Source organism: Nothobranchius furzeri, chromosome 6 (genome assembly GCF_043380555.1).
Source record: "Nothobranchius furzeri strain GRZ-AD chromosome 6, NfurGRZ-RIMD1, whole genome shotgun sequence".
NCBI lineage: Eukaryota > Metazoa > Chordata > Actinopteri > Cyprinodontiformes > Nothobranchiidae > Nothobranchius > Nothobranchius furzeri.
The window spans coordinates 30,357,392-30,429,480 of NC_091746.1; the positions used below are offsets into that span (position 1 = coordinate 30,357,392).

The following is a 72,089-nucleotide window of genomic DNA, read 5'->3' on the forward strand; positions in this document are numbered from 1 at the left end:
GTAAAGTTGGAAAGCACCATCAGAAGTCTGAAGTTGGAGCGTTTTTAGAGCTGACAAAAACAACACGGCGGAGGGTTAAAGGGAAGCGCTGTTTAGGAAAACGTAGGTTTCCTTTTTGGAAAAACTGAATGAAAAGCAAAAGATTAGAACCAGACTTTAGGTTCTCCTTCCTGATGATGGAAAATCTTAAAGTAATTCACATTTTAGTTTCTGACGTCAAACAAACACGTTTCTCAGTTTGACTCTAAATCTCACTTTTGTCTGAAGAATTCCAAAATGACTCCAAATCTCAAAACGGCGTTCAGAGTCCAGCTGTTGGACACGTTCTCACAGTTTTACAGCCCAGGCGCTTCATTCTAAGTTCAAAGGTCATCGGTAGTCATTTAAAAAGTGTGAATTATGACTTTTGTGTAAATAAGTCATAATTCTAACTTTTGAAGTCAAACTCATGATCTTTAGAGTAAAATATTTTATAAAGAGATGAATGAATAATTTCCTAATCAGACTAATTAGCTCGTTTTTCTAAAGACAAATGATAATTCAGAGATAAAACCCAGTAAACCTTCCTTCATCTTTATGAATTTTTGTTTTATTTGACATGAACTCCGGGTTGTTTTGTTTTGTTTGGACTCAACCCATCAGCTGTTTTCCTGCAGAACAGCTGATTGGTGGGTTTGGACCGGGTCGTGACCTGGGATTGGAGTCCAGCTTCTCTTTTAGCTCATAGCAGCTCGTTAAAGTTAAAGAGAGCATGTTGGTTACCATGGCAGCACTGTCTTAAGTGGTGATGCGAAGCTGTCAGGTTTCTGTCAGGATGTGAGTTTTTATCTGAGGTCTCTTCTTCAGAGGCGAGAAAGAACTCTGGTTTCTCCTTCCAGATGTGTGCTTTTGTAGGACCAAGTGGTGTGTGTGTGTGTGTGTGTGTGTGTGTGTGTGTGTGTGTGTGTGTGTGTGTGTGTGTGTGTGTGTGTGTGTGTGTGTGTGTGTGTGTGTGTGTGTGTGTGTGTGTGTGTGTGTGTGTGTGCGTGTGTGTGTGTGTGTGCGTGTGTGCGTGTGTGTGCGTGTGTGTGCGTGTGTGTGTGTGTGTGTGCGTGTGTGTGTGTGTGTGTGTGTGTGTGTGTGTGTGTGTGTGTGTGCGTGTGTGTGTGTGTGTGTGTGTGTGCAGGTGTGTTCAGAAGAAGTCAGAGGTCCAGGATGATGAGGGCGGGATGCTGGGAAGATGCAGCAGCCAGATGATAGACGGAAAATGTATTAGTCAGGAAAATTTTATCCAAACATCTCTTGGTCAACTTCCAAATGAAGAGTTGAGTGAATGTTGGGGGCAGGGTTTCCTGTAAGGAGAGGAGGAGTCAGGAGTTAGTGATGCTGGCAGGAGGAGGTTCGATGGGGAGTCAGTGGGGGTGTCCATGGAGCGCTGACCTGGAAGGCTTTTATTTGACAGAAGAAAGGAAAGGGGTGGAACTTCTAAAGGGAAACGTGTGGGATTTTGAGGAAAAGGAAGTTTTTGCTTTGTTTCTAGTTAGAGAGCAGGGTGCTTTAGGCACACAGACAACTTTCTGACAGCTCTCCAATCCAGCCTCGAGGAGGTGAGAATCCAAGCAATCCCACAGGATTTATTTGGGGATTCAGAGAAGGATTTGAGCGCTTGGTGCCGAAACCCCTGATGAAGGCCGTGGAGCCCCTGATGTGTGAACTGTGCCCCCACCAGCATGTCCGCCACACTAAAACCTCTTCAGGCCTTCCGTCGGACCAAACCAGGTGCTATTCCTCCGTCTCCGTTTTTATGGCCATGGTTGTTATTGTGTTCGAGCCTCGCTGATCCTTGTACCGTCAGTGAGAACTTTCTCTTCTTCAGTGGTGAATCATGGAATTCAGCAGGAATGTTGTAAACGCATCTGCTGAGGACTTCTTCCCGATCTGAGGCGTTCTGCACGTGCGTGTTCGTTTAAAACGGGACCTTTTCCTATCGGGACCTGTTTGTTTTTGTAACTTGTACATGTTTACATGGAATCTGCCCAAAACACAAACGATATTAAATGTATTATCTTTGCTGTTTGAGTCTGACTCCTTCTCATTGGTCTGCCTGCTTCCTGCAGGTCCGGAACCATCCAGATCTTAGTTTTCAATCCAGTTCAGGCGAGGAGGAGCAGAACCACAGTGAGGTGTGAGGGTGTCCAGGGAAGACAGACGAGATGTTTGAGACGTGATCAGAAATCAACCTCCAAAGCATTAAAATTGGAAATTTGTTCCAGTTGACGACAACCATATCTTCAGGGTTCTTGCAGTGTTCCTCTGAGAACATCAGGAACAAGAAGATCTTAAATAGAAGAGCTTGATGTTTCTTAGCTTGGAAGTAAAACTTTGTGTCCAGTTCTGGATCTTGTCATCAGAAATTATCAGCAGCTTTCTGGATCAGCTGAAGAACCTCTAGAAGAACCTTTAAATGGACCAGAACCAGCTGCTGCACCACCACACAGGTCCTACAAACATCTGATAGAAAACAAAACAACAAAAAACCTACAAAAAAAGTTTTTTAAACCTTGTTTAAGTTTCTATAATAGAAAATAATATGAATATATTGTACTTATATTTATGTTTCATATATTAATAATATAATTACATTTATATTTATGATACTATTGCATGTAGAATATTTAAACACAACACTTGTTTTACATCCAAGAGGAAATAAAAGCACCAAACAAAGATCTGTGGTCTCAGGAGACTAAAGGTTTAACGTTATTACGTTCCATTATAACCCTAATAAATAAAATAGCGCACACATCAATGCTTTTATTTTTGTATATTTAAAAAGAATAATCACAAAAACTAAAGTCTGAACAATTAAGTAAGAAAAAGAAACCCAGTGACGTTTGAAGCAATCTCCTGTTTGATCAAACTCCACAGACAGAACTACAAAAATGTGTTTTTGTAGTTTAAAACTAAAAACTCCTTTAGGGTTCCATCAGGGTGCCACACCTGCTTGTTTCCACTGGGGGGCGCTCTTTACCAGCCTGACCTGCAGGTCTTCAGATGAAGCTTCAGACCTGATCTCTGACTCAGCAGATATTTTATTTCTGATTGTTCTTTATAAACTTCAGCAGCTCTATGATGTTGTGATTGATTATTAATCCTAATCTCCATCATTTATAACCTGAATCTGTTTTGACTCCTCATGAAGCTCCTTCCCTCTGACCAGCCAGGCTGGGGTCAGAGGTCGTGACCCTCTTCCCTCTGACCAGCCAGGCTGGGGTCAGACGTCGTGTAAGGATGTTATTCTGGCTCATTAAAGACCAAAGTACAGTCAGTTAGGGTCAAAGTTCAAGTTCATCTTTTAGGCAGATGAAAAATAAAACTAACAGTTCAGATTAGAATCAAAACGTGCAGAGAAACTTTTATTTCAGCTGACTTGAGACGTGAAAAGTTCATCCCCGACTCGTGTCAAAGCTTTAAGACGAGGACCGAAATCCTTACGTTAAAAGTCTCAGTTGGCCTCGAAAACGTAAAGTCCCAAAAGTAAAAACACGACAAAACTTTTTTTCGGCAGATATTTTGTTTTCTAGCTACTGCAAAACAAAAACAAACAAAAAAAAAACCTGAATTAGTCCATTTAGTAAGAATCTGAACATAAACATATCCATGCCATCCAGGTCCTGGACAACACGTTTTTGTTGTTTACCTGCTCGAACACACCTGAGTCAGTGGCTGAACCACCTGTTCATTTAACTCCACGCCCACCTACTGACTACAATCTGGTGTTTTAGAGCAGAGGAACCGCTCGAGTGGGTGGGACGGTGGCCCAGGAGGACCAGGGTTGGACCCATAGGCCACACTCCGAGGGCCGAACCTCTGGACACTTCTGGTCTAAATCCATCAACATGTTTCAGAAACGTCACATCAGTTTCAGACCTAGCGGAACACAGGATGTAAGGTTTGCTGAGCCAATGTTTTGACTGGATGGGTTGGGGTTAGGCGAACCCTAACTCCTCAGGAGACGACCCTCAGAACCAACTGATCCTAAAAAACACACAAAGAACTCAACCGCAGTAACGTGACATCACTTCCTGCTCTGAGAAAAAGCCACACCCCCTTATTAGGAGCGTTAAACTCCTAAAAGTTGCAGGACCGTGGTCATACTTTGGGACAGCAGTAGCCCAGGAGATAGGACAGGTTGTCCAGTAATCCGAAGGTTGCAGGTTTGATTCTGGCTCCAACCAGAGAATGCTGCTGTTGTGTCCTTGGGCAAGACACTTAACTCGCCTTGCCCAGCGCCTCGGCCGTCAGTGCGCCCTAGGGCAGCTGTGGCTACACCGTAGCTCATCTCTACCAGCGTGTGAATGTGTGTGTGAATGGGTAGATGACTGATTGTATTGTAAAGCGCCTTGGGGGGTTGTAGAACCCTGCGGAGGCGCTGCACAAACACAGACCGTTTACCGTGTTAAACTCGTCAGAGAGGCTTTTAAGCAGAGGGATTATTTTCACCCACAAAGGGACCAAATGAGGGTTGTTTTTGGTGTCCGAGGGTCATTAAACACACCATCTGATCTCCAACAGGTAAGACCAAAACAATTAAAATTCCACTTTTTACACCTGGTTCATCTGGGACTGCATCACCTCCCACAAGATTGACATCACCATTTCAGAACCAAGATGTATCTCCATGGTGATGGAAGAGCCTCGCCCTCGAGGACGGAGACCCAGCTGTCCAACGGGGAGCAGCTTTAGATACCTGAGAGAGGTCAGAGTCACACAGGTGGGTCAGAGTTTTCCACCTGTGGGTTTCCTGGAGGACCACGAGCAGCTTCCTCAGAAACCTCTAGACTGATGTCTGAGAAGGTCCCATCTGTGTGCTAAAAACACAGAAATTGTTTTTTAAATTTCTAACTGGAATTTCTCCCTCTGTAGCTGAAATGTTTGCCTGATTGTGTTGAAATCAAGAGCCAAAGACTTTCTTCTCAAACATGTTTTATTAAATCATCCGACCACACGAACACACCTGCTGCTTCAGTCAAGAAACCAGAAGAACACAAAGAAGGTCGGCTGCTTTGTGACAACAGACATGTTGATTCTGGTTCAGGTGCTCGTTTGGTCCCAACATTCAGCAAATGGAAAAGAAACCCACAAGAGACAAAAAGATCTGAGAAGCTCAAATAAATAACAGCATCAGAAACATTCATGTTCTGTTCAAAACCAGCATCTGAGAAACGGAGAAGGCTGCAGGAAGTGGGTCTGCATCTTCCATCAGGAACGGGTCGATGGAGCAGAACCGGGTTTGGTCAAAGAGGAAACGCGTACAATCAGTAGCCTCATAAAGGGGCACAGGTGGCTGGGGTGCTAAACTTATGCAAACACACAACAAAGACCAGTTACAGCAAAAGAACACCTGAAACTCCGGGATTACTATAATAATATGTTAAAAAAGAAAAAGGTCGTGCAGCTCGGAGCAAATTCACGTCTGATTGTGCTGCAAGAAAAGATAAAGTTTTTTTGTTTTTGTATAAAGAAAGAAAACTTAAAAATAATGATTATCAAATAATTAAAAACAACTTTTCAGTTCAAGAAGCTGAAATAAATTTTCTAAACGCATAAAATCACCATACAGATGCTGATGGGGTGGGTGGAGGTGGGGGTTATTGATTATCTACAAAATAAAAGACTTCCTGTGAAGTTCTGGCTCCTTTATCAACATCAGGGCATCCTTCAGCCATGATGAGGTCCTAGTAAGTGCAAATACAACCTCGGATCAGGGTCAACCTCATCAGGTGGTCCTGGAGGAGTTCTGGTCCAATCCGCTTCAGCTAACTAAGGTTTGCTGAGGCCCTGTGTACGGTGTACATTTTAGGACATCCTCAGTCCTCAGGAAAACCTCCTCACACCTAAGGAATACATCTCAGTCCTCAGGAAAACCTCCTCACACCTAAGGAATACATCTCAGCCCTCAGGAAAAACAGCCTCAGACATCAGAACTTAGCTAAAAAGGCATCTGGTCTCAGGAAAAAGACTGTCGATCTTAAACGGCATCAGGCAGAACGGCATCAGACCAAACGGCATCAGGCAGAACGGATTCGGAAAGAACTCATGGTGCGTTTACATAAATCCGTTTTTAATCATTATTTTGTATTTATTTATATTTCACAGTAAATGACAAACTGTAGGGTGTAGTGTTCGAAAACAGCAGCAACACACTTGTCCTTTATTTGAGCCTTTCCGGTTCTTTCAGAGATGAGGTACCTACCTACAACGCCAAAAATAACCGTTAAATATATCATCGACTCTCAGTCACTTAAAATAACAAGGTAGCCGGAACGCACCTTTAGATGAGCCGGGAAGAACCGCCACTAAGAAGCCGACAGCACCTACGTCATCAAGTTGCGCACACCGATCCGTCCGAGGGGGAAAACCTAATACAAAATAATAATTAATAACGGATCTACGTAAACGCACCATCGGTCTGAGTCTGTTCTGCCTGATGCTGTTTAGTTTGATGCTGTTCGGTCTGAGGCCGTTGGGTATGAAGATCGACGGTCTTTTTCCTGAGGTCTGACAGATGTATTCCTTAGGTGTGAGGAGGTTTTCCTGAGGGCCGAGGATGTCCTAAAATGTACATCGTACCTGTGGCTACACCGTAGCTCATCTCCACCAGCGTGTGAATGGGTGGATGACTGATTGTGTTGTGAAGCACCTTGGGGGGTTGTAGAACCCTAAGATGGTGCTATACAAATACAGACCATTTACCTTTTGAGGTTCTCCCGTCTTGTTTCCATGTCTAAGAAACCCCAGAGCGCCCTCTCTCCTCCGACTCTACCAGGTCCTCCACCTCTGCAGCAGGACCAAGGGGGTTCCCAGGCCAGTAAGGAGACATGAGCATATCCTTGAGATCTTCTCTGGTGCTCTAAGCTTCATCAAACTACAACCTTCAGGGCTCACTAGTGTAGTTGCTGAATTGAGGATCAGCATCTTCATGGTTCTCCACCAGAAATGGGCCGATTACCATCAGGGAGAAAAGCTGCCGCTCCTCCTGATGGAGAAGAGCCAGATGAGGAGGTTCGGATCTGTCCTGCTGGGAGGAGGCCCCAGGACCGACTCCGGACCTTTCTGAGGTTGCAACAAACTCGTTTAGCACCTCATGAAGGCTAAAACCCTGGAAATAATCCAATGAACGTTCCGTTTTATAACTAAGGGAAAACAAATCAAAGCCCTGAATTTCCTGACAGGAATTCCATCCCGGTCCCATCAGAGACATTTAATAGTTTCATCTTAGAAATGGAATTTCTCTACAAAAATAATTCGATCTGTGTGCTTTTCCTCCTCTGAGTGAATGGCTGTGGCCGTCGGAGCCACCCAGCGGTATTATTTGGTGATGGGATTCTGGAAAACACAGACTTCTCTGTGGGTTAAGGCAGGAGGCTGATGCCATGGCAACAATCCTTTGACTCTGGGTTGTTACGGGAGAGGTTCCCGACGACTTCTGTAATCTACATCGGCACTCACAGTGTTCTACCAGCAGAATTTGAGAACCTGTAAATTGCCCTGAGGAGTAACCAAATTATTATTAAAATCTTTGAATCCACTTCCGGTTTGGAGTGGCAGGCCTGGAGATGGTTTTCTTCATCCTAGCAGTTAAAAACGAGGCATTTCTGACAGGAAATGCTGATTTCAGTGCAACACACCACACTTCAGAGCAGGCAGCTAGCTAGCACAATGACACGGCTACCAACGTTTGAAGTAAAACTAAGAGAAAGGTACATCAGGTTATACAAATACAGGAGAAATTACAATCCTACGTACAATACTCGGCGTGCTGCGTCTCCCATCACACCAATCACAAGGAATCTCGGTAACGGCGAGCCGCCGTTTCAGCGCCACCGTCACAGGTTTCAGCCGCCACACACTGAGATGATTACCTGCAGCAGGTGTGCTTTAAAAATTCTCTTAATGGCGTTTCAGAGCTCCCGCCGTCGTCCAGGATGGTGATTACAGAGACATTCGGAAAGAGTCCCAAAATCACACAACGTGGCTCAAAATATTTAATCGTTTCAGGATCTGTTCAGGTTTTTCTTCCACGTTCCCCGGAGAGGACACGGAAAGTTCCATGCCACTTTAAGCTCCGCCTTCTGAAAGAGGTGCCCAGTTGTGGACAGAGTTCCATGAAGAGATCAACATAGCCTGTGTGAATATGTTCCCTGAATGTGTTTCTGACCTGGGAGAAGTTTCCGGTTTTCCTTACGTGCTGCGGTACGTCTTGATGATGTCTTTGATCTGTCTCCTGCAGATGGGACAGCAAGCGTTGGACATCTTCTTTAGCTTCAGGCCACAGGTGTAGCACAGACACATGTGTCCACAGGTGTAGATGACCGTGTCCACCGTGTTCTCGTAGCAGATGGAGCACTCGTCGGACCACGGCTCCCGGCCTGCTGGGAACGTTGGTGATTTGGGAACGCTGAGCGGTGAACTGGGAGTCGTTCCTGTTGCAAACAAATAAATAAATAAATAATTAATTAATCAGGGAACTGAGATCCTCCAGAAACTACTAAAAATGTTACGTGTATCCAGACAGAGAACTCGGATAAAAATACATAACAGGATAAATTGGTTTTTAATCCATGCGAACGGAACTTTTCTGTTTCCTGTTAGTGTCCGGATTACAATCAGATAAGGTCAGATTCACGCAGCAGGATATTCATGCGGATTCATGACCCGATCATCTCCTTTATCCCTCTTATAAATAGGCCCATTGTGGCTAAAGACTCTAAAGATAATCTTGTCGGATATTCCTGCAGTGTGTGGTGTGCTAATCGGAAGGATGTCGGGACCGCTCGGGTCACAGATCCGGGTTTTCAAACGTGTTGGATTGTCTGGGTCTGATTTTCGAGGACAAACTAACGAGCTTCCTGTTGAATGTGACATGTAGCCAATCAGAAAGCGAGGTGACAGAAGCTTGTGTGTTTACTCCAACGTTAGGTTTGATCTCGAGGTGTGAAGCGGGTTTGAGTAGTGTGTAGTTGCTGCCGGGTTGTCACACACCACACACTATAGGACCAGAACCGGTACATCTGTGACGTTCATCACGTCTGCGATCTATTTTTGCCGTACAAACCATCCAAATATTAAAAAAATTCCACCAAGTAAACCGGGAGTGAAGGAAGTTTTTTTGGGATCTGGGGTTTATTATTTGGGTTTCATGTTTTGTTTCTCTCCCCATCTTTGCTTTATCATGTTTTATGAGATAAAATTAATTATTTAAGGTTTTTCTCCGCACAGCTGCAGCGAGTCAGACACCGAGCCACAAGGACCGTCGGCCGGGTCCGACTGAACCTACCTGCTGATGAACTGCAGTATGCAGCGGAGCACAAGCCTCCATTCAAAACCGGATCAGAGACGCCACTTCCCAGGGCGCTGGGGGTGTGTGGGGAGGAGGAGGGGGAGCTGGGGTTGGACGTGGCTCGTGGGTCGACGAGATGGGCGGAGCCTAGTCAGACAAGACGAAGCAGAGTCATTCCCTCAGCTTTCCCAAAACCCACAGCAAACCACAACACCAGGAAGTTTAAGACAATACTCAAGAAGAACATCGAACCGTTATCTCACGGGACTGGGACTTGTGGTGACCGCTGGAGACAAATATGCAAACTGCAAAATGAGCTGCTACAGATGGCTAGCCTGGAAATCTAGACCAATCGTAGCAAAGAGATCTTGCTCCGTCTAGCAACGCCCTCCTCAGCAGGTCTACCATCGGACCAAACAGTTTCCGTCTAGCCAGTTTTGTCACAGCGCTCTACATTTGCTGGGCGGGCTTTGCACCAGACGGAGAAAAACAACAAAGATGGCTTCGGCTCAGGAGAGGCGCTCATTTGCAACGGCTTTGGAAGATTTAGAGCTGAGCTTTCCTCCTAGACAAGAGCAGATAGACAAACTTCTTCTTCAGTGCTGTATGGCGTTGGCCGATTGCTGAAGAAATGAATATGTCACATTGATTGTTGCTCTGATTGGTCCTTTGTTTAAAAGACAACTGAAGACTCCTCCCCACGACTGAGCTCTGTCTATGGGTCGTGGCCAGACGGCACATTCACGAAGGCTTGCCGGGCTAACAGAAGGCCCCTCTGGGAGTCAGAGGACAGTTGTGTGATTCATTTAATCATGAAGTGTTTTCATTGGTTCCCAGTTTCGTCTCCCACTGCTCTCCAAGTATTCTCACATTTTTACATGAAAACTAAGTTGAGAAGCAGATGAGAAGAGTTAGAGACAAATTCTGGATAAAAGCATCGACTCAGACTAATTCAGGGGGTCGTTTCTCACAAACGTCGCATACGTGTTGAACATTCCAATAACGGGAACCGAGATTCTGGGAGGAAAATGGAGAACCCAGGAGAATGTTCTGAGACATTTTGGAAACTAGTGAGGACCAACTGAAGTTGCTGCAAACACACCTCTACCAACTGGACCAGACTAGCCTGCTCCCTCAGCTTCTCAGCTTTAGCTTCTCCTCTGAATGTTTAGAATTAGACTTTAATCCCACGATGCAGCATCCTGTTGTCCCTAATACAAATGACCCATTCCCAGTCAGGCTGGACATCCAGCAGGATGGTTTTCCCAGTTGAGACCCAATGTGCTTTCAGCGTTCCTTTGGTGTTGAGCGGTGTTTATTTGCCACTCCCTCATTGGCTGTAAATGGACACTAACGTGGTTATGTCGGCAGCAAACCAACCACAGGATGAGAGGCTGTTAGATATGCATCATTCAGGTTGTTTCATTTATTCAAATTCCTTCTCAAAACCCCTAAAATGTTTCTGAAACAGCTGAGAGAATAAGAGCAGCATCAAAAGTCCGTTATTTCAACGTGCTTTCATTTCAAACACTTTTACAAGCACAGGAAACGCGGACAAACCGGAGCTTTCCTGCGTGATGACTGTCTCCACAAACACGCTTCTGTTTCTCAAGTTCAGAGGACTTTAGTTGCCTTCCCTGACCCGGAACCGGCTGTGAGGTGCATGCTCGGTATTTATCAGGACACCTTCCTTTGTTGCCTTTTACCTACTGAAGCAGCATTTATGCAGGGATGAATTCTGGACAAAAGACAGGAGAAGAGACAGAAACCAGACTCCTCTGGTGAGCAGGAACAACACGATGATTCGTCGTGATGCATCAGCCCGATCGGACCGACTGAACGAGTCTAAAACAGCACCGGTGACCCCTCCTGCACCTACCAGCCATCGGTCCAAATGAAAGCAATTTCCTAAAGGTCATTCCAACAAACCCCATTCCAGTTCTGGCTCCAAAAATGGTTCCATAGTATTCCTGTTTTGGGTATCTGGTTGTCCTGGTTCTCCTTCATCTAGGTCTTTGAACTGACCAGGAGAAGGTGGAATGTTCCCCCCGTGATGAGAGACTGCTTCCGGCTCTAACCCTGATCCTAGATCCTGAGACCTGATCCTGGATAGGCTTGGATGGATGATTTCTTTCATATTTCCTCTCACATTTCACTGCAACAGTTACTCCTTTGCTTTAATTCTGAGGGAATCTAATCTCAGAGGCTGAACGCAGCTCGCCCATGGAGTCCACGAAGGTCACAAACTACACACCCTGCCTTAAGATCCAGGGCGTGAAGACCACAAAAAAGATTAGAGACTAGATCCAGTCCTGATGGAGTTCAACCTGCACCAGGAACAGATTGGTGCTGAGAATGTGGACTCAGTTCTTGTTTTGGTTCTACAGGGACCGGATACTCCCTCAGCATCGCCCTAACAAGGTGCTGCACCTCAACTTGATGCTAGATTATCAGTTCCCAGCTGACTTCCTGTTGTTCTTTCACTCACACTCTCACACTCTCACCCTCTCACTCACACTCTCACTCTCTCACTCACACTCTCACTCTCTCACTCTCTCACTCACTCACTCACCCTCTCACTCACACTCTCACTCTCTCACTCACACTCTCACACTCTCACTCTCTCACTCTCTCACTCACTCTCTCACTCACTCTCTCACACTCTCACCCTCTCACTCACACTCTCACTCTCTCACTCACACTCTCACTCTCTCACTCACTCTCTCACTCACTCTCTCACTCTCTCACTCTCTCACTCACTCTCTCACACTCTCACTCTCTCACTCACTCTCTCACTCACTCTCTCACTCACTCTCTCACTCTCACACTGTCACACTCACACTCTCTCACTCATTCTCTCACACTCTCACTCTCTCACTCACTCTCTCACACTCTCACACTCTCACTCACTCTCTCACACTCTCACTCTCACACTCTCTCACTCTTTCACACTCTCACTCACTCTCACTCTCACACTCTCTCACTCTTTCACACTCTCACTCACTCTCTCTCTCACTCACATTCTCACTCACTCTCTCTCACTCACTCTCTCTCACTCTCACTCTCTCACTCTCTCACTCACACTCTCTCACTCACACTCTCACACTCTCACTCTCACACTGTCACACTCACACTCTCTCACTCATTCTCTCACACTCACACTCTCTCACTCACTCACTCTCTCACACTCTCACTCTCACACTCACACTCTCTCACTCTTTCACACTCTCACTCACACTCTCACTCTCACACTCACACTCTCTCACTCTTTCACACTCTCACTCACTCTCTCACTCTTTCACACTCTCACTCACTCTCTCTCTCACTCACATTCTCACTCACTCTCTCTCACTCACACTCTCTCACTCACACTCTCTCACTCACACTCTCTCACTCTCACTCTCTCACTCACTCTCACTCACTCTCACTCACTCACTAATCCCACATGCAAAGATTACACAAACCAATTTAATCAAGAACCCTCGATCTAACATCCGTCTATCCGAGTGTCGGCAGAATAAAGCTACAGAGATCCTCTCCTTTCAAAAACATGGGAAGAATGTGGGGAACATGATGAGGGAGGTGGGCGGGACTTAAGAGGGCCTAGGGTTTAGAATCTGGAAAATGCACAAATCTATTTGTAAAAAATAAACAAGGAGGAAAAAATTCACCACTAACGGCTTCATGACGAAAAAAGAGCCTCAAACACAAAATTCAGCTGAAATTGAAGAGAAGCCCTCGTGCTGACCCTTGTGTGTTCCAAGTCTGCTGCAGCCTACTGGGACCCTTACCCTAGAGGTCAAAGATCACAAGTTTCACTGAAAAGCTGTCATTAAAAATGTCCCTGGAATTAAGAGAGGATGAATTTATTTCCCTTGTGGCGAGAAGGCTGCAGATTTCAAGCCCACTAAGTATCGTCTCCCCATGCCTGTGAGAAGTGAGCATGTTCTCCCCAATGCATGTTTGGGTTTCCTGCCACAGACCAAAGGCGTGCATGTCAGATGACCCTGTTAGTGTCTGATAAAAGATTAAACACACCAAAGAGTCCAGGTTTAGCAGAAATGAGTCATCAGAGTTTGGAACGATCAAATAGTAAAACATTTACACCAAAACAGCGACGAGGTGTGAAAAAGAACGGACCGTTCTCACCTTCACGCTCCCAGCATGCCTCTAAACTAAATATAACCGTATTATGTTGGTGTGTTTTCTGGTGTGTGTGTGTGTGTGTGTGTGTGTGGGGGGGGGGGGGGGGGGGGGGGGGGTGATGTTTGTGACCAAAACCGTCCTCTGCATGATTTCCTGTGTAGATAAAAATTGTTCAATTATGGTGATCAAAATCATAAAAGTGAGATGTTTAGATGAGTACATGAATTATTCCGTGTTGCACATGAATACACGTGACATGATGACGTGAGGATGGATGACTGAAAGAGGATGAGGAGCAGCGTGTGGCAGCTACAGTGCACGAGGACGTGCACGCTGACATGTTAACAGGATCTGTAACAGAAGAGAAGTGGGTCAGTGGATGGGTGTCCTGATTCCCTGCCGGCAGGACCCAGGCTTCCTCCTCTTCTCGCTGCTTCCACGGATTCGGGAAGCGTCTGCACACATGTCAGGCTGAGCCGCCCACACGCATGGGTTTGGGCTGAACGGGTCAGCTGCTCATTCAGCCCATCCGCCTCTGAAACACTTTGATTTTCTGTCAAATATCATTCCTGTCAAAGCAGAGCAAAGCTTCAGAGAAACAGCTTCAGCGCCCACAAGCCCAGGTTATAATCCAACTCCCAGATTATAAACCACAGCTCTAGTAAACAGGGCAGGAAAACAGCGGCTCAGTCAACAAAAGTAAATAAAAACAACACAAAATCTTGTTTAATCCAAACAATCAGATCTGAGTCCAAATTAAAGCTGTTCATGATTAAAATGCCGTAGTGGGAAACAAGCTAATCAGGTTCCTCCCAAGATTTGACTCATTCATTTATATCCTGTTGTGCATTTTAGTTGTTTTACTGCTGAAAGTTTCATTTTATTTGACTCAACCACGTCTGAGCGTAATGATCATTTATGACATAAAAAAAGAGAAGATCATATATGATCTGTTTTGAGATTTCACATAAAAATACATTATTTTAATTGAATTAAACATTGACAAACAGAGGGCATCAAGATTGTTTTCAGTTTATTTTTATCTGGACCTATTAGAAAAACGGTTTCGACAGGAATCTTGATGCTTTTTTGGTAATAAAAACTAAATAAGAGCCACCAAAAATTCTGTGTTGGTTTAAAGGACCAGTTTGAAACTGTTAGTGCCATCTAGTGGTCAGGCTGGGGACTACAACTATCAGAAACGTTAAGAACTGAAGTCTAAAGAAAATCTGATGATTTCTCAAATTTCTCACAAATAAAAATTCACACAAACCGATTTTATTCTTTTTGAAAAAACATTTTCTGTTACTGCGTGCCTTTTGCAGCACAATTATAGATGTTTTTTGTTTTGTTTTCTTACATAAAATACCCTCATTACTCAGATTCATTTAAATACGTTTAAATGTATAAACCTTTATTTGTGTTTGCAACACAAACAAAGGTTTGATAACCAAATAGTGTTTATTAAGCAGAAAAACGTGCAGAAAGGTTTTGGTCATCTTGATTATTTTATCATGTTGATTCTAAACTTTAATTAAAAAGTTTCAATTTTAAGCTGAACTGATGCGTACTGGTTTCATATCCAGCTTGTCCAAACACTCCGACCCGCGACCTCCTCTGGTTGGTCAGAGGAGACGGCTCCGTTACTCCTCTCTTTGTCCGGAGGTGACATCTGAAATAGTCAGAGTCCTCTGGGAGCCGTCTCTCGCCCCGACTGATCCAGTTCATCCGAACTGAAACCTGAACAGCTCACAGCGCAGCAACAGATAAAAGACATGGCTAAGGTGAAAGCAGCGGACATCTGGAGATGATTTTCACCGGGACTTCCAAGATGAGGTCCGATAACAAGACGTGCTTCAGACCCGCTCCATTGTTCTGTGGTTCCTGTTCTGATCTGCTGCCAAGGCTTTTTGTTTTCAGCACGATTGTTAGAGAAGCAGGTGGTGGCTGAGCACACGCGCCAAACCCTCATTTAGCAGGGAAGCAGCACGGAGCGTGCTCAGGCCCGACCACACCAACATCAACACAACCGAGAGGAACACCAGTGTCCACAAACCAGGGTGGAGCTTTGGTAGATTCACCAAATCACGAGTTTACATTTGAAATGTGTTTTCCTTTTAATTCACAGCTTTGCTCTCTGTTAAGCTGCCTTCTGCAACGAGAAGCAGGATGCAAAAAAGTATTTACGCCCTCGCAGATTTACTCACTTTCATTTGTTTCAGGTCAGCAAATTAATTTCCATGTTGTTAAAATATGAATTAACAAGATTATTTATAAAGTTGAGCTCAGCTCCACCAGCCACTACCACCAGATTGGTACCGCACCTGATCACTACCACATCTGACCTCTACCGCACCTGATCAATAAAATACCTGGTTAACAACATGCTTGATCTCTACCACACCTGGTCACTGCCACACCTGATCACGGCCACACCTGTAAATCACTTGAATTGAACCTGCATGACAAGAGGAAGCACGCAAAAAGATCTCAAAAACAACACATCTGGTCTTTTTCTACATAAATGAAGATGAAGAACTAAAGATCCCTAAACAACATCTAGAACTCTTGATCATCCCAAATTCTTCTGTGGACAAACCCAAATCAGAACTTTTGCAGCGACTCCTCTTGCTCATCAGGATGTGACCCAGAACCGCCACTTCAGGCTCTGATTCTTCACAAAGCTTCAGAAAACAAAAAGCAAGTGTTCTTCTCCCCCTAATAAGATATCCGATATCCCGATCCTCGTGATTCTGACTGAGAAAAGAGCAAAATGGGTGTTTTTTCCAACATTAATTATTCTTAAAAATGGGAATTTCCACCTGATACTTCAAATTTTATTGTTATTGTTTTTGAATGATTTGTAATTCCAACCAGACAGGGAGACAGAGGTGAAAAAGAGGTGAATGTCAGGCGTGACATTAAAAGCAGACGCTTTGATGCTCCACCTGAGAGTAAATCTGTAAGGCTTGTTAGCAGCATTCAGACATCAATTCTGCTTGCTTCACAGCCAGACAGGACACGGTTAAAAAAAAGGGAATTTCCCACACAGTTACACCCAAATGTAAACCTGCATCAGAGTTTTGAATAAATACAGAATAAGTTTGAGCTTTTCAGGCCCTCATGATGCTGTGAGCGTCTGGTCGGCATCTCCTTGATGGTTGGAGACTTGCTCAAGTGTCATTTAGAGGGGAATCAAAGTGTTTTAGCTCTGCTCTGTTCCTGTGGTGCAATGTTGTAATGTAGTCACAACGTGTCGTTATTTTGTCTTAACCTGATTTCAACTTGGTCTCAAAGTCCTCCCAAAATCATCTCAAATTTCTAGCATTTTCTGACCCACGGACACTAAACCGAGACGATTCTGTAAACCCTTTCAGACATTAGTGTTTAAAATAAACATGCAGCTCCCGCTCTGCTGCAGTGAGACGAAGGAATTAAGAATCCTCCCAAACATTTCGAGAGGATTTAGAAATTCCCTCGCAAACTGAAAGCTGCCCTGTGAGATGCAGGTTTTTAAACGAACTTGATTTCTGTTTGACTCTTTCTATATATTATGGTGACTTCCTGGGATGCTTACCCAGAATCCTCAGCTGGGTCACACCTCCGTGCAGGCCGAAGAACATCCAGAGAGGGCGGGAGTTGTCCACGCACACCTGCATGCCCACGTTGGTGCCGTTGTGGCTTAGGATAACCTCCCCCTCCTGGTTTACCAGAAAGCCCAGGATGTCGCTGCTCTGCAGAGGTGTCGGTACTCGACACACAGCCCAGAATTCCTTCCGGTCCACCAGAGCCTCGGGATTGTAGGGCAAGTCACTGGGCTTGAGAACCGCTGGGTCGCAGGATGTCACACCGTAGGACAGCGAACCCGAGCGTGCCGGGCTGGACTTGGTGACTTTGATGAACACGGTCTCTCCGATGCGCAGAGGCCGGTTGGTAAAGACCAGCGTACGCTCTTCTCGAGCATGCTCAGATCTCGCCACCGTGTGCTCGTCCAGCGTCTTGATGTGGGCGCCGCGGAGCTGGTGGAAGTGCAGGTCGCTCTCCAGAGCAGACGGCAGCAGGGAGGACTGCTGCGAGTTCAGGGAGTTCTGGGGGATCGGGCAGGTGGAGGAGGAGGCTGAGGCCAGGTGGAGGGTGTGGCGGTGGGAGCGGCCATGGGCGGGGCCTCCATCCTCCTGCTGCAGGTTGAGGTCACACAGGCTGACGGAAAGGCGTGAGTCGTCTGCTTCACGCCGCAGAGAGGTGGTGCGCACTGTGGTGAAGGAGCGAGGGCGTAGGCAGTCTGGAGGAAGAATCTCGCTGTCTGCAGAGAAAACAGGAACAGAGTAAGTTAAACGGCCGGTGGAAACGCTCTCCTCACCGTTAGCTCGGGTTAGCAGCTAGCCGGAATCAGCTGACACCCAGCAGCCCTCAGGAAGGGTCAGTCAGCTTCCATGCTGAGAAGTGTTGCCTAATCTGTGGAGGTTGAACGGGTTGTCCAGTAATGGGAAGGTTGCAGGTTCGATCCCGGTTCTAAACGGTGAATTCTGCTGTTGTGTCCTTGGGCAAGACACTTAACCCCCCTTGCCTGCTGGTGGTGGTCGGAGGGACCGGTGGCGCCAGTGCTCGGCAGCCTCGCCTCTGTCAGTGCGCCCCAGAGCAGCTGTGGCTACATCGTAGCTCATCACCATCAGTGTGTGAATGTGTGTGTGAATGGGTGTGTGTGAATGGGTGAATGTATTGTAAAGCGCTTTGGAGTCGTCTGACTCTGGAAGGCGCTACACAAGTGTGGGTCATTTATCATCATTGATCCCTTTCTTCTCCACGTGCATCAGGAGTCGGCTCTAATACCCGCCGCCGTCTCGGGAGTAAATAAAGATGATTGTTGTTAATTCTGTTCAGAGCTGAACGTTTTGTGTTCCTGCAGCAGCTCTGAGACTAAGACACGTGTCCCTACGAGACAATAAAAGGCATCCCATCTTATCTTTATCTTAAATAGCTGTGAGGCGTCAGCTTCTACCGATCAAACGAGGTTTTTTACGCTTGCTGTCCCGGTATCTCCCTACAGGGAGCCGGCCTTCTCAGCCTATCTGTTATGTGTCTGATAAACAGCCCACAGGTTGCTCGCAGCGTCGCAGCTTTAAATAACAGCCTTAATAATCTCCCCTGAGCCCAGCGCGAGGGTAAAATTAGCCCACAGTCCTGACTGAGAGGCCTCACTCAGAGGCTGGTGTTCCCTGATTGATGAGCATGCGTTTGTGGGGCAGTAAGTCAGAGAAATGTCCGAATAATCCTGTCTACACCAAAAGCACGCTACGGGATAGAACCAAAGCAGAGCGGTCCTCAGAGGCGCTTCAGCCCGGGTCAGAACCAGACCTCTATCTGACTCCTGATAAACTGAGGGACAGGAAGACAGAACCACAACAGCTACAATAATACACCAGTAAAATGGTTTAAAACTAATAAATAATGGACGAAAAACAGAAACGTGAGCTGAATTTTATCAAGAGCTCTGATTAAAGTACAATTAATTATGAAAAAAGTTAACTGGAAAAACAAAATTGTTTCCTGAGCATCGATGTTTATGTTTAAACACGATAAATCCTAAACTTCGCTTCAGCTAAATGTAAAAAATCTGCCTTTAAATGATTATTCCTGCCCAGCAAAAAGAACAACAGCATTCCCACTCACTCCGACTCTATGCCAGTTCTCCCGTTTGGCTCAGAGGCGCCGCAGCGAAGCCTCAAGGGTGTACTGAGCCGACCTGGTGGACGTGAACCTGTGACATCATCTCCTAATCGAGCAGGGACATCAAACTGAAGGTAAACTCCAGCCGATTTTTTTATCTGGACTCGTTTCACTGAACTAAAACACGTCTGCCTGTTTTTAGCTCCGACTTGTCGAGGCCGATCCTAAACGACAACCTCTGTATTTCATCCTCGGAGCATCTCGCTCTCATGCTCATGCTTGGTGGCTGACGAGGCCTCAGATGGTAGAAACACTCAATCAAAGTCATGTTGGCCATCGTTTAGCAGCTAAAGAACACTGTGATTAATCTTTAATAACACTAAGACCTGTGATGGGCTCACTGATGTCTCACAGAGGCTTTAAACAGACACGACAGAACCTCTGGTGAAGAGCGGCGCTCCCACTGAATCCTAATGAACCGGTAAACATGTCTCCAGGTGCCGGTGAGCAGCGGTTAACCGCCCCTCAGGCTGGCACAGTCCACCAGGTCAGCCTCTGGTGGGCTGGTACCAGGATTACTAAAAACCTGGAAAGTTCTGCAGCTTCTTCAGAATGGAGCCGTTGGCAGAGACCCAAACGTGTCCTCATGTCACCTCGCCCAGAGCATCAAAACGCTCCAACTGCTGCTCAAACAATTCCAGTCAACAGGTATGTGTCGTAAAGACCATGTTCATCTCTCTGCCTACTGTCCATCTGTCCACCAGCCCTCTACCACCTGTCTCTCTGCTTCCTGTCTCTCTGACATTTGTCCCTCTACCACTTGTCCCTCTATCACCTGTCCCTCTACCACCCGTCTCTCTGCCGCCCCTGTCTCTGACATTTGTCCCTCTACCACCTGTCCCTCTATCACCTGTCCCTCTACCACCTGTCTCTCTGCCGCCCCTCTCTCTGACATTTGTCCCTCTACCACCTGTCCCTCTATCACCTGTCCCTCTATCACCTGTCTCTCTGCTGCCCCTCTCTCTGACATTTGTCCCTCTACCACCTGTCCCTCTATCACCTGTCCCTCTACCACCTGTCTCTCTGCCGCCCCTGTCTCTGACATTTGTCCCTCTACCACTCGTCCCTCTACCACCTGTCCCTCTATCACCTGTCCCTCTACCACCTGTCTCTCTGCCGCCCCTCTCTCTGACATTTGTCCCTCTACCACCTGTCCCTCTATCTCCTGTCCCTCTATCACCTGTCTCTCTGCTGCCCCTCTCTCTGACATTTGTCCCTCTACCACCTGTCCCTCTATCACCTGTCCCTCTACCACCTGTCTCTCTGCCGCCCCTGTCTCTGACATTTGTCCCTCTACCACTCGTCCCTCTACCACCTGTCCCTCTATCACTTGTCCCTCTACCACCTGTCTCTCTGCTGCCCCTCTCTCTGACATTTGTCCCTCTACCACCTGTCCCTCTATCACTTGTCGCTCTACCACCTGTCCCTTTATCACTTGTCCCTCTACCACCTGTCTCTCTATCACTTGTCCCTCTACCACCTGTCCCTTTATCACTTGTCCCTCTACCACCTGTCCCTTTATCACTTGTCCCTCTACCACCTGTCTCTCTGCTGCCCCTCTCTCTGACATTTGTCCCTCTACCACCTGTCCCTCTATCACTTGTTGCTCTACCACCTGTCCCTTTATCACTTGTCCCTCTACCACCTGTCTCTCTGCTGCCCCTCTCTCTGACATTTGTCCCTCTACCACCTGTCCCTCTATCACTTGTCGCTCTACCACCTGTCCCTCTATCACTTGTCCCTCTACCACCTGTCTCTCTGCTGCCCCTCTCTCTGACATTTGTCCCTCTACCACCTGTCCCTCTATCACTTGTCGCTCTACCACCTGTCCCTCTACCACCTGTCCCTCTACCACCTGTCCCTCTATCACTTGTCCCTCTACCACCTGTCTCTCTGCTGCCCCTCTCTCTGACATTTGTCCCTCTACCACCTGTCCCTCTATCACTTGTCGCTCTACCACCTGTCCCTCTACCACCTGTCCCTCTACCACTCGTCCCTCTGCCACCCGTCTCTCTGACATTTGTCCCTCTACCACCTGTCCCTCTATCACTTGTCCCTCTTCCACCCATCTCTCTGTCGCTACATCTCCATGTTAAACCTATTACGATGGCTGGGCTTAGTCGGAATCCTCTGGGTAACCCCGGAGGGCTGACTGAGGGGGAAAGTGTGATGACATCCTTGTTCTCCTCCTGCTTCCCTCTGCTCCACTGACCGTTAGGAGCATACACCGTTCCCACCCAGACGGGCCTCCTGCTTTCCTTTAGCTTGGAGGACAGAAAGAAGAATGCCTGCACAGCATTTACCAAGTGTTTGTAAACGAGTGTGTTTGTGCGCTGGGCGTGCACGTGCGTGGCCGTTTGTGACCTCACCAGCTGCTGCTCACTAATTGTTGTGCACCTGCATTTTTAACCGACTCAATCCCTTAGTCCCATTTGGTTCCTTTCAAAGCCGACGTTCCCAGATGCTAGGGCCCATGGTTGTGTTTGTTTCCGAGTCCGAGCGAGGCCACTGAGGAAAAGTGCTGGTTTTGTGAGACCTTCAGGGGCGTTTCACACCTTCCGTTTCTCTGTAGATGTTTTAAAATGGTTCCTGTCTCACACCCCCAACAGCCTGTGAGAAGCACCCGCTAGGACTGATGAGCTAACGACTAGTCATGGGCACCTGATATTGCCTCACCTGCTCTTCTTGTTCAATTGGGTCATTTAATCTGCTGGTCCTGGACCTGCTAGGACACCACTGGTCTTAGACCATCATTACACATCAAACGCCTCCCGATCCTAAACACCTCCAGATGAAGCATTAGGATTAGTACCTTCATCGGGAACCAGCCATATCCTGTCCTATACGTGTCTGCTGCCCCCTGGTGGAGGACAGACAGGCAGTTCTTGTTATAAAGTAAAAGAAAGTAGATAATTTGGTCACATTACCATTTGGCAATAAAAAGCTATTAGTTTCATATTTCCGGCTTTAAAGGGTTCATTATGAATGTGTGATGAAAACCGAACAAAAAGCATGATAAAGCATTTGTATTTCATGCTAATAGAATTAGGGTTTCTTGGGAGAAAAGGTTTTTAACCCGACAGTTTTCCCACCCGAGGCCTTCTTCACGAACGACTTCAAACACAGAGCTCTTACGTGGATTTCACAACCGTTTGGTGTCACTTTTTCCCTCTGAACCTTTACTGATTAGGATAATTAGGCACATGTTGTGCTAATCTCTCATTAATACATGGCTGAGGGGGAGTTTTGTGTGGGTGGCGGGTGTCATCCTGCTGAGGCATAAATGTTTTTGATTAGTGAGGAGCAGCAAAGCAGGTTATAAGGCTGCTCATGGCAGGTGGACAGAGGGAGCAGCGGCTTAGTGGCTTTGAGAGCCCAAGCAGACGGAACGTGCCAGGAGCTTGAGCCGGTGTTGGACACGAGGAGGGTGTTTGTGGGGGATTTACTCTCCCTCACACACTCGGTTTATCTCACAGGGCTTATCTTTATCCATCTCTGAGGGGTTGGTCGTGTGTTTGCAGCCAGGAGGAGACAGAATGATCTCATACAAATGCTGGAGGGGAGGGACAGGCTCAGGAAGGTCTTTGGCCTAGATGTTTGGGATGCTCTTTGCCACCTGGCCTTGGTCCAATCAGAGTTTCTGATCAGGCTTGGGCGACTTTGAGTGAGGGACTTTTAGAAAGAGCAGCATGCTCCCAAGGTCACCCACGGTCCAAACAAAGAACCAGGCAGAGCGCCAGGTAAGTCACCAAAGCCCCGTCCATTAGGTCACCAGCAGAACTCAGCGTGAGTCACCGCTCATCCACCAATCAGCACGCAGAGACCTAACGAGCTTCACCATCAGGGCAGCTGATTCAAAGAGACAAACATCAAGCGTATTAATCACCAATAATTAAAAATAAGCTTAGAGACAGAGAAACTGTTCTTTTAGAGTTAGTAAAATACACGGTTATTTCCTAAATGGAAACGTTTAAAGCCCAAAGCAGCTGTTAATTCAGCTGATCTTCTAAAACGGTGACTAGATGGTGAGTTTAGAAGACCAGATCCAGGGGGTGAGATCAAAAGATGAAAGGTTTTCTGCCTCTGAGGTGAAATGTTTAGTGGTTTTTATTACAATTTGAAATGTTCTAAATCACATCAGACGTGTGAATCAGTCAGAAATTGTGTGCTGTAGATGGGATTTAGATGAAGCAGGTGATGTAGCCCCGCCTCCTCTGGAGCTCTACAGCTCAGGTAAACTTCCCAGCAGTAACTAAATGGGTCACAGGAAGCTGGATGCTGCATGACTGAACTGGTGTCCAGATCCCTTTGGTTGTTTTTATCTAATTTTCCTATAGAATGATCGGACACCCGTGGTTGCCACGGTGACCCTAATGAGCCACTGGCAGCAGCTTGAACATTTCTTACATTATTTTTTTATTGAAGCGTAGGTGTTTGTGTCTGAAATTAGATGATTTAAAATTGTTTTGTGTTACCTAAAAGAAAGAAGATAAATGTGCTACATTTAAATCCTGAAATACTTCATCAGAAATCTTCTTTTCCCAACGCATGCTTGTTGATATGTATTGCATGATGATGATGATGATGATGATGATTAGAGGTTGACTGATATAGTTTTTTCTATTGCCGATACCGATGACTGGGAGCTGCAATCAGCCGATGGCCGATGTGTCCTGCCCATTTTTGGGGGCTAATTTTCATGAACACTATCTCAACATCTTCCACTTTATTTGCAAGCTGAAATGTCACTAACATCATCAGCTGCACTGAACACAGGAAATCTCATTTCTGTGCACAGCTCAGCGTTAAAGACAGACATCTAAATAAAGTCAATCAAACAAATCAATAAAAGTATTAAGTATTAAACATAAAAAATTAGTCAGCTAAAAAATATGTTGAAAATTTTTTGAGCATTTATTATGAAAATGTTATTCAGGAATGTGAAAATTATTAAAGAGCAAGTCACCCCCACCAGAGTCTTACTCCACTCCCACTTCCTGTTTGAAAAATGCAACAAATGCTGTCGCCTAGCAGACCGAGAGGGCGGAGCCACCAACAAATACACACACAGGCTCACAACAACATTGTGACATCATAATGTACCAGCTAACGTCATAGTGTACCTCTTAGCCAATAGCGATAGCAGATTTAAATTCAAATGTAGTGCAGTTTTTACCTGAAGAAGGTGCTACACTGACAGTTTTAGGCAGAATATTTAAATTTGAACTAAGATGCACTAAAGTGCAAAACTATTAACTACACGTGTCTGCACTCGTTTATTTTGTTTATCAGAAAAAAAAAGTAGATTTGGGGGTGACTTGCTCTTTAAATTCCGCAACAGCACCGGGGATGTGCCTGACTTTAAATTGGACAGATATCGATATATAAAAGTGGTAAATATTGTCCCGATATACTGGTTTCCCCCTAATGATGATGATGATGATGATGATGATGATTATGATGATGATACAACGTTCTAGAATAATCCACTTATAAGTCCTTATTCTAAAGCTGGATGTAAAGTCGGACATAGTCTAAAGTCCAGCACCGACGAAGATGTTATTAAAACCTTTCTTCATCATCATCTTCATCGGGTAGGTCAGCCAAACCACAGGAGCTCCATTCCTTTATGGATCTTCCTTCTGTTGAGTTTTACTTTGAAACGTGTTTGAATCTAATTTCACAGCTTCCACTAACCCTGAGCAGCTGTTAGAGACCCGTCTCCGTGTGGGAATTATCAACGTTCCTGTAAATCTAATCAGCGCCGAAGCAGGATGGCTGGATAATTTTAGAACATCGTTCTTCTGCAGACGTGAACCAGTGTTCCCACCCTGCACAGGTCTAGTCTGACTCTACGTTTGTGAGATCGGCACCGCTAACTCGTCTGAAGCACCAGGTCAGCAGGTCTGTGTGACTCACAGGAGCCTCCAAGTTCAGGTCACAGAACAAGTTTCAGAAAAACAGGAAACGGCTCCATGAATCACCGTGATTTGACCCAAGATTCTGTTGATGCAGCTGAAGGTTGAAGCAGAACCGAGCCTCGGCGCCGTCATCTACCAAACCAGCAGAACTATGATTGTCCTTCAGCGTCAGAGCTTCAGCTCCAGCAGATTACACACGTCCTGCTTAAGCCAAAAAACACAAATCTGGTAAATCTGCTTTTATTTTCAAGTCTCGACCCAACTTTTCTTGGATTAGTCCTGAAAGGTCCGATTTCCAGCTTCTCCTCAGCTGTGTTTTTCCTGGAGGGCCTGTGTGAAGGAGGAGGATTCCTAAGTGCTGCTATTAAGCAGGAAAATCCTTTGTGCCAAGTCAAACACATCTCCAGTGATGGGTTTGCAATAATCAAACCATCGTTTTACTGGGAGCAGCTGCTTCCTCCAAGGATCCTGGGAATCCTGACTGCACCCTACGGGAGGATCCCACTAACAGGGAAGATGGGATCAACAAGTTAAAAGAACAAAAGAACGTCCAAACTTTTAACTATTCCCTTCGTATCAAACTCTAGAATAAATCAGAACCTGATTCATAATTAAAAATTCTCTCAAAGGCGCTGAAAGTGAATCATTAGTTTGGAGAGGACTTTTGCTTTTGTCACTCAACAGTTTTTTCTGCCCGTCTCTCGTTTCTGGCCTCGTCTTAGATTCAGTTACATCTTCTTAATCCCAGCGGGGAAGTGATTTAAGTTCGAGTGAGTTATTAAAGCCTAATGTTGGGCTGCATTTATTCATTTACAGCTAACAAACGTATCTGAACTGAATGGGAAATGAACAGAATAATAACTAATGAAAGGTCACGAAGGTCAGGAAGACTGGACATCTTTACGGGTTGAGTTTTTCTGCTGCTGCCTCTGAGTGAAGGAGAGTTTTATTCTCCAGATGATTTAAATGATAAATGAGCCGCACTTGTGTAGCGCCTCTCAGAGTAAGGACTCCAAAGCGCTTTACACTACAGTGTGTCATTCATCCATTCACACACTGGTGGGGATGAGCTACGATGTAGCCACAGCTGCCCTGGGGCGCGCTGACAGAGGCGAGGCTGCCGAGCACAGGCGCCACCGGTCCCTCCGACCACCACCAGCAGGCAAGGTAGGTTAAGTGTCTCTGTCCGGAGCCGGGATCGAACCTGCAACCTTCCGATTACTGGACAACCCGCTCAACCTGTTGATCTACTGCTGATAATCCTCCCGCCTGGAGCTCCCGTGTAATCCAGTCCACCCCTGGAGGACCCAAATAGCCCTTTGTCCTAGAGACCGTGTTTAATACGTACTAAATGACTAACTTTGCTCTTTCTGCAGCAATGTGGTGGCATCTGGGTCAGCCAACTCCAGCTGGAGTCGGTGCACTCTAGAGGTGTTAGCAGCCTGGAGGCTTTGCAATCAGACTTGGTTCTGGGGTCCGTTAGAGCCGAGCCACAGAGGGGCCCTCTTGATTAAAGCTCTGCTGTGACCGACTCATCCAATCTCAGTCCTGCTGGCTTCACAGCAGCTGGAATTACTCTGTGACTCAGCTTCCGTCCTGATGTCGAGCAGCATCCCACTGGGTGTGTGTGTGTGTGTGTGTGTGTGAGAGAGAGAGAGTGAGTGACAGATAACCCGAGGAACCGGGAGACCGCTCTGTATTAAACCACCTGTTGGATTTCAGGCCCGAGGGGACGGCTTCGGTATAATCAGTCACCTGGTACCCGGGGCACCTGAGACACCTTTCCTCTGCAGCAGAGGCGTTTGTAGTCGGGTTACGTTGTGTTGAAAGTCCAAACATGTCACAGCAAAGCGGAGTGGAGCCGGAATAAATCACTATAACAACGTGTTGGAGCACCAGTGTGAGAGGGAAAATCTGCTCCAGTCAGACCTGCAGATGTGTGGGTGGGCGTGGTAAATATGCCCCGCCCCCTGTGATGGTCTGACATGTTTAATAAACCCTTGGCAGGACGTTTCAAGTGCTTTCTACCTGAGAACAGCCTCAGGAAGGTGAACAGGTGGTTCCCTACAAAAGTCCCGGGTCTACTGTTCCAAACACGATGTGTTAGAGATTATAGAGATTATAATCAGTTCTTTATAAAATATATGCTGACATCAGGACTTCAGATTAAAAGGGCCTTATGACTAAAACGAGAATAGGTTTATATTAAAGGGAAACGAAGCAGTCCTGCTGCTTTTAGCACCCCTCAGTGTCCGTTATGATCTGTGGTCAAGTGAAACTTATCTTCTCGCTGTACGTTCGTCTTCTCAACACGCTAATCCAACCACTGAAATGTCTCCTCAGCCTTCATTAGCTTCTAGAAGAGTGATTCATCACCAACTCAATCAAATCAGCCATGCTCACGACCAAATACATGCAGGAAACGTGCTGGAAGCAAACTCCAGCTCAACTCCACTCCACAGCTCCTTCCACCAACAGGGAGCGGCCCAGCAGTTCTCATGTTGCAAGTGTGCTATTGTGGCCACAGAGGGCGGTGGGGTCTGAGTAACATTTTATCAGCTCTGTAAAGGGTCATTTTAGCACTTGCTGGCTCAAAAACCATTTAAAATATGAAAAAGTTCCAAAGTGTCCCTTTGTTAGTTAGGAAAGTGGCTGTTTGCCCCCTAGTGGCATGTTCTAGTATTTGTCTTAAGCCCCGCCTCCTCCTTTTGAACAAATAGGACCTCACTCATACATTTATGTTTAAATGTAATTGTTTAGCAGACGCTCTTATCCCAAGTGACTTGAAAGGCACTAAATAACCCTAACACACGTGTTTTTGGTCTGTGGGAGGAAACCCACGCAGACATGTGATGAACATGCTAACGGCACCAGAGATGCTGCAGCCGGGATTCAAACCGGCATTCACCTTTCAGCAAGGTATTGGCTATTGACTGCACCACCACGCTGCCGCACATTCACGTTTCTGACACGTTAAGATGAAATTAGTTCCTCGATGCGAAAACCATGACCATGTGAAGGTGAGTAGGCGGGGCATAGAGCCCGGTAAAAGATCTGACGTTGTTAGCTAGTTACTTTTGTTTTCACAAGCCAATAATGTAAAACGTGCATTTCAGATCATCCGATCGACATTTAATGTGAAAAACAGAATTAAACTATTTGAAACCTGCATGAGTCAGGTACTTCCACTCAGGACTAACCAAAATAATTACATGGAAATGTTGTTTCTGTCTATGAAATGTGCTTCAAGACGAACTAAAAAGCTTTTTTTAAGCACTTTATTCATTTATTTTGACTGATTTTTCTATCTGAGGTCATTCTTTGCTCGTTCAACTCCCGTAAATACAACACAACAGCAGAACCTGGATTTCACATCAAACTGATGCAGTTCAGCTTCTGGTTTCCACACCGACAGGCCCTCAGCACAGGATTCACACAACGTGTGAGCGAGAAACCTAGTTCTCCACACTGCTTTAAATCCATTTTTATGTAGAGAGGATTACAAAGAGGAATAATTATGCCCTCATCCAGAAAGCGCTCAGAGGGAGAGAACATGAAGGTTATTGATCTGAGCAGGAAACAAGTTAATCAGGGAGAAACGAGGATTTTGGTAAAAATGGGATAAAAATACAAATTAGACCCAAAGGAAAAGATAAAACATCAACAATTAGTTGATTTCTAAAATGAGTTTAACATATTTAGAGGGAATAAAACAGAATTAACAGATAGTTAGACTCTGACATTTATTTTTTCTTCACATTGTTGAGAATCAAAGCAGGATGGCTGAAACCCCTGCTCTAGCTTCACAGGGTGTGTGATGAGTCTAGATGGTGTAGCTCTATGTCCATGTTCACTACAGTTCCACTCGTCTTCGCAGCCCCATGCAAGCGAGGAAGATGTCAGTCAGGAGGCCCCCTGCGTAAAAAGCTCCTCTGCAGGCTGCCCGGAGCATAGCCCGACTGTAAAAAACAGGAATTCTTTTGGGAGTTTAGGATTTGGTTTGTGCAGGATCAGACGTCTCGGATCAGGTCAGACTCTGAACGCAGCATGTTAAAGAAGCTGAGACAAAATCATCAACCAACAGTAAAGCACAACAAGCAGAAGTGCTGCCGGTAGAAAACGTGACCTCTGGTCTATTTTTAGAGCAGCAGAGGCGACAGCCCTGCATCAGCGAGCGTCTACATCCCGACCTCAGATAGTTGATCCCTACCCCGGTGCTGCTTTAGGGTAAACAAAGGAGCTAAATGATGGTTGGAACCGGCTCAGCTGTGTTCCGGGTCTTCGTGGAAGGATTTACTGTCCAAACAGATGGGAAGGATCACTTCCAGAATGCTCACGTTTAATGAAATGACAAAATAAATCAAAATAAAATCCTCCGTCTTCTGAAACTTTTTGGAGGTTTCTGGGAGGAGCCTATCATCCATCCATTCATCCATCCATCCATCCATCCATCCATCCATTGTCTGAACCCGCTTGTCCATGTAGGGTCGCGGGGTGGGGGGGTGGGGCTGGTGCCTATCTCCAGCGGTCAACGGGCAATCAGGCGGGGTACACCCTGGACATCGCAGGGCAACACAGAGACACACACACGCACGCACGCACGCACGCACACACGCACACGCACACGCACACGCACACGCACGCACACACACACACACACACACACACACACACACACACACACACCGAAGGACAATTTAGACAGACCAATCAACCTAACAGTCATGTTGTTGGACTGTGGGAGGAAGCCGGAGAACCCGGAGAGAACCCACGCATGCACAGGGAGAACATGCTAACTCCGTGCAGAAAGATCCCAGGCCGGGAATCGAACCCAGGACCTTCTTGCTGCAAGGCAACAGCTGGAGCCTGTTGATCACTTCAAATCAAATTGAGCTTCCCTACAAAGCTGTGGTTGCACCGAATGCATTACAGAGATTTTTAATATTTGAAAGTGATAAAATTTCTTTTCAGAAGAAACAGAATTTTTTTTGTTTACACATTCAATGGTATCGTGGTTATGACTTCTGTAGAAGGATTGGGTATCTGGTCTGAAGGCTGTAAACTAGGTATCGATGGACATGAAGCCACCATTCTGTTGTACTTTAATTTCAAAATTAATTGGTGTGTTTAGCTCCTTTCCTGATATTAGTTTGTATGTAATTTTGTTCCAAATATGCAATTTCATCTTGAGCTTCTATGGATCATGTGAATTAGGGATGTGTGTGTGTGTGTGTGTGTGTGTGTGTGTGTGTGTGTGTTATCTTTTGTAAAGTAAGTCTCAGTTTTATTCCAAGATGGCGCCAGTGTTACCGGCTTGCTGTCTGTCAGCTTCTGTATTTTTGTGTTTTTGCTAATTTTAGCTTTTTATTTTGCCCAAGCCAGAATTGTGTATGATCGCCAGACCTTATTCAAAATCGGTTCTTCTGCTGGATTTTTACCGTCTGTGGCGGGAGAGTACAGGAATAATTCTCCTGCATAATTCTCCTTCAAACTGCATGGCTCCCTGATTGCCCCAAGGGAAAGCTGGAAAATTACCAGGAGTTTGTTAAAAAGGCAAAGACTGACTATTATTCAAACCTAGTCGCTTCTAATTGTAACAACTCCCGGATGCTTTATGCCTCATTTAATGCCGTGATAAGTGTGGATAATGGTTTCCCTGCACAGCTATCAGACGACATGTGTACTAGTTTTCTTGGGTCTTTTATTGAAAAGGTGGCATTGTTGCGTTCTGCACTGTCAAGAGCAAATATGCAAACTCCCTCGTTTCCTTTGGAAAAGACATTTAGTCTTTTCAGCCAGTATCCCTTGATGACTTAGTTAAGTTGGTGGACGTAATTAAACCTTCAGCTCTTGCTGGGTAGGTTCGCGGCCGAGTGTGAAGCGGCTGGGATGAGGATCAGCACCTCCAAATCTGAGACCATGGTTCTCGACCGGAAAAGGGTGGCTTGCCAACTCCGGGTCGGGGGAGAGGTCCTACCTCAAGTGGAGGAGTTTAAGTATCTCGGGGTCTTGTTCACGAGTGAGGGTAGGAGGGATCGGGAGATCGACAGGCGGATTGGTTCGGCGTCTGCAGTGATGCGGACGCTGAGTCGATCTGTCGTGGTGAAGAGGGAGCTGAGCCAGAAAGCCAGGCTCTCGATTTACCGGTCGATCTACGTCCCAATCCTCACCTATGGTCATGAGCTTTGGGTAATGACCGAAAGAACGAGATCGCGGATACAAGCGGCCGAAATGAGTTTCCTCCGTAGGGTGGCCGGGCTCAGCCTTAGAGATAGGGTGAGGAGCTCGGACATTCGGGAGGGACTCGGAGTAGAACCGCTGCTCCTCCGGATCGAAAGGAGCCAGTTGAGGTGGTGTGGGAATCTGGTCAGGATGCCTCCTGGACGCCTCCCTGGGGAGGTGTTTCGGGCATGTCCTGCCGGCAGGAGGCCCCCGGGTCGACCCAGGACACGTTGGAGAGGTTACATCTCCAATCTGCTTCGGGAACGCCTTGGGGTCCTGCCGGAGGAGCTGGTGGAGAAGGCTGGGGAGAGGACGGTCTGGAGCTCCCTAGATGGGATGCTGCCCCCGCGACCCGGACCTGGATAGGCGGAGGAAGACGACGACGTAATTAAACCGAGTGGACATCATACAACCACGGCTGTTTAAGGAAGTCTTTCATGGAATAGCACCATTAATATTGAAAGTTATTAATAGCAGTTTGGCCTCTGGCTATGTCCCAATTGATTTTAAAAAGACGGTTATTAACCCACTGTTAAAGAGATCGGGGTTAGAGGTCATGCAGCCTTATCACCAGCCGATTGCAAAGCTCCTTTTTCTGAGTAAAATTCTGGAAAAATGTGTCTATACTCAGTTAATGGATTTCCTAGAAGAGTCTAACATTAAGGAAACTTTCCAGTCTGGCTTTAAAGCTTTTCATAGTACGCAAACGGCACTGATAAAGGTATTAAATGACATTATGTTGGAAACTGATCCTGTGCTACTTGTTTTGTTGGACCTTACAGCTGCGTTCCACACCGTGGACCACAAAGTGTTGCTCCATCGTTTGGAGTACAAAGTAGGAATCTCTGGTCTGGCCTTAGACTGGTTCAGATCTTATTTGAAGGATAGGACTGTATGTGTAAGGATGGGTGGGTTTAGTTCTGGATTCACACACATGCAGTGGGGGGTCCCACAGGGTTCAATATTAGGACCACTATTGTTTTTGATTTACATATTGCCACTGGGGGACATCATCAGGAAGTATGGAATTCAATTTCATACGTATGCTGACGATTGCCATCTTTACTTACCCTTGGATTATAGAAGCGACTGTTCCATTATTACCTTAATGCACTGTCTAACTGAAGTTAAGTCATGGCTGACGGACCATTTTTTTAATGTCTGAATGAAAGCAAGACTGAGGCAGTGCTGTTTGGGTTACATCGTGGTTTAGAGCGATCAAAACTAGAATGCCTACCTACGTTCTTCGGCAGTCAACTTAGGAGTGACATTAGATAATGCTTTCACCGTTGTTGTCCTGGAATGTATCGTCCTCTTTTTACCACTTGTGACGTCTGGCCAAAGTGAGGTCATTTTAACTAGAAAGGACCTCGAGACTGTTGTGCATGCGTTTATCACCTCTCGTTTAGACTACTGTAACTCTGCCTCAATTGGGGTGAGACAGAGTACAGTAGCTCATCTGCAGCTTGTGCAAAACGCCGCGGCAAGATTCCTAGAAGGGAAAAGGAAATATGATCATGTGACACCGATCCTGGCAGATCTGATCTGGTTACCGGTCGTTTTTAGAGTGCGTTTTAAAATTCTTTTATTGGGTTTTAAGACATTGAACGGGATGGCACCAGAGTATTTATCTGACTTGCTACAGCCAGATATACCTAGTCGTCCGCCCCGCTCAGAGAGTCACCATATGCTTCTAGTCCCCGCAACTAGGCTCAAAACAGGAGGAGACGGGGCTTTTTCGGTAGCAGGCCCGAAATTATGGAATGATCTTCCATTACCTGTGCGACTCTCCACGCCAGTAGAGGTTTTTAAGAAGGTGCTGCAGACCCATTATTATAATCTGGCTTGAATCTGTGTGTTAACGGATGTTTTGTATTTTTTTATTTGGTTTCCTATATATTCTTTGTTTTTATCTTTTTTAGTTTAGTCTTGTTCAGCACCTTGGTGACATAATATGTCTGTAAAGTGCTTTTATAAATAAAGGTGATGATGATGATGATGATGATGATAAATCCTTGAATGAAAATGTATGAGATCCCAGGAAGACCAGCAGCTGCGTTTAGGCAGAAGCTAATGAGAATCTCAATAAAACGAAACAAAGGGAAACTTCAGGTGAAAAGGGTCCTGATACCACCTTCTAATCCATAAGTGACCCAATCCGATGTTTATATGTCAGTCTGAACAAGTTTCCCTTCACCACTGGGTCCGACCGTCTCTAGCGTCCCTGATTGCTCGCGTAAACTCACCGACCTGCTGCACAGAGACCCGCAGAGTCGCCGCGCCGCTACGTATCCACACACGACTGGAAAAATGTCGGTGACATCAGGGTGGGCGTTCAAGATTTCATCCACCAACACTTTTGTGAATTTCAAGGCGACACAAAGCGTGCCCAGACTAGTGGCACTGACCAGTCAGAGCGGATTTTGTCTTTGCAGAAACGTGAAGCCTGACCGGCTTCTGTTTTTACTGGAAGCACACAAACACCACGAGGCAGCGGGGACTCTCTCCGTTTTGAAAGCAGATGATTAACTTTTAGTCTGGCTCAAACAATTCCAAGATGGCTGCCGCAGAAGAGCACTGTTTTGTGGTCTGAGTGAATAGACTCCTATCCATATTATTGTCAGGAGCAAGATCTGTTGAATAAGAGGCCACAGGAAACTCTATGTGACGTGGATGATGTTGGATGGACTAACTGAGGCCTAAATCTACCTGGAAGTCACCTGCCTTGTCTAAGGTTTGGACTTGAGAAATACCTACTATGAATTTCTGCAATGAAAGACACATAATTTTCCACTCTACTTGAAGTCTTGATCAAGATCTTTTGGGAAAGAAGAATCCACAGGGAATTGTATTTTACTAGGATGGTGTTGGCTTAAGCTACCTGAGGCCTACACTCTAGCTACTTGGAAGCCTCCTGCTCTGTAAACGGTTTGAAACCTGGCTCTTCGGACCTATTAATGCAGCTAAGGCAAGATTGTCTAGTACTCTGCGTAGCAGTTACTTGCTCTGTGGGGAAATATTGGAGTAAATGGAAATATCCTCACTTTGGATTGGGGGTTTGGATCTCATATGTTACTGCTACCTTGAGCACTGCGACTGTGGAAACATGTGGAACTTACATCAAATGAGTTCCCTTGTCTTGTTCCTATGCTTTACATCTATGGCTGGAGACTGCAACTCGCACTTGTTTGATGAAGTACCAGGATCAGAGTTGACCTTACCATGACTATTCCTTGAACACGAGTCTGCAGCTTTTGACTGTGTCAGCGGTTTTCTTCTTATGTGGTAAAGGGACTCGTGCAAATTCTTCAGCTACATCCCCAAATAACCAGAGACACATCGAAATGGCTGCTGGATGTTAATGGCTCCATCTACTGTTCCTGCCTTCATGTATTAAGAGAACATTTTACCATACATGAAAACCTGATCATATGTCCCTGCAACTTGCAAACTGTGTTAGAAGAACATAATAACATAAAATCTAAGTTTTTGATCATATGTTTACTCTTGCTTTCTGGAGATGTTGAATTAAACCCACGACCAGAAAATAACTGTCTGACCCCAGCAGATCTTTACTCCAGATCTGGTCTTGGTATTATTCACGTTACTCGTCGTTAGGGGCGACGGTGGCACAGGAGTTAAGTGCTCGCCTTGCAATCGGAAGGTTGCAGGTTCGAGCCCCGCTCAGTCTGTCGTTGTGTCCTTGGGCAAGACACTTAACCCACGTTGCCTGCTGGTGGTGGTCGGAGGGACCGGTGGCGCCAGTGCTCGGCAGCCTCGCCTCTGTCAGTGCGCCGCAGGGCAGCTGTGGCTACATTGTAGCTCATCCCCACCAGTGTGTGAATGTGTGTGTGAATGGGTGAATGACTGATTGTGTTGTAAAGCACCTTGGGGGGTTCCAGGACTCTAGAAGGCGCTAGATCAAATACAGACCATTCACCATCTAATGTGAGAAGTCTTCTCCCTAAATTAGACATGCTCTCAATATGGATAAACTCAACAAATGCAGACATCTTAGTCGTATCAGAATCATGGCTAATAATCTATCGAAGACAATGACATCAACATTGATGGCTATAATGCTGTTTGTGTGGATCGAGAGAAAAAATGTGGAGGGGTGGCAATGTATGTCGAGCACTGTTTTACAGCTGATGTAATTTTATCAAAATCTGTGAGCAAAGAACTGGAAATTCTAGCCGTTGATGTTGAAATATCTGAAGATCAGCACGTCATGGTGGTGGGATGTTATAGCTTCTAATAATTCATTGTCTATATTGATACACTTTTTGTCTCAGTTAAAATACAATGAAATACTGATTGTTGGTGACTTAAATTATGATTGGCTCACATCTGCTTCTGATGCACTGAAAAATCTGTCATCTTTTAAATCTTACTCAGCTGATTGACTCTCCCATGAGAATCAACTCGAAACCTGTTGAAAATCAACGCTCATTGATCTAGCATTAACAAATATGCCATTTAAATTTGTAACGACTGGCTTTTTTCCAAATGATGTGAGTGATCGTTGTGCTATAGCAGTTGTACGGGATACAAAAGTTCCTAAAAGCAAACCACGCATGGTAACCAAACGCAATATGAAGATATTTTCTGAGCAAGCTTTTTCATATGATCTTTACTGTTTCCTTTGGGATAGAATAGCTTTTTTTGATGATGTGGAACTAGCTTGGAATTATTTTCCCCAAAGCTTTACTAATATTATCAATAAAAATGCCCCCTTCAGAAAATATAGAGTTAAGGGTCGTGAAAATCCCTGGTTTACAAATGAATTATCAGAGTTGCTTCATGAACGAAACGTGGTATGGGACAGGGCACGAACGTGTAAATGCCCTAAGGACTGGCTTCTTTTTAAGCAATTAAGAAATAAATGTACTTTACTCTTACGAAAGACAAAATCGAATTTCTATCTGAACAAATTAACTGAAAATCTAACTAATCCTAAAAAGTTTTGGAAAGAAATCAAAGCACTATCCTCATCAGAGAACTGTACTCGATTACCTTCAAATATTCATGTGGAAGGCAAAAATATTAGTGATTAAAACGGAAATGCTAAATTTGTTTAATACACATTTTGTGACATCAGGCTCATCAGGTCATCCACCAGACCGTCAACCTCAACAATCTAGCATTGTCAGAAACAATATTGATGTTTTCAACTTTAAACCATTTACAACATTTGAGGTAAAGAAAGCCCTGAAACAACCCAAATCTTGGAAACCAGCCGGTCCGGATGGACTAGAACCATTCTTCCTCAAGCTTGCATCTGAGTACATTGCAGAACCCATGTGTTGCATTTTTAATCTTACTTTGAAAACAAATAAAATACCTAAAGATTGGAAATCTGCATTTGTGCTGCCACTTTTTAAAGGTGGAGACCCAAGTAACTTAAATAATTATAGGCCTATTTCAAAGCTCTCTGTAGTGGCTAAGGTACTTGAATCCTTGGCCAATGATCAAGTAAAGATTTTCCTTACATCATACTATACTATCTCAGGCCTAGTCCACACGTAGCCGGGGTTTTTTGAAAACGAATATCCGCCCCTCCAAAAACTTGCATCCACACCACCGCGTTTTAAAAACAAACTCTGTCCACACGTACCCGGATAAATACGTTGTTATGGACATGCCAGACCTGTAGGCGGCAGTACTTCCCCCGTTCTTAACCTCGTCCTTCGTCTGTGGTCTTCCGCAAGGAGCAGTAATTCCGCTTGCAAAAACAAACAAGCAGAAAGCGCTTGGACAATTGATGGATCGGGTAGTGACAGAGCGCAGCTCTGAGGGCTTCAGATGCCGGCTAGTGTAAACACAGGTCGCACACGTGATGTCAGCATTTTTTGTCACGGAAAGTGACGTTGCGGACCTTAAAACTTCGGTTTTGTCCGTCCACACGCAGACACCCAAAACGGAGAAAACGCAGATCTTCACTTTGGCCGGAGTTTTTAAAAAGATTCGTTTTCGTGTGTAAAAACTCAGTTTTCGTGTAGATGACAGGCCAAAACGTAGAAAAATATCTACGTTTTGGCAGATCCCCGGCTACGTGTGGACAGGGCCTCAGTCAGGGTTCAGAAGGAAACATAGTACCACTACAGCAACATGAAAGTTTTGAATGATATTACTGAAGCTCTTGACAATAAGCAATGCTGTCTTGCACTTTTTATTGATTTTACAAAAGCATTTGATACTGCTGACTATTCAATCTTGATTGATCGACTTGAAGAAATTGGCTTTTCTAACCAGGCTGTAGGATGGTTCAAAAATTACTCATCAAACAGTACCCAAGTTGTACAGCTAGATGGTGCTGTTTCTGAGGAACTTCAGCTATATAAGGGAGTCCCACAGGGATCAATTCTTGGTCCATTACTTTTCACCCTCTACATAAATAACATTGGTCTAAGTATTCATAATGTTAAATTACATCTTTATGCAGATGATACAGTTATTTATTGTTCTGCCCCAAACTCTACAAAGGCATTTCAGGATCTTCAATCAGCATTTGATCAGGTGCAAGAACAATTGTGCCATTTGTGGTTTGTACTAAATTCTGATAAAACTAAACTCGTGTTTTTCTCTCAGTCAAAAAGAAAAACAGAGAATAGGTCAATTTCTACTGGTCTGGGTCATCAGATTGAACTAGTTTCTAGTTTTAAATATCTGGGTTTCTTAATTGATAGGTTATCTTTTAAGCTTCATATCCAGTATTTAACAAAAAAGTAGAGATTTTTATTAGGATTTGATTACAGAAATAAATCTTGCTTTTCTTTTACGGTAAAAAAGAGGTTAGTAGAATCAACATTTATGTCTGTAATAGACGGTGGAGACATCTTGAACATTAATGCCCCTGTGCACTGTTTGAGCAGTGTGTATCATAGTGCCTTGCACTTTATAACAAACTGTTGGCTTCTTACCCATCATTGTTTGTTATATTCAAAAGTGAATTGGTCTTCATTGCGGGTATGTCGACTGATGCCTTGGTATGCTTTTATTTATAAAGATGTATGTGAATATTTGCCTTTTTATTTATCATGTCTTTTATCAAGAAAGCAGAATCAGTTCAGCCTCCGCTCAAGTGAACTTTTGCAGTTTGTTGTTCCCAAGGTTCGCACAGAGCTGGGAAAGACGGCTTTTAGCTTTGCTGCTCCATCGACGTGGAGTTCCCTACAGAACGATCTAAAAATCAAGGATTTGGCTTCCTTGAGTAGATTTAAGACTCTGATTAGGTCACTGGAATCCAGACTATCAGTGTGTTCATGTTTTAATTGAGTTTATGTGGAAATGTATTTAAATGTGAATGTATTAATGTTGTTACTCATGCTGCTGCTCTGTCTGTCGTGACCAGGTCTCCCTTGTAAAAGAGATCTTGTATCTCAGTGGGACCAACCTGGTCAAATAAAGGCAAATAAAAAAAATAAATATAAAATCACTACGCTGACCCCTTACCTAGCAGCTGCACCCCGCGGGTCAGACCGTAGACATCGATGAGGGCCCAGAGGGGCTCGGAGGTCCGCACCCCGCTGAAGAACAGCATTGGACTGGACTCGTTGATCCGGTAGAAGACTCGGCCTTTCTTGTCCACCCAGAAGGCGAGAACGTTTCCCTCGTTGGCAAACTCCTCTGGCAGCGCCTTGGCCCAGAAGCCACTCTGCGACACCAGGTCAGGGCAGGCGTACTTGGGCAGGTTCTCTGGATTCATCCTGGAGGGGTCTCTGGAGGTGAAGCCCAGACGCAGAGCTCCACTCCAGCAGCACTGCTTTTTAGTGATCTGACAGGAGGAGAACCACAAGAAGAGACATGAGCTTTTAACCTGGATGAGAAGGAGATGAAGTCTGGTGAGTAAACTACCTTGAGGCGGATTTGCTCATAGAGCGAGATGGGCCGGTTGCTGAAGGTGATGGCGTTGCAGAAACTGGCCTGCCTCTTGACCGTCTTCTGGGCGAGGTCCATCACTATCTGGGACCCTTTGGCATTTGGGTGGAAAAGCAGAGGGCTGACGGGAAGAGACCCACCGATGCCGCCACACTGGATGGGCAGACACCTTTTGGGTTTGTGGTGACATCGGTGCGACGTAGTCGGGAACGGGCCGCCAAAGGAGTCTGCAGAGAAGGAATTCAGAACAGAGACATGAGTTTCACCTGGGAGGGAATGATGAAGTCGGGTTTAGCTCCAGCAGAATACAACTAAAGTCAGGATTTTAAAGGAACCTGAGCCAATCACATCCTGTTCTGTAAAGACTGAATGGAAGATAAAAACTCTTCACAGGTTTGCAACAGATTATTAAATAAACTCCTCAGATTAGCACCCAAGGATATGTCATGAGCATGTTCTTTAGCCAGATTACCAGAGATTAGAACCGGTTTATTAAATGAGCTGCAGCCGTCTCCGTCCATCACCACCGACTATATAAGGTTCTGGGTTGAAACGATGATGACATCAGCGCTCGAGGATGGAGCGCATGTCACAGGTTTCTAAAAGTGTTAATTTACAGATTACAGCAGCCAGATTGGTATTCTGCATCTGAACCCAGAGGAAGGTTTTAGCCTGGAGACAGAATCCTAACCTTACCCCTTCCTGGGATTTTAAATGTTTTCATCAGTCCGGTGAAGAGATGTGGGGAGATTTAAGGGCTGTCGTCACATCTACGCTCAGGTCAGGTGATCAGTACGTTTTTGTTTTTATTGGATCTAAATCTAAAACCTCTCTCAGCCTTCAGCCCGAGTCGGTCTTTCCTCTGATTGGTCCACCGGGGACGTCGGTGAAACCTGATGTTTTGGGAAGATCCAAATCTTTCCTCTCATTCGGGGATGTAAGGAAGCGTGTTTCCTCGCACAGTGAAGTTGTTACTTTGCTGTTGACACGAGAAACCAAAAAAAAACCCAAAAGTACCAGAAATGCAGGACAAAGGGAGCAAAAAGACACAAAACATAAATTATAAAGAAGTTTAAACTATGCAGGAAGCTTAGAAGAGAGATTCAATCCTCCTATTGGTCTGTTCCATCTGCACCAGCGTTCCTACAAAAACATCCCATAATAGAAACAGTTACAGCAAACTACGGCTGGTGTTTCTAGTGCCGTTGGCTGTCATGGTTACAGGAGGCCCGTGCGATTCTAGCAGATGAAGCTAACGCAGCAGCAGGTGTCCTGCAGAGACCCGATGACGGTCCCGGTCCACAGCCTGCTTTGTGTCCCGCTCGGTCTTTGTGTGTCTGTAACGGCCCTTCCCGTTCTACACCCCTAAGCGTGTCTCCAGTCCAAACTGGCTCAGGAATAAGAACACCACTGAGGCCTTTTGTCTTTGGCAGCGCCACAGAGGAGCAGCATGCGCGGGCTGAATGCAGCAGGCGCACGTGGTCGCGGGCAGATTGGCCTGAATGCATTAGCGGCTCTAAAGAGGTGCAGCTGCTGTGGTGTGAATTCATGTTCCTTAGCAACCCCTCACATCTGAAGGTCTCAATCAGCTCCGTCTGCAGCCATCATTGAGGACACAGAAGCCTTTTGTTTACTCACACAACTAAATTACATCTGTGGTCCCAGAACGTCCTTGTCTGCAGCTCGTGTTCGCTGTTGGGTCAGGTTACAGAGAAGAATCCGACGTAACTCCTTATCTGGGCCATTTTCAAGTGTCCTTCTGTCAGGGCCTTATCTACAGAGGCTGTGTCCAAATTCAGAGGCTGCATCCTTCAAAGGCCACGTCTGAAGGCCAATCACGGTGAAGCGACGAAGGCTGTCTAAATTCAGCGTCTCCTCAAAAACATGTCCCCCTTTTTACTGGATCCGACGACAGGTCTGCTGTATCCCATCGTATCCCAGGATGCACGGCCGGCTGAACAGGAAGTCTCTGCTCTAATGGCAGATGAAGCGTTAGAGGATGCACGTTTAGTCATATCTGGTGTAATAACACTGAGCTTAAACGATTTGTTGTTTGCAAAGCTCTAATAATAAAAATCATCATTAACAAGCTCATATGAGGAGTCTGATAAGTTTAATTTTCACTTCCGTTTAATGTCGTCACAGTTGCTAGGCAACAGGACACTCAGCGATGTAAGGGTGGGAATAAATCTGTAGGCTAGACTGTACAAAATCACAGCCGACCACTTCCAGTCTCAGCAGTTTACATAGGACCCGACCTAGGTAGACCGGGTGGGATGGTCCTTCTAAGGCTGCTGTTGCAGAATTTGAACACAGCCGCTAAGGCCTGGAAACAGGAAGTGGTCCTCTGACCAGATTAACTCTAAAATCAAATTATAATCTTCATAATTACATGGATTTAGAGGATTATTCAAGTCGGCTCAGATGAAAGAGTGAATTAGGTGTAAAGATGTGGATATTTGGAGTTGTGAAAATCCCTGTTTCTTCTAAAGTCTACTTCCTGTGTCTATTTTTTTATATTTGAGTTCATCTACGCTGCTTTTATACCAGTTGCTGAGATTATATGTGGGATTATATCAGATTATATTTTACACTTTGGTCCAAAAAAGTTGTTTTTAAATGTTTGACAGAAACAAACTGAGTTTATCGTCTTGTTTTCCAGACAGGATTGAATTTATGTGGCAACGTTACAACTTTTACCACCGAGAAACCAAAACCGCACGACTCAGGAGGTCAGAAGCAGCCGGAAAAATGTTGATTTAGTATCATTTAGGAAGTCATTTCAGGGAATTTCAAGCTAACAGCTGAAAAAATATATCTATAGAAAAAATACTCCACGCTTGGCACCTTTTGGGCTGAGTTCCCAGTTTTCTGTTCTGACCATTTTCTTCTAACCTTGGAGATCAAACCAGAATATGTGGTGTTTTAGCCTGAAGCAAGAAAATCTGACTGAAGATCTGAACTTCAAACAGATTAGAGCAAAAACTTTCTGTTCGTGGATGAAAAAACAATCTCCTTTCCGCTCAGCAGCTTCGGTTTCTGGTGCCTGTTGAGGCTTGAAAATTTCAAATGAACTAAAAAAGTCTCAAATTGAACTCCGGGTCTCCCATCGCACTCCAGACATGACCCTGTGGCATTCCTGGTTCCTGTTCCGTCTAAAAACCAGAGCTCTGCTGGTTTGATCGGATTAAAGGGGTCAGAGGACAGGTGTGCAGGTCAAGTCTCTCACCTGCTCTGGGTGTCTCACTGACTCAGTTTCCATGCAAACAGACAGGATGAAGTATTCCAAACTTCCCGAGTGTTTGGATGGAAAATCGCTTCCTGGTTCAGCTGAAACCTGTTTTACATCGAATTAAGTGTAGCAGCTGTTTCATCTGGAATCAGGTTAAAGGGACAATCTGACCTCTTTTGAAGGTTTCTTTTCCTGAACAGCCTCTGCTCAGAGAAACAGACTGTATGTCTTTCAGGATGGATGAGCTAACAGCTAGTCTGAGTTTAGTTTCTTTCTGCGGTTATAAAGCCGCTCCAGAAACCTTTTTGCATAAAACTGTTATTTCCACAGAACTCAGTGGTAATTTATTAGGAATGTTGTTCTTATTTACATAAATAATTACAGCATTTCTATAAAATAACATCATAAACTCCTGAGACAAACACAGACTAGCTGTTAGCTCTTCAATCCATAAAAACATGAACTCTATTTCCCTGAAAAGAAGCTGTCCAGGAAGCTGTCCACAGGTGAGGTAGGAATCGTGTCAGAAAAGACTCGTGCACACGTCGGAGCAGGAGAAGAGGCAGAGTCGAGCCCACGCCCAGACACTAAAAACCTGTTTAACCTTCAAACTTGTAAAATTGCTGTGAAAACAAGAAGTGATCTGACGGAAATGGCATAATGATTTGAACTCAGTTGGAATGTTTTATTTTGTGAAGTGCCTCGAGACGACTCTTGTCGTTGTTTGGCGCTTTATAAATGAACTGAACCGAATAGAAAATATCAGCTGATCAATAATTACAAACATTCCAACCAGCCTGCAGCCAACAACAAACCACCTCCCCACGATGTTTCCATCCCACCCAGTCACCACAAACCCAGCGCCAGCCTGATGGAGGAGCGGTGGGAAAACAAATCCCTCGTACGTGTGACAGGTGGTGCTCAGGTGGTTCAGGAGGAACCCGACTCCTCGTTCTGCTGCGCTTCAGAGTGTAACCGTAGCTGCTGCTCTACCTGTAGACCGGTAACCGGAATTTACAGCTGGCTCATCACTCATCCGGGCTGAAACGCTGCTAGGCAACGTCCTGATAGGTCTGTTTGTTCAGTCAGCATGCACAGATAGATGACCCGTATCCATGGTTACTCTACAACAAGGTGTGTATTCTGAGGGATCAGAGGGGCATCAGCTGATTTTTATTCAGACCAGCAAACTTCTGCAAAGCTGAGCTGCGACGACACAAATGGAGTATCATGATGTTTTAGCCCGAGTGGCTTTCCGCTAAACATCTCCCAAACCACAGAGTGGATTTTAATAAACACTATGATAAAATAATAATTCAGTTCAAAAATACTTTATTAATCCCAGAGGGAAACTGATGGCTGTAGTAGCTCAGAATAATAATAATAATCATCAAAGAGGTGTTGTATATTACAACGGCTGTTGGCAGGAAGGATCTCCAGTAGCGGTCAGTGTTGCAGCCAAACTGAAGAAGCCTCTGACTGAAGACACTCTTCCGTTGTCGGACAGTCTTGTGAAGAGAATGCTCAGGGTTGTCCATCATTTTCTTGATTCTCTGGAGAATCCTTCTTTGCATTATCTCCTCCAGCGGTTCCACAGAACAGAACCAGCCTTTTTTATTAGGCTGTTGAGCCTTTTCAGGTCCCTGCTTCTGATGCTGCTACCCCAACAGACGACGGCTGAAGAGATTACACTCTCAACAACAGACTTGTAGAAGATCTGCAGCATCTTGCTACAAACACTGAAGGACCTAAGCGTCCTCAAGAAGTGCAGTCTGCTGTGTCCCTTCTTGTAAACGGCTTCGCTGTTCTTTCTCCAGTCCAGTCTGTTGTCCAGGTGAACTCCAAGGTATTTGTGTTCCTCAACCACCTCCACTTCTTCTCCCATGATGGAAACAGTGTTTGACTCCACCCTGTTTCTTCTGAAGTCCAAAATCATCTCCTTTGTTTTGTTCACATTCAAGGTCAGATGATTGTTTCCACACCATGCCACAAAGCGCTCCACCAGCTCTCTGTACTCAGCTTCCTGTCCATCTCTGATACACCCGACAACTGCAGAGTCATCTGAGTATTTCTGTAGATGACAGGTCTCTGATTTGTACTGGAAGTCTGAGGTGTACAGGGTGAAAAGGAATGGTGAGAGTACAGTCCCCTGTGGTGCTCCAATGTTACTGATCGCCTGGTTTGATGTGCAGTTCTTCAGCCTCACAAACTGTGGTCTGTTTGTCAGGTAGTCTTTAATCCAGGCGATAGTTGAGGTCCCCACCTGTGTCTTCTGGAGTTTCTGGCAAAGTACATCAGGTTGGATTGTGTTAAATGCACTGGAGAAATCAAAGAACATGACCCTCACAGTGCTGCCTGCCTTGTCCAGATGACAGTGGATTGGTTGAAGCAGCTGGATGATGGCATCTTCAACTCCATCTCCATTTCGATAAGCAAACTGCAGCGGGTCTTGATATGTTCTAGTTTGCTTATTCAGGTGGACCAGCAGGAGTCTCTCCAGGACCTTCATGATGTGGGATGTCAGGGCAACCGGTCTGTAGTCGTCATTGACTGATGGGCGAGTTTTCTTTGGAACTGGAACAAGGCAGGATGTCTTCCACAGGACTGGAACCTTCTCCTGGGCCAGGCTGAGGTTGAAGAGGTGCTGCAGAATCCCACAGAGCTGCTCTGCACAGGCCTTCAGTACTCTGGGGCTGACACCATCTGGACCTGCAGCCTTGTTCCTGTTCAGTCTCTCCAGCTGCCTCTTCACCTGACTTCTAGAGACAGATAGGTGGGAGGGGGAGGTAACTGGGGCAGCAGCATCTCCTGACTTGGTTGAAGACAGATTTATAGAACCAGAAGAGTCCATGACTGCGTTAGAGGACAAAAGAGCTGGCGTGTGACAGGAAAATGTTGGATCAGAGGAGGATGGGATGTCTGGTTGGCTGGGGACAGGCGAGGAGGATGCCAGGTTTGTTCCTGAACTGAACCTGTTGAAGAACTTGTTCAGTTCATTGGCTGTGTCCAGGCTGCCATCTGTGCAATCCTTCCTCTGCTTGAAGCCTGTGATCTTCTTCATCCCTGACCAGACATCTCTGATACTGTTCCTCTGTAATTTGTTCTCCAGCTTCTTCCTGTATGCCTCCTTGCTGTCTCTGATCTTGATCTTCAGTTGCTTCTGTATACTCCTCAATAATTCCCTGTCTCCCTCCTTGAAGGCCTTTTTCCCCCTCATTTAGCAGATTCTTCAGTTCACTGGTGATCCAAGGTTTGTTACTAGCGAAGCATCTCACTGTTCTGGTGGGTATGATGTTGTCCACACAGAAGTTTATATAGTCAGTGACACATCCAGTCATGGCATTGATGTCCTGTTCATATCCTTGGCAGTGAGTCATCCAATCTGTGCTCTCAAAACAACTCTGCAGGGCTTCTTCAGCATCCTTTGACCATTTTCTCACAGTTCTTGTCACAGGTTGCCACTGAACAAGTGGTTTGTATTCTGAGCAGAGAAAAACAAGATTGTGATCTGATTGTCCCAGAGGAGGTCTTGTTTTGGACATGTATGCATTCTTTACATTTGCATAACACAAATCCAATGTCTTGTTTTCTCTGGTGGAGCAGCTGACATACTGTTGAAATGTTGGAAGTGTAGCAGAGAGCGAGGCATGATTGAAATCACCAGATATAGCCACAAATGCATTGGGGTGCTGGGTTTGTAGCTTAGCGACAACGGAACTGATGGCATCACATGCATTTTCAGCAATAGCTGAAGGTGGAATATAAACGGTTGCCAAGACAACACCGGTGAACTCTTGGCAAATAATATGGGTGACAACTTACTGCCAAGAGTTCAACATCTGGGCTGCAGAGACGAAATTTCACTGAAACATGACCTGGATGGCACCATATGTTGTTGACAAGCACTGCCACTCCACCTCCTTTTCTTTTCCCGCTCCTCTTCAGATCTCTGTCTGCTCGTACAGTCAGGAATCCTGGCAGAGTGACGCTGCAATCGGGGATATGGCCCTGCAGCCACGTCTCAGTGAAACACATAACACTGCACTGCCAAAACTCTGGCTGAGTCCTTGAAAGGGCTTGGAGTTCCTCCACCTTGTTGGCCAGTGATCTCACATCGCCCATTATGATCGATGGAAGAGATGGTTTGAATTTCCTCTTTCTCTGTCTCAGATTTGCTCCCACTCTGCACCCACGCTTCTTGCGTTTTATCTCATTTGGGATTTGTGGCTATAGTTGAGGTATTATTTCAGCCTTTCCAATGTTAATCAGCTGCTCCCGATTGTAAACCAGCTTGTTGCCATGGTTACGCATCATAACAAATGCTCAAAAAGTGAAAAAATAGCAGTAAAAATCCTCCAAGCTTCACAGCACCAGAAACAGAAAAGTAAAATGTCCAAAAAATACCGTTTTTCTTGAGAAACTAGAAGAAAAAATGTCCAAGAAAAGGCAAAACTTACATATAGTCAACAGAGCTACTCCAACATGCAGCCACCCAGAGCAGTACAGTTCCGGAAAATAATAATAATAATAATAATAACATGAAGTCAGATGTATTTACTTTAATGCACAATTTTAATGACCTAAAAAGGAAATTTTCATGAAAAACTTAGAGCTTAGTGAATTTAGGACACCAGGATAAAAAAACAAAAGCACACAGTCTGACCTTCATTAGTCAAAAAAATCATTGACACATTTTTTATCTTTATGTTTATGTATTTAGCAGACGCTGTTGTCCAAAGCGACTTACAAGTGATTTAGATTTCCTCTTCGGTTTCTCTGTCCTGCTGATTGTTGGAAAGTTTGAGATTAGGGATTGATACCCCTTTTTTCCAAACCGATACAATACTGATACTTGGATCTGAGTCCTCGCCGATACCGATTACCGATACTTCTACCACACCAAAAAATAATGCAATGATTTGAATACAGATTTTATTTTCTCCTTAGCTTTCAACAGGAAAAGACTGAGGTAGATAAAAAGTTAAATATATGTTAAGAAATCATCACAAAACTAAAATATTAGGTGAACAGAAATGACAATTTACAATGAAGCCCTTTTCAAGCAACTGCATAGGTATCGGTTCCTGGTATGGGTTAACTTTTACCGATACCAATACCAGTATCGGTATCGTATCGGTGCACCCCTATTTGAGATGTTTTATTTATTTAAAAAACTCATGAATCAGAGTTCACTGATGATCCAAACAGGTCAAACCTTTTTTAGATCAGCAGCAGCCTTTTCTTGAGCAGCATCAACGTGCACGCCCAGCAGGACAGCGTGCACGCGGCTGCACGACTCGTTATTTAGACTGAAGCAGAACTCTGAGTTCTCCATCATTCATTCATTCATTCAAACTCATTAACATGAATGAAGTAATCTGCTCCTGTTTTAGGATCTGTTTTTATTCCAGTTCTAGTCGAGTCATAAATTTACCCCGAGACAAAAAACTAATCATAAACAAGAAACACACCGATGTCGATCTTCCATCAAATGCATCTTCAAAGAATAAAAAAGACTGTGAAAAAAACCTGTTTAACAATAATAATAATAATAGAGATCCTTCTGTAGTAAAATACATTCATATGAACTATTTTACATTATTTTATGTATAAACAAACAGTTATGGAGCAGGAACCATGATCACTGGGATTTACTGGATCCAAGAGCATTCCAGCCTCGGTGAGCACACCAGACAGTTCATTAGGATCCGTGGAGATTTATATTTATATATAAATAAGTGTGTGAACATAGATGTGTATAAATGTGTGTGTTTAAATAGGTGTGTACTAACTGGTGTGTGTAAGTAGGTCTGTATATAGGTGTATGAATAGGTGTGTGTAAATGGGTGTTTAAAAATTGGTGTGTTAATAGGTGTGTGCTAACAGATGTGTGAAATAGCTGTGTGTAGATATATACACACACCTAAGTGTGCAATTAAGGTTCAAGGTTGTCTTTGTTAATCCCCGAGGGGGGAAATTGAATTGCCCTGGACAAGTAATCACAACATGCACATCCACACAACAAAACATTCACTGGACACTGGAACAAGCCACAATCATGATAAAAATATCAAATATACAATCATACGAAATGCTCGTTGTAGAAACGCACGGCAGCAGGAATAAAAGAGTTCCTAAAACGTTCAGTGGAACACCGGGGCGTTAACATTCGCCCACTGAAAGAGCTCCCGAGATCCTTAAACATCTGGTGAAGGGGTGATCCTCCAGAGACATAACTGTCTTACGTTTACTCCTCATCCTTTTGTCGATGATCATGTCCAATGAGTCCAAGCGTTGCCCGACCACTGAGCCAGATTTCTTGATCATTGTGTTGATCCTGTTTTTGTCCTCAGCAGTGAGGCTCCTGCCCCAACACAACACAGCATAAAGCAACACACTGGCCATAATCCCCTGGTAACACACATTCAAGAGCCTCCTACTTATATCAAAGGATCTCAGCTCAGCAATTAGGTGTGCATGAACAGGTGCACACCTAATAGGTGTGTATTGATAGGTGTCGGTAAAGAAAGGTGTGTGTATAATTAGGTGTGCATGGAGATGTATTTCTGGACTAGTTGAATCATAACTGAACATGATGATGTTTAGCCTCCAGGAGAAATTACAGACTGAAGTGAAAATTCGATTAAATAGCTTTAATAAAACCTGCTCTGTGTTGTTTTAGTAATCATTAGGAGCCAGCCAGAGTCATAACGTTTAATTCTGGTAGATGCTGCTTGACGGGCTTAGGCAGAACCATCTGATGTTCTCCTCCGGGCCTTGCCTCCTGCTGAGAAATGTTCCTCTCAATAATTCACACGGTGAGGATCAACAGCGAAAGGTGAGACGTGGAATGATGAGGCCTCACCCACCTCACACCCTGCCCCCACCCCCACCCCCCTGCCCTGCCTCTGTCCACAAGCAGAACTGTCATCAATAAATCAGGACCTCCTCTAGGAGCTGATGAAGGAGCACAACCCAGTGATGCCCCTCCACTGGCGTAATGAGATGCAGCTTTATTGACTGAAGGAGGGTATGATGACAGGAAGTCATTCTGTCACCGCTGACCTAAAGGTGACCCGTTATGAGGAAGAACAGGAACATAGAGGTTCTCCACGCCCACTGAACATGGATACAGCTTAGCAGAGCTGATGGAGCTGGTGGCTCCATGCCAGAGGACACAAGAAGTAACAATTATATGAGTGACAGACTGCATGACCTCTGACCCTCAGATACATGCGTCTGTCACTCCAGGGAAGAGTTGAAGCTGCTGCGTCTCCTCCTCTCAGGAGATGATGTCATGCTGGATTAATTAGCAGATTCCATTAAATATCCTGGAACATTTCCCATGGATCTGCATCCAAAAAGCAGCTGGCGATCGGGATGAAAAACCTGCATTTGTTTAGGTTTGGAAACAGATTTAGAGTTTTGTTAATTCTTTGGAAGTTTTTACTTCCAGGATCATAAATCTAAAGTTTAAAAAAAAATCGTATTCAGTTGTCCTCAAAACCAGAACATCTCTGGTATCCCATCTGATCCCCAGAACCATCCACCAGGTTCATCTTTGGATTTTGAATCTGATTCGGTTCATTCGGAACCAGAACCAGCCTCAGATGCTGGCCCACACTCCCACACACTCGGTACGTTATGTAAGCGAGTCAGTGAACGCTGCTCAGACGGGTTCTGGGGCTTCACACAGAAGAGATATTTAACAGCAGAACCCAAACCCAGAACAGAACACCTGATCAGGTGCCCAGCATCTCCAGGGTTTTCATGCCAGCATCAGGACCTCTAAAAGAACCACCACGGTGCTCCTGATGCTCCACAGCTTGTGTTTTGATTTCTACATCAGCTGCAGAGGAAGAAAACATCCCAGATCAGATTTTTTTTGTTCTAGAAAACAAGCAGCTGAAGGAACATGATGCTTTCTATCAACGTGTGCTGGTTGCCACGGCAACGGCAGTGATTGGTTTTAAATTTAGTTAAACCCACTCGTCTTCCTGCTGGTGAGATTTCGGTCGTGTCAGTCTGCGGCCACAGGAAACATAACGATCATAAATCCGTGAGTTTTTTAACCTCTCTGGTCGTTTCAGTTGAATTGTTTTGGTTCAGATTCTTGTTTTGTTTTTTATTTGAAGATCTCAAAGCGGAAGGTTACGACAAGACCCAAAAACTGACAAGTACCATAAACCGTGGCTAATATTAACTCTGTTTTATGTGGAAACAAACGCCAGCAGCTGGTTTCTGAACACGCCTTCATGTGTGAATGATTTATAAACCCAAACTGGCAGAATAATCTGTTAAATAATCACCGCCTTCTGAGAACTAACGGCTGTGCTGCACCAACTGGTTCTGTGGAAATCCAGCTTCGGGTTTGGTTCTGATGTGGGACAGGGTGCAGCTAAAGGGTTAGCTTCAACAGCTAGCAGCTGATTAACTCAAGAGAAAAAGGACAGAAAACATAGAAAAAAATGCAGCTAAATACTAAAAAAACATCTAATTCTGCAGATGAACATCAGGCTTGCCGCTGATCCTGTGTTTATTGATGCTATTGTGTGTAAAGGTGTTTGATTTTGTGGGTGAAACGACCTTCCATGGAATAAAATCTTGCAGTATGAATAAAAAAAAAACAAAATTCAACATAGAATAAGAAAAAGGGGTTTTGAACATTTGTTGATGTCAGCTGGGATTACTATTAATGTCTGCTGAGAAATCGATCCTATAAGGTTCAAAGCTGCAACATTTTAACTTCTTAAAAAACGATCAAACACAAGAAATAAAATAGAAATAATTTGTTAAAAGTTAAATGATTCTGTTATTTTCTTGAAAACGCAACCAGGACGCCGATTATTAAAACGTATCATTACTGAATAAAACAAAAGCACTGGAGCATCACATTAATATTCAAAAGTTAAATTGTTTCTAAATTAGATTTTAGACCTTTTCAAATAAATTTTAGAAACAATTAAACACAGAGCACTTTAAATATAACACATAAGTACATGTGTTTGTGAAGCTGAGATAAGAAGAGTCGTCTCAACTGCACCGATCCAGGTTCTAGAGGCCGATAACACACACCAGACCATCAAGAGGTCCCAACATGACTGGTGGTGCATTCATGGACCAGGAAAATGTTGGAATTTAAAGGCTGATAGGTAATGGTGCACCCCTGAACCAAAAGACACAAAAGAAATCTGATTTGAGTTTCAGATCAGCTGATTTCTTGGTGCATCAGTTGGAGCTGATTCTGGTTGTTAAATGGGTCGTAACCAGTGTCTGTAGTGTGTGTGTGTGTGTGTGTGTGTGTGTGTGTGTGTGTGTGTGTCCTTCATCCTAGACGAAAGCAGCTCTTCTGTCCTGCTTAGACTAATTGGATTGATGTTGATGCTTTAATTGGGGCGGTCAGCTGGTCAGAACCAGGTTGGACTGACCTCCAGAACCCGGTTCTGCAGCAGACAGGAGGTTCTGTGCTGTGGAACTGGGTCTGTTTGGGACCACATGAAGATAATGGCCCACATTTTGATTTCCCTGTTGCTGCTGGCGGCTCCATCGGGTCAGAACCAGCTGATGCACCAAAGCTCAGCTGAGCTGTTTATTAATGAGGGGACCTCCACATCTACACAGCCTTTCCTCCAGAACCAAGCTGCACAATGAACACATGATCCGAATTCAGGTCCGGATGGTTTAGGACTTCCTGTTTGGTTCTTTGTGTTCATCAGAAACCAGATGTGCGTCTCCAGAGGCGCGTGCTGAGCAGCGGAGTGACGTAATAAACGGCTGAGTGGTACCTGACATCGGAACCTGCACTGGAGGAGGCTGCAGATCCGAACACCGAACCTGTTCAGGTTCGGCGTGAATATAACGGAGAACAACACCGGCGCGCGTGCATTATTCTTACCGTACAAGGTGTTTCTAGTGATCTGGCCGCCCATGGCTTTATCCTCCAGCTGTCGGCGGGTCTCCGGTGCTCTAACAAAACATCCCACCCATCAGAACACCGGTCCGGACGCGCTCGCGGTCCAGTGACATGATTACATCCAGAGGCGGTTTCTCTCCTCTGAGCGGATTCAGACGTTGGGTCGGTGTGAGCGAACCACACCTCCGGGTTCCCAGCGCGCAGGGAGAGGGACGCACGTCCGTGAAGGCAACGCCCCCCCACCCGCCTCCTCATTCACCGAGCTCCGGTCCCCGCCGCCCCCACCCCCCTGGGCCCGCTCACTCAGGCCGACATTTACATGAAAGGAGGAGACTCGCAACTTGCGAAAAATCCACACAGATGGAATAATCTCAGAAATGAAATGAAGCTGCTGTTGAGATCCTTCGGTAAAACATCCACCCCCGATGCTGTAAAGCTTTATAATTTCATTATGGACACTGATCTCTAACCTCTTTTGGTATACAAAATAGACCTCGTTTGCTCTTTAACTTCCCCCTTGTAAAATGTTTATTTATGTACACACATCATTAGATTTTTCATGCTGTCTTACTTGAATCCTTTCATTTTCTATTTATTTCTTTCATTTTTTTTGTTTGTCTTCTTTCTATTCCAAGTTGAGTTGTATCCACAAAAGGCAAGCTGACATGAAGACGAACTTCGGAGCTACTCTGTAATCTCATTCTGCTAACGGATTTAGAAATCTAGTCGCTTTTGTTCGTTTTTCAAATGTTCAATAAAAGTTCATATAAAAAAAGGTTTGTGGGTGTTGAACCACCCCTCTGTGTTTGCAGCTCATATTGTGTGTAAAATGCATTTGAGGCATGCTGACTCTGGACCAACATTTCTGTTGTTTATATTTAATAAATAGATAAAATAAGACTCTGAATTAAGTAATTATGACTTTTATCCTCACGCTAACATTTATTTTCTTTCAGATATCAGCAAGGATGACCCACCTACTCAGCCTCATTTGAGGACATTTCCAGGGACATTAATAGGAGACAGACGACGCAGCTTTCAGCCAAGCTGGTATGAAAGTCATCCTTGGGTCGGATATTCTGTTACTATGGACTCTACTTATTGTCATGCATGCAGACATTTTAGCCCGCCAAGTAGCGCAGGAAGTGTGTTTGACTCTCAGTGTGGATTCAGGAACTGGAAAAAAGCAACTGGGGGCGGGGTTCAGTACACGCAAAGTACTTTTGTTACAGCTTTATATCATGCTGTTCTCTCTCTCTCTCTCTGTGTGTGTGTGTGTGTGTGTGTGTGTGTGTGTGTGTGTGTGTGTGTGTGTGTTGACTACAAAAAGCACTGCACTAAGAAATTGTATTGTGCACATATTTTATTTGTTTTTCATATGTACATGTAATCTTCAAATAAAGCCACAAACTATAATAATCAACTAGAATTATTTTTTTACTCAAGTCTCGTGTTGCGGTGAAGCATTCAGAATTGTTACCTGAGTACCATAAAAACACGCCAGTTTTACTTTCACAAGTACACCATGACTGCTTTCGCTGTAATAGTTTACTTGCTCATTGTCTTTTATTATGAATTTATTTGAATCTTATTTTAGTAAAATACAGTTGTAAAAGATCATAGATGAAAAAAGTAAAGGAAAATTTTTGATAAATTTGATCCCCAAAATTTAGTAAAGATAGAAATGAAAAAGAAGAGAACAAAAAAGTGAATAGTTTCACAGTACTAGGAATTTCCTTTGGCAAAATTGTGCACAAGCACAAAATTAGTCATATGGTGGAGACAATTTTTTTTTTGATATTGCCCTAATTATTCCCTTTTTTCCCCCTTGCGCCCCCATGAAAAAATACTGGCCCCACTCTGGCCCCCTTGGAAAATTTGGTCTAGAACCGCCCCTGCTCGCAAGCGCCGTTAACGTTGTCGCTGCTGCAGCGCGCGCTGAGCTCACGTTATGCGTCAGGAGGAGGAGAAGCAAGCAGATCAGATAGGCTACACAACAACAACAACAACAACAATAATGCTTTATATAACCTGTGTGTGTTTTTACAGTTTGAAATATTGGGTCATATTAGCCCACTATTTGCCCACTTAAGCAGGAACTACCTGAAATCCTTCACAATAAGAGTCTCAAACATGTCTGAAAACCTCTAAAAAAGTTACTTATTCACTTTTTTCAGGAAAACTCAGGTTGGAACATTCCTTGACAATCCCTGCAAACAGTCAACGCCGCGTGGACGTGCAGATCCTGTCCATATTGAGTCCGTCGGTCCAGACCACGTCTGTCCAAACTAGGTCTTTGCTCAGTGGGATGCTTGAGTTTAAGTTTTTATCGCCAACAAAACAAAGTGACCCTTGAATAAGGATTCCTGCAAGGAATGCTGGGACTTTTACGGTCTTTGGCGGAGTTTCGGATATCATCCTCTGACTATAAAACCTTTTTTTTGAGGAAATAAAATGTTGAGTGAGTCTGTTATGAAAACACACATTTATATTTCTAGTATTTGGTTTTGCTGCTAAATGTTAGCTTTAAAGTTGCTTCACATTGTGGGAATTTTAACTGTTAGCTTGTGTCCATCTGCAGAGACCGATTCCTTACACCTGAACGTTTTCAGAATGCAAACTTTATCTGAGAGGAAAGCATAAAAGTCTACATGTAAAAGTTTAAACATACGATAGAGACACACTTCTGAGTCTAAGAATGGATCTGATCGTTGGGAGAGCAGCTTCAGGCCTCTGGCAGGCAGAGCGGTGACCCTTCAGGAGTCAGGCCTCTGACAGGAGCTGTCATCACATATCTGGAGCCTCACACTGCAGGTCTGGCGCTGCAGGCACAGCCACTCTCAGATAAGGGTGCTGTCTGAAGGATGGCTGGAGGGGAAGATACATCAACTGGGTTGAACCATCCAGTTTATGGAAAACGTAGAAACGCTACAGGAATTACAGGAATTCTCAGGTGATGGGTCTCTAACATGCAGGGATGCTGCTTCCTGTTTTTCCATCCTTAAATAAAGGAGAAAACCTCCTGAAACCACAGGAAAAGTTCTATTTTAATGGAATAATCTGGAGAAGACAACAGCACTGTGGACAAATGAGACATTTGACCTCATTTGAGTGGGAAGCATTGGGAATCACTGAGGCAGGTAAAGGTGCTTTTCAGGGATGCATCGATCCCAATACCAATGTCGATATTGGCCCGATACAGTGCATGTTTCTTTGTACTGGTCCTAATAAAAACTACCCCGAATCCGGCCATCTGGATAGTGATTACGTGGGTCAGGAATGGTGGACGTTACGGAAGCGTTGAACAGACGGCAAACGTGGTTTCTGAGAGTCCAGCCTGGATTCTAGTCCAGGCCCATTTCACTTGTGGGAAGGTTTAAGAAGCACACCTAGGTCGGGCTCTGTCATCCACTCTGCTGTGGTCTGTTGGGGTCCAGGCAGCTCTGACTGAGACAGCAAAAGCCTGAGCAAGCTAGTTAACAAAGCTAGTTCAGTTCTGGGCTGCCAATAGATTCAGCTGAGCAGAAGTGCAAAAGGAGGATGCTGGGAAAGGTGACCTCCATTTCGGAAAACTCCTCCCATCCACCGCATTCCACTGTGGAGACCATGGGCAGCTCCTTCAGAGGCAGACGGAGACATCTCAGATGCAATACAGAACGCTACCGCAGGTCATTCGTCCCGTCTGCAGTAAGAGTGTAGAACTCCTCAGAGGTACTGGCATCATCCTGGTACACAATAACACCAGTGCAGTACTCAGTATGTGCTACTCGTGCAACGTCTGTGTCCCTTATGCTGCGTAGTTCTAGAAACACAAGCTTCCTTTTATTTTGTTGTTTAATGTCTAATTTCCCTCTGGGATTAATAAAGTATCTTAGATTTGATTTGATTGATTTGATTTAGGGGTTGAAGGTTACGATAACAGTTTTCTGTCTGGGTGTTTACCTGTAATCGTATTATTTTCTTCCTTTATGGTAAATATATGTGCTGGTGTAGCAAGTGAATCTATCGACTGTGGGAGTTATACATTCTATTCTATTCTATTCTATTCTATTCTATTCTATTCTATTCTATTCATTTTAGTTTTCACACACTTAGTTTGCCCGGTAACACGTGTCTGATGCAAACCTACGGATATTTGAGGACTGCTAGTCCATTTGATTGACAGCTGTAGAAAGCCAGGTCTACATCCTTGTGTGTTGGAACAGCGAGCCGTATAGCTAACTTTTATTGTTTTATGTGACAACAAGACAACAAAAGCAACATTAGGCTACAAACTAGCTTGTTGTGGACTTTCAACAAACATAAACAGTTTCTTTCACATCCATCATGGCGAACGAGGCGTTGCCTCGAGTGTGTTGTCACGTGTAACGGGTCATAGGGAAAATAATCCAGTCTGAGTCACATAAAATAGAAGATGAGCAGAATAACCAGATTAAGACTGGAGCATCGTGGGCTTGAAGCCAGTGGCTAGGATAACTGGTGAACGCCCAGATGGGCGTTGTTTATGGGTGCCCTGACACTGGGAAACTTGTACTTTTGTCTTGTGTAAAACATTCTGGGAATGGTTCTGTTACATCTGTAAAAGCTCTATGAAAGCATAATGTAATAAAAACACGAGCTTTGTTTCAGGTACCATGTGCAGGTAACACAGGAATGCTGCAGTTTTGCATTAATGTCTGATTTCCATTCTGTAAAATGTCAATAAACCATCTGGTCGAAACTAATCATGTCCTCAATATATTATGGTGTTCATTCTGGTTACATGTCATAGATTTGCTCTATTTCACAATAAACTATTATTAGTTTGCTCTTGCTCCTGATCCTGCTCTTCTCGCTCTCGCTCTCGCTCTCGCTCTCGCTCCTGCTCTCGCTCCTGCTCTCGCTCCTGCTCTCGCTCCTGCTCCTGCTCTCGCTCCCGCTCTCGCTCCTGCTCCTGCTCTCGCTCCTGCTCTCGCTCCTGCTCTCGCTCCTGCTCTCGCTCCTGCTCTCGCTCCTGCTCTCGCTCTTGCTCCTGCTCTCGCTCCTGCTCTCGCTCTTGCTCCTGCTCTCGCTCTTGCTCCTGCTCTCGCTCCTGCTCTTGCTCTCGCTCCTGCTCCTGCTCTCGCTCTTGCTCCTGCTCTCGCTCCTGCTCCTGCTCTCGCTCCTGCTCTCGCTCCTGCTCTCGCTCCTGCTCTCGCTCTTGCTCCTGCTCTCGCTCCTGCTCTTGCTCCTGAGACTTAAAATAAATCTTTACATTTTGAACCTACCTGGTTTCCTCCTGGATTTTTCTGCACTTTGGGTCCCATTTCTACAAACAACTTTATGACCTCATGACTGCCCCTCAGCGTTCCCAGGAGCGGTTTACAGCGGAGCGGCTGGGATGACAGTCAGATATGAGCCTACACCCCAAACGCCTGGTTTGCTGGTAGGAGAACAAAAATAGGTTTTATATAAAGATGCCATACGATGTCTAACATTTACCATTTGTTAAAATCGACAGTAATCCACATGTAAAAATACATTTTCATTCATTCCAAATTTTTGGCCTCATTAAAGGAAATTTAAACCTCTAGTTGATGATTTGTCTTTTTAGTGATGAATCCAACTTCGTGCTTCTCTGATTGAGCAAACAGCTGAATCTGTTCTTTGTTACTGAAGTCTACGTCCATAACAAATATCCCGACCCGTCTGGGACACAGATCAAAATCGAATTAGGGGGTTTGGTTTTCCAAATGAGACTTTGTCGAGGCACATGTGGCGTGCAGGTTAAGGTAAAGACCTCTGCTGAAGGTTGGGATAGCCGGGATCAGCTCGCCCAACACTTCAATGACTTATAAAGAGATTTCTGTTTAAGGTTTCACTGCCAGTCCAGTAAATCCAGCTGCCACTAGCCCAGACATGAATGCATTTATGGATTTTTGTTTCTGTAAATAAAAGCAGTGGCTGGAAACCGGCCAGGAGGAAACATCAGACGTCACGCTCGGAGGAAAGGCCTGATGAAAACGGCACTTCCCCTGCTTTCTGGACATGAATGCATCGCTAGAACATCCTTCCTTTGTGCAGTACCTTTCTGCTTCCTGTTTTATTCATGCTAACAACACTCTGCTGGCTGTAAACCTCACAACAACAAAAAGACTGCTTTGGCCTGCAGGTCACTGAGCAGTTTGATTCAGGTTCACCCCTCAGGGTCGGAGGAGAAAACAGCATTACATAACTCACTCCAGTGGTGTGGTTTAGCTCCTGTTTCACTGCTCAGCTGGTCTAGAATAAAAACACCAGTTATGCTCTCCTCACCATGCAGTAGCTAGTACACTCTAATCTTTTGACTGGAGGAGAGATTTCTCTGCTCAGTAAAATGTGAAACATAGATGTCTGAATACATTCTGAAGGGGTGAGCGACGCTACAGACCAAAACCACAACATCAGCGTTGTGATCACCTGAGATCAGGTGAGAATCTTCAGCTTTGATGTAAAAACTGTTCAAGAAGAGAAAAGAGAACCAAGATCAACAGAAATGTTGAAGCCGTTGTCAGTGGTTCAGCAGGGTCACCATGGTAACCACCGATGGCCAGGGATGAACTGCACTCTGGCCTTAAACAACCAAGTGGAAAGACACACCTGTTGGTCTGTTAGAGAAGGGTCAGATCAGTGGCATGCACCAAGCAGAGAAACATCTAAGGAGGTAGCAGAAACGACTAACTGGTTAAGACCTGTCCGGCGCGTTTTAAACACTGGGTAGTGGGGACACATTGTCTTTAAATGTCACCAGAAAAAATACTGAGCGACGTTTGGTGAAATCAAATTGAACAGTAGACTTCAGGGCAATGTTCAATAGTGAATGTAAGAGCATTTCCACACACACACACACACACACACACACACACACACACACACACACACACACACACACACACACACACACACACACACACACACACACACACACACACACACACACACACACACACACACACACACACACACACACACACACACACACACACACACACACACACACACACACACACACAGTGCAGAGGGAGCTGAAGGAACTGGAACTGAACAGCTGTAAGAACATCACTGATCAGGGAGAAAAGCTGGAAATCAAACTTCCGTTTGCTAGGGAGCATGAAGGTTGGACTCTGGAGCAATGGAAGAAGGTCATGTGATCTGATGAGTCCAGGTGGACCCTGATCCAGAGAGATGGTGCATCAGCGTAAGAAGAGAGGCAGATGAAGTGATGCACCCATCATGCCCAGTGCCTACTGTACAAGCCTGTGGGGGCAGTGCTATGATCTGGGCTTGCTGCAGGTGGTCAGGTCTAGGTTCAGCAACAGGATGTGCTCCAAAAATGAGGTCAGCTGACTACCAGAATATCCTGAATGACCAGGTTATTCCATCTTCCCTGATGGCACGGCCATATTCCAAGATGCCAGGACTCATCAGGCTCAGATGGTGAGAGTGGTTCAGGGAGCACCATGTTCACACACCACAGAGTCCAGACCTCAACCCCATTAGGAGTCTTTGGGCTGTGCTGGAGAAGTTTTGTGCAGTGGTCAGACTCACCATCGTCAGTGCAAGATGTTGGTGAAGCATTAATGCAACACTGGATGGAGATAAATCTGGCGACGTTGCAGAAGCTTATCGAAACAAAGTCACCGCAAATGTGTGTTGTAGTCAAAGCTGAAGGCGGTCCCACCAAATACATGACACCTGTTTTTGGGCCAGGCAGTGAAAGATTTAACACGTTTTTATTTTTCTACAATAAAAATCCAGCAGCTGGTTCTGGGACCTCACCGGGGCTCCTGCAGCAACTCTTCACTTCACACATTTCCTTTTCAGACATGCAAGGCTAGAGGGGGCAGACCTCTCCCCGTCAGTCCAGCTGAGCTGCTCTGGTGGTCACAAATAGAAACAAGACAACAGGCAGAGGAGGTTAGTCATCTGAGCTCCACCAAGGCCGAGAACAACGCGACATTCTGTCAGCAGGACCACGCCGGCTGCTTCTTCATACGTGATCCGACCAGGAGTGAAAGGGAATCTGTCGGCAGATGCCAAGTGGCCGAGAGGTCAGAAGAGCGATCGGTATTGTCCCCGAGCGCCTTTAGGCAAGAGTGCAAACAGAAGCTCCCGTTTACTGCTGGAGCACCGTCTGGATCCATACGGGAATGAAAGCCTGACAGAAAGAAGGATTTTGATGTAAAGTGCAGGTTTTGTAAGAGAAATGAGAAGAGTAAAGGTGAGAAATGGAGAACGTCTGGAATGATGACCTTCTACTTTCATAAATTCAAATCTCTTCCCACCTATTCTGAGATGAACCCCCAGTAGGTCTGCAGATACCTGCACTCGTAGTTATTAGCAAAGGTGAGAGCAGGCTGGAGGGCACAGGATGTGGGGGATAATGCAGAGCTCTTCATCAGAGCCGGAGCAGGAGAAGTGAGGAGGTGATAATCAGATCTGTCACTCTGCTTTAATATCTCCAGACCTGCTCGGCCGATGGCTGGATCGTTGCAAAGAAAATCCTGATGGCCTCCGGTTCTGAGGAGCTGAAACGCCATTTCAGCCCCGTGTGATGCTGCGAAATGTGCAGGTGAGGAGTGACGGATTTCAACAGTCTGCTGTGGCTGCAGTCAGCTGATTATTATCTATAAATACACACTCCACTGTTGAGTGCAGGCACACGTCCTCATGTATAAAAGTCATCAGGACCCTCCTGCCTGTGAGAAAATCGAAGTTAGCTTCTTATTCACTAAGAGTAGATTTAGAAAAGAGGGAACATTAGGGAGATGTTTGGCTATTTTTCCATCATTTGATGGCGCTCAAAGTGGGCGGAGTCTCTAAAACAGGAAGAAGTCTTCTGCCTGGAACAGCAGTCACAACTAGCCAGTCCACTACACCACATATAAAACATGATGGTTTGGGTCATTTGTGTTGTGCTTCGGCAGATGGAGTTAACTGACGTGGCTTTAAAGGTGTGGGAAACTTGTTGGGCAGCAGTAGCTCAACAGGTGGAGCGGGCTGTCCAGTAATCGGAAGGTTGCAGGTTCGATCCCGGCTCCGGACAGAGAATTCTGCTGTTGTGTCCTTGGGCAAGACACTTAACCCACCTCGCCTGCCTGCTAGTGGTGGTCGGAGAGACCGGTGGCGCCTGTGCTCGGCAGCCTCGCCTCTGTCAGTGTGCCCCAGGGCAGCTGTGGCTACATCGTAGCTCATCACCATCAGAGTCTGAATGTGTGTGTGAATGGATGAATGATACACTGTAGTGTAAAGCGCTTTGGAGTCCTTACTCTGAGAGGCGCTGTACAAGCGCGGCTCGTTATCATTCATTTACATTTGCGGTGGTCTCTGGTAGGAATGAACGCCTTGCAAACGAAACTCGGCTGTCTCTGACTGGGTGAACAGAGCGCCGCTGACTCGAAGCGTTGAGTGGGAACTCATTCTTATTTACAACAGCTGATGTTTTTCTCCACAAACACACACGCCTGGAGGAGTTATGGTGGACGCTGAACGAACAACAGCCTTCCCCGTCACGAGGCCAAGATGGGTGAGTCCATGAATGTTGTGACAGCGTGACGTAGATGGTCAGGCTTTTCTAATCGTGGAGTTTTCTATCAGAAGCTAATGCAGGAGATAGGTGTAGGAGACTATTTTCATGTTCAGCCTACATGAAAAGCTCACACTGACCATTTATAATGAGAAACAACCTAAAAAGTTGATCATTTGCATTTTTGACTAATAAGAATACAGTTTGATGGATCAATTAAATGATTGCTAAACTAGGATTTACAAAGAGATCCGATTGATGATTAAATGTTAACATGGCTTGCCTTACTTGGCATCATCTTGCCTGTACAGCTTTCTCACGTCTCTTCACCTTTCTAAAGCGCTGCTTATTTTTCTCTCCTCGTCTTTTACAGATTTGTCTCCACGGCGGCGGACTGGAATCTGGAGATTTCCCGGTGGCCTGGCCCGCCCGGCGATTGCCGGACATGACGTGGGTAGTATCTAAATGAACAATCCGTCATGCAGCTCATCAGGGCATCTGCTTTCCTGACGCTCACACAAACGGAGCAAACTGGGCACAGCACCACCGCACCTTTGGCCCCAGAGGCAAAACGGACCTAGACGGGCCAGGAAAGGTGGAGCAGAAACGGAGAGATGGAAAAAGAAGACAGCTCTGGCTGCAGATGCATGTCCAGGCTGGCCTGTAAGTGATCATGTGGAGAGAACCGGTGTGAGGTAGAGTTTTTGGGCCAGTTTAGTTATGGCGCAGCGCACAATGCTGGGCACGTGGGTTGGGGAGGGAGAAACGGTGGCTGTCAGGAATGGATCATGCAGGTTCTGATGATCAGATCATCAGACCCACTTTAGGGACAGAGAGCAGTGATGGGCCGGTACCGCCGCCACTTCTAAACATAACCTTTCAGCATTCCATCACCTCTCTCGGGTGCCGTGCGTCTCGGTTGATTTTCTGGGTGTTCATCAGTCGGAATCTCAGAGATTTTTGAAAAGATATCGGTTTGTGCTCAAGCACCAGTCATCCACAGTCCGGCACGCGCTCCAGGCGAGGCGCGCCGCGCGTCACCATCAGCTCAGGCAGAGAGAGAAAATAAAATAGCTTCCCCCCACCGTACACATTCTCACAACGACTGACAGCAGCCCCAGCTGACCCAACAGGGGTTAGATGCTCTGGCAGGCAGGTAGATCCATGGAGGAGAGGCGGTTTCTAAACAGAAACATAGATCATGAGCAAATACAAGTAATACAATGTCATAAGAGGAGTGTGCTTCAAATGTAGTGGTCATAAACATCCAGCTGCTGATGATCATGAGACCGATGAGAGGATAATCCTGATCTGGATTAGATTTTACAGCAACCCTGATCCTTGTTAAATGTATAAACCTTCACCTCTGGCTTACGTTGACTTTGGCTCAGAGCCTCTAAACCCCTGACTTGTCAACCTCTGGTTGGCTACACAAATCAGAACATGAGGACATTAAAACTGGATCACTCTGGTGGTTCATCAGTTCTTGAGAAAAGCTTCAGACCGGCCGTCTGAAGCAAAAACCTCTTTAACATCAAAGCTTTTGACACGCCGTCAAAACCTTTTTGCACCTGAGAAGCTGACCCAGCAACAGTTCCTGCAGAACACGCTGGTATTGTGTAGGCTCCTTAAGAGTCCCAGATGCGCGGCTCCATCCATCTGTCGTGACCCGAGACATCTCTGGACTGGAGAAGTCGGCGCTGTGGTCAATCTACTGGACCTGGATGTCAGAGGTCATCCGACCTCTCTGACCTTCGGATCCACCAAGAGGGTCTCTGAGAACGGGTGAAGTAGACGCACCGATAGCGTCGGATGCCTTTTGATAATAATCGACTTCATAGCTTAACGCAATCCAAATTCTTTTACATCCAGAACTCAGCTCTCCTGGATCCAGAAGTTCTGATGACACACATTCACACACAGGTTCATACATCACAGTGAATGTTAGTGAACCTGTCATGTTTTAATTGTTGGTAGAATAAATTCTTGCTTTTATAAACCTGACTGCTTCCTGAATCTACATGAAGTGTGTACGATCTCCTAATAAATAAATAATCCTAGAATCTTCTGATTAAAGCACAATAAAGACCAGGCAGGCTGATATTCTATATCTAGATAGAGTATCGCAGCTTATTGGTCATAAGTAGAGGTAAAATATATATATTGAGCTCTTAAAGCGCTCAGTTTACCCAACCCTACACAACGATGGGTAAAGTAATTAGATTACTCCATTCCCTAAACAATAAAGTTGTTAGTAACGCCGTTACACTTAAACGCCGTTACTCCCAACACTGCACGTTGCATCTTTTAATTGTTAGCTTACCCATGTTTAGCATAACATGTACTGTGTTAGCAGACCACGCCCAGTTACAAAAACAGGGACAATTATGCAAATGATTGATTTCAGCACGACCAACGACGAGCCTCCTCCCAAAGGAATTCTGGCGTTTAAGTCTAGCTAAACCCCATAAATGGAGTTTTGGGAAGTTTGTGGATCTTCTGCGTCAGACGGGTTCGTTCTGAGCAGAACAAGCACAACATGTTTTAGAAACACTTGTAATGATGCGTTAGTTTCCACTAGTGCGACACGCCAGCCTCAAAGTGACCAGAAACACGTGTCCAGAGACGCTTTATGAGGAGTCACATATTCCTGCAGCTCCCATCCATGTGCTTGTAATTCCTGCGTGAGCAGATCCCAGAGACGTTTAAACCGCACTTCCCATCATGATGAGGTGTTTATTGTTCGTTAGGTTAGATTTATACCAGGCAGCTGCTGCACGAGCAAACACATCAATCCGTGATCCCGCTGCTTCAGAGGTTTCCAGAGCATTCCCGGTAGGAATCAGCTCAGTGTTCTGCTTGGCTCTGCTTGGCTTGGTAGACGGATCCTTCCAGACACCAGAACTTTCTTTTATGAATGTTTTTAGGCTCTTATTCATCTCATTTTGTGTTGGCCACCTCCCTCTGGGTTGGTTTGATGAGTTTAAATCCTGAAGGAGCCAAAGTGGGATTAGAGGAAGAGAAAGTCTCTGTGCTGAATAGCGGGTCCAGCTCTGTCTCGTAAACTCCACGTGTCCCTTACGGACCTCCTAATTAGACACAAGAGAGCCCCCCTAAGTCTTTACCTTCAGCTAATCTGCCGATCTTCTCATTTGGGAGCCTATCAGAGATAAGCAGGAGAACGGTGTTTTCCTCTCTCACGTGGAGCTGAGCGTCAGGAAGAAGACACACACAGACTCCTGCTTCTTTTTTCCGGAGGGCTGGAAGGGGAAGAAGAGTCACAGGATTCAGCTGAAGCCCAGTCTGAAGTCACGAGGGTCCGGTCCCACGACCCATTTAAGAGATTCACAGAGTTCTAGATCATCTACGATATCGTATCCAACAACAATCTGTAATCATGAAGCGTGTGTGTGTGTGTGTGTGTGTGTGTGTGTGTGTGTGTAACTCCAGTTTTCATGCTTTTAATCATAATTTTAATCTAAATGGTTATTAGTTGTAGCTCTTTACAACTATCACTCCTCCTCATCACATCTCCACGAAGATCATGTGACCATTGTGCAGCCACATCAGTGACAGATGATAAAGCCCCCACCCCTCCAATAAATACGTAATCCGTCCCTCACATGGGCCGGGGCACACGCTCAGATTATCCCGTAGGTCGGAGATCCCTGAGGGAGTTTGGGATCTGAAAGCAGCTCACGCGTCCCGACTACATTCATCACATTTTACCGTAACTCAGCAGAATCACGGCAGATTTAAATCACTTATTTATGGATGATCGGTGTGTTTATGTCCCTCCATGAAGCCGGAGAACGTTACCTGCTCCCACACACACACACACACACACACACAGGTGTGATTTAACAACGTCACTCTGTGATCCAGGATCAAACATCCTGCTGAGTGTGCTAAAAATTTATTATGAGGCAGGAAGTGGAGTAAAAGTTACCACGCACACACACACACACACACACACACACACACACACACACACACACACACACACACACACACACACACACACACACACACACACACACACACACACACACACACACACACACACACACACACACACACACACACACACAGAATATAGAAGCGTATCAAACAGCAATCTCATCGTGTCGCAGGTTTAGTTTCAGTTCCAGTCAAAGAGAATAATAATAACAAGAAGAAGCCATTTTTAAAAATAGCACTTCTTAAGATCACGAGGCGCTTCACCAGAGCAATAAAAATAATTTAATGGTTAAACGGTATCAAAACGGGAGAAAAAAAGGAAAATTAGATTAAAACATGAATAAAATAAAAAGAAAAAAGTGATCTTGAGATCCTGATAACCTGAAAAATAAATGCTGTTTTCGTATAGTTAAACATAACATCTATCAAAAGTAATGCATCTCTGATAGGAGCTGTCTGAAAACAGGTAGGAGGCTAAAAGATCTCAAAAAGCAACACTTGAATCTGAAGATGCTCAATAACCCAGATTATCACCTGCAAACCTCACCGGGCTCAGGTTTCAGTCTATGGAAGCGTACGTGTAACAAAAATCCTATTCATTGTATTTATGAGTCAAATTTGGCAGTGGTAATATGAAAATGAAATATCATTTATGCTACTGCATAATAATGATGATGATTTTTGTTACACATACACTTCCATAAGTCAGAGGTCAGGATTAAACATTAAGAAAGGGACAGAAATGTCCTCCGTAGGAGAGCTCTGTCTGACATCATCAAATCCTCCTGATGACCCCAAAGATCCCTGGATAAAGCTTCTTTGGACTAACCCTAACCTAAAGCAGAACGTTCCATCTGGACTCAAACTGACACTAACGCAGGGTTCACCAACTTTGTGAAGAGCTAGGGCAGCAACAGCTAAGGAGGTTGCAGGTTCCCGGCTCCCGCCAGAGAATTCTGTTGTCGTGTCCTTGGGCAAGACACCTAACCGCCCTCCCTGCTGGTGGCTGTGTTTGGTAGTCTCGCCTCTGTCGGTGCTCCCCAGGGCTGCTGGCTACGATGTAGCTCATCTTCACCATTGTGTGAATGTGTGTATGAATGGGTGAATGGCTGTGTTGAGAAGCACCTTTGGGGGTTGCAGAACCACAAGAAGACGCTACACAAATACAAGCCTTCACTGTTTACTTCATGGGTCCTGAGCAAGCCCCCACAATGTGGCTCAAAAATTGAGGCCAACCCGGAAGTACCAAACACTGCAGTTCCACCATCATCCACTAGGGGCAGGTGTCAGAAGCGAGCAAATCCTCATTGACTCCCATGTTAAAAATACCAATTTGACAGCAGAAATAAACATGTTTACAGCCTGGTACCAGAACATGTTTTTGGTTTAAATGATCTAGTTTACACTCATGACAACTCTGAGGGGGTGAATGTTTTCTCACTCTTCTGTTTAAGTGTATTAAAAGCCTAAAATTCTGTATAATTAATGAGCATCAGACCCACGTGACCACAGAGCTAGCTCCGTGGAAAGGCCTCAGTAGAGCCTCGGCCTGGCCTCGGTTTGGATATTATTTGTGCAATTGTTGGACAAAATGACTTGCTGTGGCATTAATTGCACTAATAGAGCGTCCCAGGAGTCTCCACTTCATTTTTTTCAGTAAGTAAAATTATATTTATGTATTTTAGGTCACTGCCGAGCTGAGCTTAGAGTTTAACATGTACTGTTTAACCATGAAATTCAAATGTAATAGGGTAAAACCCAGTGCATTTAACATAGCGCTGCACTTTAGAAAATGGGTTGAAATATAACATGTTGTGGAGTTAGCTTAGCTCCCACCTTGCATTAGCTTTGGGTTAGCTTCAGGTTAGCTTGTAGCTAGTTCGACCGGGTGACGTCAGTTGATCCCAGCCTTACAGCCCCACCCTCAGCTTTCACTCTCTTCCCTTTTGTGGAATTGTCTGGGCTTGACGGAACCTGTGACACGGTCAAAATGGCGGTGGTGGCCACCTCCCATTTGGCCTAGGTTATTGGAGCCTATGGAAAGGAGATGTCCAGTATTTATGTCGATGGTCCTGAGCCATACAAAGGACTAGCAGGTTGACACAATGCTGACCTTTGAACCGGAACTAATCAGAGTTAAACTAAACTTCCTGTATAATAAACCGAATTAATTGTTTTGAGAGAAAATTGTTGTTTTTAAGTCTGCATTAATGCCTTTGTGATTAAAAAGATGGCGGCAGAATATTTTATCGTTAGTGCTGATTAGAGAAAAGGCCTGCGGGCGCCAGGTTGGTGACCCCTGCACCAAAGCAACAGTCAGACATGGTGGTGGAGGTGTACTGCTACTTTTGGACCTGCACCACCTGCTGCAACAGAACCAAGAAGAACCTGGAGGAGAACATCTGACCTTTGACCTTAAAGGACCATTTCTGCTGGAAAACCCTCCAAATGGTGGTTTGTGGCCATAACTAATAAAATCAACATTAGAAAATGTAATTCTATACTTCCTCGGGTCGTTTTTGATCTTGAGCTTCATTTGCACTTCAGGGACTTTCAAAAACAACAACGCAACAGAATAATTCTGAGAGAAGACTTTTCCAAGAAGTGAGACATTAAAATGACTGCAGTCTCATCTTTATGCCGGTTGTCCCACTACAGCAGAATTCAGATGCTTCCTGTGAGCTAAATCACAAAAATGTGTTTTCCCCTCGTTTCATGTGAAAATAATCACATCTTAGCTGTAAGAGAACACAGAGCCTCCCTCTTCCTGCTGACTGACGCATCATTAATCACTTCCTGTTTCAGAGCTTTGGCTCCTGAGTAACGAGCTCAGTGTGTGGCGTTCTGCTCAGGAGCCAAAACACCAGTAAAACTTTCCAACTGGGTCATTTAAGGACACCGTCTCACCAGGTCGATTCAAACACAACGATCTCCTCCTCTTCCTCTGAGATAAGCCCCGCCCATGGAGACACAGGGCACCACGTTGACCAATCAGCACCATGACTGCACAGGTTGCTGTTTTTGATGGAGCAGGACTTCCAGATCCACTACTGTTGTTTAGAAAGATGATTTACATAAAAATAGATTTAAATAAATTATTCACCAAGAGAATCGATAAAAATTGTTTGAAACCAAAAGGAGGTTCAGCTCTGAACCTGGAATCTGGATTGAGGGGGACTTTTATGATTTAGATAAAAACAAAAACACTTTTCTGACACGATCCGCCTCGTCTGCCGGAGCCGTAAATGTTCAGCCCTCCTGCTTCAGGTCCTCTCAGCTGCTGAAAACAACGAGCTGGCTGCTCGTTCCTCACGTTAAACACCATTAAATCAGACATCCATCATCATCTGCAGCGACTGGCTGAATGCAGATGTTTTCAGCAGAGCAGGCGCTGCTGTGACGGGGAGAAGAGTGGAGATAAACAGAGCTCCGATTCAGTGCTGCTTACTGTCAGCTGCAGCAAAGAAGACAAATACAGTCACCCAAAGCTGGAGCCGCCGCAGCACGAACGCGTCACGCCGAAACATTCATCAGTTTCGCTGCTGCAGGAATAAAACATGCAGCACTTCATCACTGTCAGCAGGACTTCTGATTAAACACAAACCAGACGTGTTTTAACGTAACAGGTTGTTTTCAGGAGCAGAAGCATTCATCATCATCACCTGAAGCAGCTCAGCCTGCATTAATACCCGTCCTCGCCTCTCTGTTGTCTCTTATAAAGACTACACCGCCTGATGAGCTCACGCAGCTCAGAAAACTGTCGGTTCTGAGCTTTTATTTGTGTGCATGAAGACAGAGTGCTGCCTTAAAGCACCCGGAGAGCTGGGTCCTCCAGGAATTTGCTCACCTCTGAGCTGCTGCTTCTTATTTAAGGCAGGCTTAAATGATAAATGAGCCGCACTTGTATAGCGCCTCTCAGAGTAAGGACTCCAAAGCGCTTTACACTACAGTGTATCATTCATCCATTCACACACTGGTGGGGATGAGCTACGATGTAGCCACAGCTGGACTGGGGCGCACTGACAGAGGCGAGGCGCCTTAAGACGCTCACCCTCACCAGGGCATTTGCCTGACCTGCTGTTACATAAACCAGGGGCCCCAGCAGCAGCAGCAGCAGGAGAAAATGGGCAAAATGGTTTCTGATTTCCTCCTGGGGAAATGTATTTTTGTCTTCTGACTCACTTCTGCCGTGCCGCCTCTGAAATCTGCTCCACGCATCTCTAATTTAAAACAAATAAAGAATGACTTCTTTTAATGATCATTCCCTGCAGACGACACGCACTTAGCTCTGATCAGACTTTGTCCAAAGTTCATAAAAGTTTCCTTCTACAAACAAACGCTGAAGCTCATGACGTTAACCAGAAGTATTAATGTGTTTGAGGACTGCTGGTTGTCTTTGGCCTAAACTCCAAAACTCAGCACTAAAAACAAACAAAGGCTGTTTGGCATTAAGTAAAATATGAAATTAAATGAGTCAGATCAGAGACGGAGATTCTCATCTTTACTCCAAACGGGCCTCAAAGACCCGAATCAGACGGCAAACATCGTTGGTGGATTTAGAGAAACGAGGATTCAACGTTTCCAGCAGGTTCAAGAGGAGAAGATGTGTTTTTAGAAGGTGTGTTTCTTCTCAAACGTTTGGAAAGTTGTGCAGGGGGGTTTTAAGCCCTAAAGTTGAGTCTGAATATTAAGATGATTTGAAGGAATATCTTCAGAAATGAAGGCTCCAAATGGAGCCAACTCACGCCGATCATGAGGATCACATCCAGAAGCACCTTTAGAAACTCCATCTCACATAAAACACACAAAAGAAGGTAAAAGTTTTAGGAAATAGAAATTCAGACTCCGGGGGGTGGGGGTGGGGTGGGGTGGGGGGGGGATCATCTTCCAGAGAGGACTTCAGTGACGTCTGCTCCTCTAAATCTCAATCTGCCTTCATCTCATGCTGATGCATCACTCTGGTAACTGTCACCATGGGAACTGTTGCACACATCATGGATTGTCGTCAAGGCAACCGTGCTGAATAGCTCTTGTCTTGCCCCCCCCCCACCTGACAGGCTCGCTCCTGCTGGACGCTGAGAAGATGCAAAGGGCCAGCCGGTGTACTTATGTTGATTATCTCGACTAGCTCAGCCCCCCCCCCCATATGCAGCTCCAGAGCGGGGGCTGGGGGGTGGGAGTGGACTTTGTGTACGTCTCACGTGATCAGATTACACACAGCTTTTGATTAAAGGTGGAGGGTTTTCCATGTTCTTAGCAGCTATAAACACACGCCAGACTTCATTAAGTTTCCTGGTGTTTGTACGAAACACACGAGTCACAACCCGCGCCAGGGTCGGCCATCATTAATCACTCCTTCATAGCTTTAATCTTTCATGTTTTTAGCCTCTTGCTGCTCTGTTTGCTTCAGAAATCTGAAAAACTCCAGTTTCAGTTCGAATGAAAACACTAACTCTTTAGAGCCTGAAACACGAGATCTAACTAACTAACTAACTAAAACTTTATTTATATAGCATCTTCATACGGCCCAAGGACCAAACAAAGCGCTGCACAGCAGAAATAAACATAAAAATAAATAAATAAAAACATATAAAACCATTTAAAAACTAACAAAAACATGCAGATAAAATCTAGGTTGGGCAGCAAAAAGTGCAAAGCCATCCGTTAACGGGACTCTTCCTAAATAAAAGCTAAAGAGTAAAAGTGAGTTTCCAGCTGGCTCTTAAACGCTAGCAAGAAATCTAGATGGAAGGTTTTACTCTGCAGGTGGGTCTAGCCACGCTTCACTGTAGCCTCAGCAGCTCCACGGGCGGGCTTAGCACCAGAGCTGCTATAGAGGAAAAACTACAAAGATGGTGTCGTCTTAAAGGTGAACTATGTAAGAAGTGAATAATAGTGACGTCCTGTGGTTAGATTTGGTTACTGCAACTTCACTTTCTCTGGGGTTGCCAGTTAGGGATAAGAATCTAAAGTTTATATACTTCAACAATCATGAAATACTACATGTGCTTTCACAAGTATGATGAAAAAAAAAAAACAATATACGATACCATACAGAGTTTATTTCTACAACACATCTGAAAACTGCATGACAGCAAAGTGATGAAAAAGATAGAACAACGAGGAAAGAATCAAACATTCAGATGCAATTATAAAATCAGCGTTCAAAAGCAAGATAATATAATAAAAATATATAATATAGTGGAGAGAAAATCAGAGTAACTTTTGAATCACAAACATAA

The 72,089-nt window shown here is 45.1% G+C and overlaps 1 protein-coding gene across 2 annotated transcripts; it reads right to left on the reverse strand.

Moving 5' to 3' along the window:
• Positions 1–4,948: 4,948 nt before the first annotated feature.
• neurl1aa (neuralized E3 ubiquitin protein ligase 1Aa) lies at positions 4,949–52,671 on the reverse strand. 2 transcript variants are annotated; one of them, XR_008563893.2, is made up of 7 exons: positions 52,347–52,671; positions 39,196–39,446; positions 38,794–39,115; positions 17,046–17,771; positions 9,320–9,469; positions 6,312–8,465; positions 4,949–6,235 (listed from the first exon to the last, which is right to left on the reverse strand). XR_008563893.2 is itself a non-coding variant. In XM_015973454.3 (6 exons), exons 1-6 carry the CDS (start codon positions 52,378–52,380, stop codon positions 8,224–8,226), a joined length of 1,725 nt encoding a protein of 574 aa, XP_015828940.3. In that variant the 5' UTR covers positions 52,381–52,671; the 3' UTR covers positions 4,949–8,223. The 2 variants fall into 2 exon arrangements, 1 of the variants encoding a protein (XP_015828940.3); XM_015973454.3 differs by having other exon boundaries at positions 4,949–8,465.
• Positions 52,672–72,089: the final 19,418 nt, after the last annotated feature.

What these genes read in the sequence shown, in the direction of transcription:
- neurl1aa (XM_015973454.3), bottom strand. Translation starts at nt 52,380, where the DNA reads ATGGGCGGCCAGATCACTAGAAACACCTTGTACG. An exon ending in CCGCGGGGTGCAGCTGCTAG is followed by an intron (nt 17,772 to 38,793) that starts GTAAGGGGTCAG and finishes TTTTCTCTGCAG; the next exon opens with ACAGCGAGATTCTTCCTCCA. An exon ending in GACCCAGCTGAGGATTCTGG is followed by an intron (nt 9,470 to 17,045) that starts GTAAGCATCCCA and finishes TTGTCTGACTAG; the next exon opens with GCTCCGCCCATCTCGTCGAC.